We start from the raw sequence: 70,183 nt of genomic DNA on the forward strand, positions 1-70,183 counted from the left end.
GGTAGTATTGCTTTCAAGTGACTAGTCAAAGGCTCACCAACAATGAAAATATAGGATCTAAACTTCATCTCTAATAAAAGAAGCTCATGTTATATTTGACATCGTATTCTATTTGGACATCACTATTTAACTTATATTCATTTTTTAATTTTTTTATCATGTCTGTTTATTTCGAAACAACTTCAAACATATAAAAGTCTAGCGTTGTCTGAAGTTCATGTAAAAATAGTTGAACTTTAACTATATCTATATGAATGTTAAGCGAAAATGACTCAAATTTATGTAAACTTCAAACCTAATTTCAGTCATCGCATTTCTAAAGTTATTCTGAAGAGAATAGACTTGCAAATTTTTACGCACTTAAATAATTGTCCCAAAATTAGATATCGCACACTTGAGCTGATTAGTCAGATCAGTAGGTATCAGACATCGAATGATTAAACAAAAAGTAAAGAATAGTGAAAGACTCAAAGTCAGCCACACGTTTAAAGAAACCACAAGTGAATAAATGCATGCGCTCATAATTCACAAGTAGTATAAGACCATACTTTGGTGTGAAAAATATAAAATATTGCTACAACAATAGTTATGATTAGGATTGAACCACTAGATATTTGATTGGTATTATTTTAGGAAACTTGTGATGACTATTGACTGGTTGAGGATATTTAAAGAATTGTTGTTGTTACCAATTTAATGTTTCTTGGAATTTCTCATAACCTGTTTTTCTTGCTTCTGTTTGGGCAGTTGTCAACTTTTGTTATATCCGTAGCTCCAATTAATGCTCTGTTTCAGTGAATTTTATTTCCAAATGTGTAGGGTCTTTTTTTACAATATGCTTAATTAGTTCCTCTATTATATTCTACTTTGCTTTCATAGTATAAGTGCTTGCTATTTTCATAATAGACACTCTTCTATACTACTTGTCATAAATGACTGAACTTTCACATTGACATGCAGTTTACCTAAATGATGAAGACAATGGAGGAAGAAAAGAGTAGTGAATTCTACAACTATTCACACCATTTTGATTTGGTAGGACTTTATTTATTTATCAATACATTTTTTTAAATTTTGTTCTAAAGCAGAGTGTTGGTTCATTCTCTCAACTTGTTTGAGACTGAGGCACGGTTGTTATTGTTGTAAATAGGACACTGGACTAGAGAAGAACTATATTGAGCTGAAGAAGAAACAATTACATGGCGGCAGACGCAATGATTCTACTAAGGAAGAGGTTAATGTAAGAAGCTTGTTTACCTGGTTTTCTTCTTTTTTTGTACTTGTTCTGCTTCTAGTTTACTTTAATGTGTTGAAATAATTGCCAAGGAAAATGACTTCCACCCGAGAGTTCTGGTATATGAAGTCATTTTCAGCGTTAATGTTTTTCTCGCAACCAAACACAAGAAAATGACTTGTATTCTGTCTTTTAGTAATTTATGTTTGCTTCTTCTTAACTTTCAGCATGCTCATGAGGATCTGGTTAGAGAAATTGCTCTTCTGGAGCTGGATATTATGTGTTTGGAGAAGTATCTTCTTTCAATGTATCGGAAAATATTTGCCAAGGGATTAGAATCACTGACCAAGAAGGATGATAGAACAAAAACTAATACAACTCCCAATGAAAAGAAGTTTGCAGAAGTGAAGGAGAAAAATGACAAGTTGAAAGAAAATCCAAGGACTAATAGTAATAGTCCCGTTTTGCCAACTTTGAGTAATCCAATCAAAGAATGTGATGATGACAAACAAAAACTAGTTGACTCAACCATTTTGAGATGCCATTCTTCCCTCTCACATGCTGCTTGTTCCTTCAGAGCTTCACCTTCAGTTGCAGCTCTTGCTGATGCTGTAGATTCATACCATTCTATGCCTTTATCAATGCTGGAGGTAATTGTACTGCTAGAAAAAGAAAAAAATGTCATTTAGTTTTGCAACAAGCTCTTGTAACTATAATTATATACTTAGAGCAAGAGAGGGAGCCCTCCTCGTCTTGTTCCGAACCAGGGACATAGTCGAGTGATCGAGTAGGTAGAGAGGTTACTGGATTCGGGTCAAATTGGATTGGAGAGGGAGGCCTAGGCATTTTATAAGCAGTCTGCAACCCTTCACCTTGTGAATTAGCTTTAATTTTGGATTAACTACCTTATTGCTAACTAAGTTTTGTTAATATGCACTGTAGAGTAACTAATAATGGAAATCTTATATGTTTCAACCAGCATGCTCAGCCATCAACTTCAAACAGGAGTCTCACGGAACATCATGTTACTAGTTGTTCTAATAATCTTTATCATAACTCGCCAAGCCAGTTGTCTGAAGAAATCATCAAGTGCATTTCAGCCATATATTGTCAGCTTGCTGATCCGCCTTTATTCAACCGTGATTTAAGTTTGTCTCCCGTCTCAGTCTCATCATCAACACTTGAATCTTTTCCTCAAGCTCAGAGTGATATGCAGGGACACCAATCCATAGAAAATTCATCTTCCGATACGTTGAACAATCCGTTCCACTTTGAAGACTCAAAGGGATTTAGCGGATTCCTTGTTAGAATGGTTGAGGTGCAAGGGCTGTGTCGAGATAGTCAGAGCTTAGATGGTGTTGAGCAAATGCTAAAACAATTTAGGTAAAGCCTTTTAACTCAATTTGTAATTTATATTATACCTACATATAAGCCACCAAAATCTTAATACATTTACATGACTATTGATGGTATTTTTTTGTTGATTGCTTCTATAAAAAGTTGTTCATTAAAAGTACAAATTAACTTTCCGTTTGACCTAACTTTTGATCTTTCAGTAAGCTTGCAAAATTGTGCACCTTCTGCAACTCTGAATAATCTCAAACTTGCCAATGCAGGTACCTAGTCTCAAAATTGGAAGAAGTCGCCCCTAAGGAAATGAGACATGAAGAGAAACTAGCTTTTTGGATTAATGTCCACAATGCACTAGTAATGCATGTAAGATTTCTGTAGCTAAGAGTTATCCCAAGACTTTTTTTTACTGTGGGATAAATTATGAACCAGCATCGTGTATGTTGCAGGCATTTTTGGTTCATGGGATTCCAAGAAGTAATCTCAAGAGAGCATCTTTACTTCTTAAGGTAAGAAAATTCTGTTCAAAAGTGACAGTTCTGCTGTGTGAGTGGCTCATTATAACTCAGCAAACTTTTTCATTTTTCAGTCAGCTTACAATATTGGAGGGAATACAGTAAGTGTTGACATGATTCAGAAGTCTATACTCCGATGCCAGTTACCTCGTCCCGGTCAGGTAAGTTGAGAGCTCACGTCACTACATTTCCTCCTTGCATTCATATGTATAATTTAGATGACTAATTTGTTAAGACTTATTGAAGTTAATTTTGAATGTAGTGGCTTCAATCATTCTTCTTTACGAAACAAAGATTTAAGGCTGGCGATGCACGAAAGGGATATGCAATAGAGCATCCAGATCCTCGCCTACGCTTTGCTCTGTGCTCAGGAAACCATTCTGATCCTGTGGTATGCCTACTCTTGATTGATAAGAGTAACTGTTTTCTTGATATTATGCCTATATGCTATTGACTTATCATTCCATTTGTACGTTTGCAGCTTCGTTTGTACACATCAAAGAGAGTATTCGAAGAATTAGAAGTGGCTAAAGATGATTACATTCAGGCAAACATTAGGGTACACAGAGAACAAAAACTAGTCCTTCCAAAGAATGTGGAATCTTATATTAAAGAGGTGAATTTGAGTCCATCTGGTTTGTTCGAAACAATAGAGTTAGCACTACCTTCTTATTTGAGGAAGAACTTTCAGCAGCCGGAGCAACGAAAGTTGTGTAAGAAAATTGATTGGATTCCTCACAACTTCAGTTTCCGCTACCTTATTTCAAGTGAATTGGCTGAGTTTTGAATATCAGATGAATCACAACCAAAGGGGGTGTTCAGATTGAGAAGTGGTTCAATTTTGTGAAATATTTGAACTTCTTGTGCATGAGTGTGTCTTCATGTTACCAATTGAGTTTGTAATAATTTGGATGGTCCAAACATCATTTATTTTCTTTTTCCTTGTTGTTAAGAGTTTTTCATTGGTTATAGTAGCTCTAAACAGAACAATGGTATGGAGTAAAGCAAGTGGTATTGTAAATTATAAAGGAGTGAATAGGTTAAATTCCCGTTTTACCTAAAACTCCTTTTAGATTTAAAAAGTCCCATCGAATGTGGAAAAATATTTTGGGATACTTTGCTGAGAGATGTGTGAAGATGAAAAAAGTTGACTCCACGCGGCCATTTCTAACAACTAATTCTGTCCAGAGACCCCTTTCACCTCTTTTCTAATTTTTAGCAAAATATATTTTTAACTATTACCCATTAAATTAATTTTTATATCAATTAAAATCCCTAATTAAATTGGTATTTAGTTTTAGGATGATGTATTGGTTGAAATATATGGAAAACTATTTAATCGGACACTTGACAAATATAAAAAAGATTATAGTTAACTGACTCTCCTCGCTTCTGGAATAAAGTCCATAGTTCTTGTCTCAATTCCATGTAGGATTATTCTTTTCAACATCATTTTTATATTCGAATTTAAATATTTTTTATTTGAATTTAAAAGCATGACTAGCATGTAATCGAAAGTAATTAATTATATACATTAGAGATTTTGTCAAGAGTCCTATCATTATTAATTATATAATATAACCGAAAATAAATAGCAACAGTGATCCTGGACCACAAAAATAATTTCCAAAAAAACAAATATTTGTTGGAGATTTATAAAGGGGACAAAACTGACAATTAGAAATTTGTTTTGTTTGTTTGTTAAGAGGGTTTCGGGGTTTATAGAGAAAACTCTAATGTCATCTCTTTAGGTTCAAGAAAGCACCACAATCACTTGTATTTCACTCCTCTTTTTTTTCTTTTGTCACTTTCTTGCCACTTCTTTGTCTTCATTACAGAAAACCCTTTTTTGCAAAATTCAAGATTTTCATATTGCAGAACCCAAAAATCAAGATTGTTTAGGTTATGGACGAAGATAGAATAGGGTTAGTACTGGCTAGAATCTCTGAGCTGAGGTTAGAGATAACAAGTTGCATTCATAAAGCATCCAAGAAAGATGAAGTGGAATCTGAAAATAGAGAAGACGCAGAGGATGGAAAAACCCATGAGGATGATGATGAAGCAGTGGATTGCTTGTTGAAGATTAAGGATGCTCTTGAATCACTTGAAGCCCAAGTGTCTTCTTTGCAGGTCTCTTCTTCTTTACTTGTTCTACTTCAATTTTGAACCTTGGAATTTTTCCCCTTTTTGGGTAAATATGTGATTATAGAAGATTCATGTGTTGATGACTGACTCCAGTTAGTTTGAGATTGAAGGGTGGTAGTTATTTTGTATATGCTACTGAATTTTGCAAAATTTTCACTTTTCTTGAGTTGATAGGCAAGGCGGCGCTCAATCTAGGGTTCAACCTTAATGAATAGTTGCTACAAGATTTTTTTAACTCCCATACACTGAATTTCTTAGTGGGGTTTCTGTAGTTTGGTTTATCTATTTTGCTATGAATATGTTTAGGAAGTTTTCCTTTGTGTGATTAGTGATTATGTTGTTCTCTTGTTGAGGTCCTTCTTTTTCCTTGAAATAGACCTCACTGGTCCTCTTGTTGATGGGTTTATGGTGCATTAGGGAGCACTATGTTCGAAGTTTTTGGAGCTGAAGTTGCTATACATATTTGATGGTTAGTCTAATATATTATTTTTGCTGAATGGAAGCCTATATTTTGGATATTCTGTATTGAATTTTCTTTGGTGAGATTAAGTTAATGTATAATGGTGAAGTAGTTGGATTTAACACGGGTTAGATTTGTTCCTCGAAGTGGATAAAAGTCTTCTTAACAGTAATGGATGAGAAGTTCTCTGTGTCGAATGTTGATATAGTATCATGTGTATTCTTCAGTTCCAATGAAACATATAGCATTTCAGGATTTGACATTCAGTGATATATCTGCTCTCTAATGCTGTTGCACATTACCATATACACACACGCTGATGACCGAGAAATCCTGGTTCAAAACTCAGTAAATAATGGACCCGCGACTCTACCCTTCTCCAATCAAGTATTTTTGTTTGTGGCACCATGGCAGAGTTCGAACTCATGACGTGCGCCTAATCCAACTCACCTCATGACTGCACTCATACCACTTGACCGAAGCCCTGGGGCTTAAATGCTGTTGCATGTTACTGTTATTTACTACTGTTAGGGTTTGTACATTTTGTTAACTTTGCTATGTGCATAATGTATATACATCTTCTCCAATCAAGTATTTTTGTTTGTGTCACCATGGCAGAGTTCGAACTCGTGACGTGTGCCTAATCCAACTCACATCATGACTGCACTCATACCACTTGACCGAAGCCCTGGGGCTTAAATGCTGTTGCACGTTACTGTTATTTACTACTGTTAGGGTTTGTACATTTTGTTAGCTTTGCTATGTGCATAATGTATATACATCTGCTCCATGTAACATGAAGTCATTTTAAATTTGGTAGAGTTAAGTGGAACCAGCAGTTTTCAAATTCTTCGGTGAGATAAGTGGACATAGTGGGCTTAAAGTTTACATGAGGTTTAGATGAGAGCAAAGATGTTTATGTTGCTAACTTGAGCAGACTATTGACTATTGTACGGAACTGTAAGCTCACGATCATATGTTAAATGGTAGTCTTGAATCTACTTTTTTGTGAGATGAAGTGTCTGACTCTGCCTGTATGTTTCAAGACAAATTGGAGCTCAAAATCCCGACCAACCATAATATGGATAAGATTCTTTTCTTTTATTTTTGTTGAAAATAATTTGGATAAAGTTCTTAGCACCCTTAAAAGCAATCCAGTTGAGATTTGCCTATTGTAGTGCAAGTGAACCTGGAAATTATTACTTACTTATATTTTGATCTTCTCATCTCTATTTGAAGCTAAAGATTTTGAGGTGCTACTTTTTACTACTCACTAATCCCTTGAAATATAACTTAGTTGAACGACCTTCCCCTAAAATTGTTGACTTTTTAAATTGATTCCATCAGCAATGTGAATGCTGATTCCTAGCAGTCTCTTTGTAGGTCACATAGATACCTGATTTCAGACATTGTTTCATAAACAAGAGCAATCACGCTATCCTAACAAGAGAAATAGAAAATCTCAGTGTGAAACCCCCTCAATCCATCCCCTGTTTTGACACAGAGCCGAAAATTTTGATAGGGTGTTTTGAATCCTCAACTAACTTAACTAGGGTTCCAGCTATGATATTTCTCATGACAAATTACAGCTTCTGATATTTCTCATTACGAATTTGTTCTTTTTATGTTTCCTTTAAATTGCTTAAAGATTATTATCCAACATTTGATGAAGTAACTTCTGAGTGTAGTCGGCAAAATATTGATTAATTAGACAGTCTGTTTCTAGTGATAGTATGTTCCTCTCTAATGTGTAAGCTAGGATCTGCTTGTTGAGTGTCTGTTGCAGTTGCTATGTATAGTCAGCTGGAAGGTGACTGTATCATGTTGCAAGGGGAATTGCATATTTTTTTTTAAAAAAAAAGAACGCCAAAGCCTAAATGTGTCATCACTGGCTTTCATCATAGAGTTTGAAGTTTGTATGAAAATTTTTCATGTGAATTTCATATAATTGTTATTCTTAAATTATCTCTTGTTTGTGGCATGTTCGGCTTGGAGCTGTAGGAAGCAGTTGGTTGTGATGTTCTGCAGAGGGCAAAATTTTGGATCCTACAAACTTTTGATCCAATGATCACGACAGTCAATCCTGGTCCAGTCATTGCAATGCCATTTATAAGTTTTAGAGAACTACCACTAAACAAGCATAATCTTTGTGAAGAGGCTAGTACTAACTTTTTTTGGTGAAGAGGGCTATTACTAACTTCTAGTCAATTTTGTCTCTTTATTATAAGGGCTTAATATGTGTCAACCGATGCACTTGTTTTGATATCCTTATTTCATGAAAAGTCACAATGTGCCTCCGGTATTTGCAAGTGAAACAATCCGTCAATTTGAGGAGAGATTTATTTTCTGTTAAAGACATTCTTTTTGCGTTTAGTAAATGACTAGTGTCGAGTAAAACTCAAAGGTTGTCCCATTCCTGACGGCGCCCAGTGAGATGACAAACATCTCTCTTTTGTACGAGCCTATCTTTATGAAAAATCTTTATATAACACAACTTAGTCCAATATTCCAGAGAAGCAGTATTTTTTGGCCCGGGATTCTTCCAACAGTATTTGTGAGTAAATTAGTTTTCTTCTTGTCAAAAGTCCAATAGCCCAAAGCTGCAGTATTTTCTTATTCCCTTAGGATTGGATTGCCTATGATTCTTCTGAAAAAACAGCTTCTCTGAGTAAGTTAGTGGAACTTCTCTTGTCCCAGTTGCCTCCCTAAGATTATTGACTGGATCCTCCGAAGCTGTTACTATCTTGCTCTCTGTAAATTCTTTTTTTTTTACATGAGATATACAACAAGGCTTTTATAACATTATTTTTTTTGTCCAAATTTGTGCATTTCAATTATGTTGTCTACCTTTATTGAAGCTATACCTCAATGCCTTTAGATGCTAATGTTCAGGCACTACAAGAGCAACAATGGTATGAGAAAGAAGCAGCACTGGCTGAGATAGGTTATAGTCAAGAAAAATTGCTCCAGACACTGAAAGGGTACGAAGGCAAGGATTACCAAGTCATACACGAGGCAATTGCTTTTGTTTCTGAAACAGTAGAAGACAACAACGATCTTCTACTTCCTCCTTACCCTAGCAGACCTTCTCGTACCGTGGTGTCAGACAAGGGTTATGGCGTACACTTACCATCTACACGGAAACTCACTCAAAATGGGGTAACTGGTAGCCACAACCACAATTCCAGGAAAGATGTCGATGAAGCTAACCGTAAAAGTTCCCAGTCTAAGAGCCCCTTAAGTATGGTTAAATTCTTCATCAGTGCAGCAGCCAAGACAGCACTCACAGTTGTTGGTGTAATATCTGTCTTGAGTTTGGCTGGATTCGAGCCTCAGTTAAAGAAACGGGATAATCAGATCAAGGTTTCTAACTTGTTTCAACAACTGGCAAACAGAAAAGTCCCTGTGGTTGAAAATGGTGAAACTCAGTGCGTCGTGAAAGAGAGAGTTGAGATCCCATTTGAATCAGTTGTGGCAACTCCAGATGTAAATTATGGCTGTGGATGAAATGTTGTTCATTTTTCAGTTTTTTGTGTAAATCCTACTAAGTTTTTGACTATATTTGAACTCTGCGTGGCCTGACAATGTAATTTGTCTTAGCTAGAGAAAGTTCAATCAGAAAATAAATTTCTCGCATCTCTCATTGTGCCCTGTATACCCAGCTTGATATGATTTACTTGAGCCGATGGTCTTATTGGAAACAACCTCTCTACCTTAACAAGGTACGGGTAAGATTGCGTACACTCTACCTTTAATGAGTGTGTTATGTATGGAAAGATTATCTCTTTATTTTAAAATCGGTCCTACTCGCGAGGGACGTTATCCTGCAATATTTAAGAAAATTGATGACCTGGGAAATACATGGCAACAGTTGTGAGTCAAGGTTTTTGTCTTTTTTGTTTTCGTATGATGTGTGTGTCCCTTGTTAGATCTGTTGTAGATTTGCCAACTTAGTTCATTACTATAATGTCGCACGAATGGATTGAATAAACAAGCTGGTGTTTTATTAATTGAAGGGACAGAATTGTTGCACATTCATGTTTTGGCTCACCTGAAATTTGAAGACTTTTTAAGTATCAGAGCAACTTCCTACAGACAAAGCACATGCTATCCAATTATTGAGTTGAAATTAGAAGAGTTGGTTTAATAATTTGCTGTTATTTTTCCTGTTTTTCTACAAAACCAAGAAGATAAGATAATTTTCTTGGCTGTTGCACTTTCTTGGGCCCTTCTTGCTGTGCAATTGGCAATTTTATACTGTAGTTTATGCACATGGATATCTAATTTTTTTTTTCTTTGTTATGCAGTGAGTCAAGTAGTATGTTTTCCACCTCTAACAAATTTACCTTTTCATTTTTGTTTTTTCTCAACACCTAAGTTTGTTACTATATTCCTTCCCCAACTAGCTCCTAGGAAAAGAAATCCTGCTCTCAAAGAAAGCAAGCTTAAGAATAGTCATTAATAGAGGTGACGGTAACCCTCTTTTATTTTTTTTCAAGCTTTGAATGTAGAGATCAGGTTGAAGAGTAAAAGGGATGAAGTAGTATGAAATTGCTTGAATCTAGCGCTTGGGAGGTGTACTCGACTAAACGATTAATGGAAAGAATACTTCGTTGGATGTAGTTCTAAAACGATGTAACTGAGACAACTACGTGTATGATTGGATGTAGTTCTGAAAACACGATGGAAAAGTATGAGATCGGCCAAATGTGATTTTCTTACGCTTTTACAACTTGTACTATTTTATTTACAACTTTGTGAAATCATTCTTTTAGAAAAGCAGGGACAGAAAAGAGGAGAAGGATAATGGAAATTGAATCTACACTTATTGTGTAGAAAATTCAACCAATACCATTAGACCGTAAGCCTTTGAGTATAAAATTGAAAAAGACCAGTAAACTTAAATCATAAACTCCTATAAATGTTCCTAGTCAAATTGTAGATTAAAGTTCCCGTCCAAGTCATTAACTTACTACAAGTCAAAAAATCAAACAAGACAAACAATAACACATTAAGTATAGTTTCACGAGAAGAAACGAGTGTAAGCAAACAAATCGATTTTATGTTAAGACTTGGATTAATTAAATTCGTCGAATACACCAGGTTAGTATCTGAAAATGCCATGTATTGATTGCAGATGGCCCTAGACTCACTATCACTCAAAGCTGGAAGCTACTAATAAGCTAACTAGCTAAGTAAAAGCAAATACCATAAAATTATTAATTGAACAATTATTGCACTTTCACTTCCCAAGTTAGTTAAATTGGTCTATCACAATTGACATTTGGTAGTACTTGTCATTCGTGATTATTATAATGTCCCAAACTTCCAACTATATGATGGACTTATTTGGACCAACTAATTAAATCACGAGTATATAAAATTTGATGTTAAATTAGGATGGGTACAAAAATTCATTCAAAATTCTAGTACCAATCCTAATTTAAAGCATTCTTTCTTTTTCTAGGAATTTCCTTTGCAATTTTAAAAGTATTCTTCAAATGTTAATAAAAAGACAAAATCAACATGCATTTATGTGTTACAATGTAGACACGTGGAAATGCCAACCATCCATTCTATTACAACATATATACAGATCTACATGCTAGTATTAATACCAAATATAAAATGATTTCTTCTTCTTTTCACATTCACTAACTATTTAAATTCACCCTTACAAAATATAAAATCTCTTCGTTTTTTAAGTAGATGTCGTAAAATAACGAACTTCTTGATAAGGACGCATTTTTCCTTAGCATGCTTACCCAAAGAAATTCATAGTAATCAAGAAGTGGGTTGCGAATACCTAATGATTAAATCGAAAAAAAAAATACATATAACTTTCCACAGACATCTTTGCTCATTTTCAATCATATGACACGAAAAGCTGTATATAAATTTTGAATCTCCTGGAAGAAAAACTTGTTACTGTAGTGGCAAAGATGACTCAAAAACTTTACTTCTCAGGTTCAAATCCTTAGCATGACAATCGTGCATTTTCTTGAATCTCCTTGTTAGAATTCTTGACGATCCGTCCACTATAGTGGACAAATTAAAATAATCATTAAGAGCTGTGCTTGCTTTTACAGCAAGTACACAAATATCTTGAAGTGAAAATGGGGTCTGTAATTTAGAAACCGGCAAAAGAAAATAAAGCTGACCAAGCTGCAAGATTTCATCTTTAGCCAATTGAGGAACTAATGAATTAACATTCATGGCTTCTGAGCTACAAAGGAAGAAATCAGGATTTTGGACAAGGATCTCGCCGGCGGTAATGGGCTGCCGGAATTCTTGAAGTTTTCCGTTCATTTGAATCACCATGGCTACTTTTGTAACTGGCAAATTCATTACGCTTCCACTTTGTTTTGTCATCAATGGTGATGATGTACAGCTACCCATTTCAATTTTTTTAGAAGAAGAAAAAAACAGGGGAAAACAGAGCCTTTTGAGAAAACAGAGTTTTTTTTTTTAAAAAAAATAAATTTGTTTTAGTGGATAGAGTTGAGGAATTGGCAGTGAAGGGGTTGTGGTTTATATAGAAGTGGAGGGCACTTTGGGTATATTCAGTGACTCGGTTTTGACCGCTAATCAAGCTCAATTAATAAATTTGTTTTTTTAAAAAAGGCTCAATTAATAAATTTGTTTTAAAAAAAAGGCTCAATTAATAAAGTTCTGAATACCAGAAAAAGTCGACAGAGGACTCCCGTCTATATTATATTTTACGGTGTTTTTAGTAACTAATTAAATATTCTTTCCATCTTATATCAGTTAGTCATGTTTTGCTTATCAAAAGTTAAATAATGTGAATATTAACTAGCATTTTAAAATACATCTTTTTATCAAATTAACATAGTTCCTCAATTTACGACTTGTCGTACTTATTGTATAATTTAAATAAATTTTAAATATAACGTATTGAATTGATCTAATCTAATTTTATTTTTAAAATGAGTTTAACTAAAAAAAAATTAAAAAAAACATGACAACTAATATAGAATGGATGGAATAATAATACCTATTTTATATGCTTTCTTAGATATGTAAAAAAAACAACAGTTATCTAAATAAGAGTGAATTCAAAAAAAATAATAATAATATATTCAGTGAAATTTCACTAGTGAAATTTGGAGTGTAAGAATTTTTGAATCATGGGTCGCTCACGTGAACCGACCTGATTCAATCTTATTCGACCTGTAAAAGGATAAATCTGATTTTGAAATAAAAGTGGAACAGTTATATAACCGTTCAAGGATAAGGCTGAACAATTATTGTTCAACTCCAACTCATTTTTCAAAAGAAGAGGGAACAATTAATTAAGCCAGATAAAGCAAATTTATCTGAATTTTCTATATTCATCAACATGCGAAACAGAAAGGCATTTAGTTTGTGGAATTCAAACTTGATTTCCTAGTGAATTCAAAGTAGATCTGTGGTAAAATCACTTGGTGGCAATAACAACAATTTGCTGCGTATAACAGCTACACAACCCATTATTCTTGCTTCAATTTTTTTTTTATGGAGAGAATAAAATGTACAGATACCTTATCACTATCTTGTTAGCGTGTTTTTCAAGAAGACACCAAAAGCAAAACACATAAACACACACATATAAGATGTGAAAAAATAAAACAAAAATTAATACTGATCCACCGGTCACATTTTTAATGACTTCTCTGCAGCCATGATTAATTAATTTACTTGTTTTTGAAGTGGAATGATAAAATTATAGAGGAACGAAAAGCTATAGTTCCAAACAATTATTTAATGGCTGAAAAAGAAGAGAAATCATAAAATTTTAATAGAGCATCGAACTTTTTAGGTAGCAGAAATCTCAAGCATGCAAATGTGCATCTATTATGATTTTATGATTTCCAATTATCCATTATCTAGAAGGATATTAATTGATTAATTAAAGGATATTTTAACATTTGGGCATTACTTAGACGATTCCTAAATAGTAAGCTCGAATTAAATATGGGCTTAACTTTGAAAAGTAGATCGGTCGATGATTATCTAGTAGAGAGTTTCATCCAACACAACGTGGCAAAGTTGTAAATATTTTTTATTTTTAATTAGAAATTTTAGATATAAAATTGCCTTTGATAAAAAAACTTTATCTTTTAATATAAAAAATTTTTGACGCGAATTCAATTTAATCAATACACATCAGTTGGAAAATCAACCGCTTCAATCATGGTAACTGGGTTTATACTCCAATAAATACTTGACAAAACTTTATTTTTCTGAAATAAAAAATTCATTCACAAATAAATCCTAATTTTTTCGAGGAAAATAGGAAATATATTTTTGAAAAATGACTCTCCTATATTTGAAAAATGACTCTCCTAAGGGAAAATATCATTTTAAATTTTGGAAAGTTTAAGCATCATTTACTAAGAAATTTACTTATCTATTGTGACAATCAAATTAAAATTACAATCCTATTTGTGACCTTTTAAAGAAAAAATATTTGGAGAAATTTGTGTTAGTTATTTATTGGAAAAGCAGATTTTGGTCAATAAATTAAAGGAAGAAAAAAGAGTAAAACTTTAAGAATATGAAAGAGAACTTTTTCCATAAATAATGGGCATCAACGTCTAGAATTTATTCGTTGCTTGTAGTATTCCTTTATGTACGTGTTTCAAAAATGGCAGCCATTTTTAATTTGGTTCACATTCGCCGAGTGAAATTCTGAGAAATACATCCATAACCTCAGTATATATATTTCAGTATTATTAGTTCAGATCGTAAATTATAAAAGTATATTCACGCTAATGTTTATATCATATCAGTAGATATATAATATATGTTGAAAGATAATCTTTTTATTCATTTTTACTTGTTTACAAGCATACATCTTAAAGAATAATAAACGAAGTGCATATTAACAAGTAACGTATAATTTTTAATGAACTTGAAAATACTTTGAAATGAATAGTTAATACTGACAATAAAATGAGGGGAAAAAATTGCATTTCTATTGATATATCAAAGTGGACGAATAAAAATTAAAATATATCTTAAAAACAAAAACTTAACTATTTTGCATTATTAAATCATTTAATTATGATGAATTGTACTACCCAAGTCCATGTAAAGTGATCTTTAAACCTTTTGGTTTTGATTCAAAATAAATATTCTTTAACATAATCAAGAAGATATTAAATTTGTCGTTTCAAATTTGTACTTATACATATTCCTAAGAAGTCCTGTTTTTCCTCATATTTTGTGTTGAATAATTCAGTTAAACTACCTTTTTTGCTTCTATATTTTCTTCTATAGGAGTGTGTCAAAGGCCAAAAGACACATATGAACTATCCCTTTTTTTTTGAAACTAATAAATGATAATTTAGATATGAAATTCACACTTCTATTAGTTTAGATATGAAATTCAAAATAAAATAAAATTTAGATATATTTTTAACATTTATCTCATACTTATTATAAAAACAAGAGATTGTATTAATTTGATATAAACATTCAATAATATAAAAGCAGTTAAACATATTGTGTAATCATATTTTCTTTTTTGGGGAAGGAAAACATTATAGGAGTAACATTATTTTGAGTTTAGTGGGTGATGTTGGGCATGTGTGGGGTACCTATATGTGCTTTTCTTTTGTTTTCTTTCACCCAACCAGATTAGGCTACGAGTATAATAATTTTATTATGATATGGACCTCTTTTGTTTATACTTTCCACTATCGTCGTAGCTTCGTCCTTTTCCACATAATGCATATGCACAATTCTTCATTTCTTTCTTTGTTGTCTTTTGATTTAGATATAATATATAAATGTATATTTAAATTTGATTTTATTTGATATATATGTATTTTAATTTTAAATATATATAAATAAAAATTTAAATTTATATATAATTAAATAAATAAATACATACGTCTTAAATAAAAATTACATTCTACACGTCATCTTCTTACATGATGTTCTACGTGATTGCACTTTCCACTATCGTCGTTGGTTCCTTTTCCACATAATGCATATGTACAATTCTTCATTTCTTGTCTTTTTCCTTTTCATTTATGTATCTTGAAGGGTATGTGGTGTGTATTTGTTTGGTTCAAAATCACTTATTCTATTATTAATGTTTTGCTTCTCCTTTTTGACTCTATTTTTTATCCTTTTTCAAGTTTCTGGGTCTTTCTTAATTGGAAAAAGACATAATTTTTCATTTAAAATTGTATCGAAAAATTAATTACACACTTAAACTATCATGTCCATCTATTACACAATTAAACTATTTAAAAGTGAATTTATTACCCCCTGAACGCATAACTCCACTCTCATAGTATGTGGTGTATTATATTCGCTATCACGTAGCACCACATCATCGTCACGTCAGAAATTATAATTTTTTTCTTTTTTTTCTTTTTTTATTAATTAACTTTTCTTTTATTAACTATATTTTACTATTTTTTATATTTTTTTCTTTTCTTTTCTTTATTAATTAACTTTTCAATTATTAATTATATCTTTTACTAATTAGATCCTAATTAATTATTAACCACTCATTCGATTATTTATATTTCTTTTTTTTATTAATTAACTTTTCTTTTATTAACTATATTTTATACTAATTAACTCCTAATTAATTATAAACTACCCATCCGATTTTTTAATTTTTTTTCTTTTCTTTTCTTTGTTAATTAACTTTTCTTTTATTAATTATATTTTTTACTAATTAGATCCTAATTAATTATTAACCACCCATCCGATTATTTATATATATTTTTTATTAATTAACTTTTCTTTTATTAACTATATTTTATACTAATTAACTCCTAATTAATTATTAACTATCCATCCGTTTTTTTTTTAAAAAAAATTCTTTTCTTTTCTTTGTTAATTAACTTTTCTTTTATTAACTATTTTTTATATTTTTTTTCTTTTCTTTTCTTTATTAATTAACTTTTTAATTATTAATTATATTTTATACTAATTAGCTCTTAATTAATTATTAACCACCCATCCGTTTTTTTATATTTTTTTCTTTTCTTTTCTTTATTAATTAACTTTTCAATTATTAATTATATTTTATAGTGATTCGATCTTAATTAATTATTAACCACTCATCCGATTTTTTATATTTCTTTTCTTTTATTTTCTTTATTAATTAACTTTTCTTTTATTAAATATATTTTATACTAATTAACTTTTAATTAATTATTAACTACCCATCCGATTTTTTAATTTTTTTTTCTTTTCTTTTCTTTGTTAATTAACTTTTTTTTATCAATTATATTTTATACTAATTAACTCTTAATTAATTATTAACCACTCATCTCCCCCCCCCCCCCAAACTCCAATCGTCTTCTCCATCAAAATGGGAGAAGAATTCTTCTTCTTCTTAATGAGTTTTGAAAGAAAAAAAAATCAAGATTCAATGGGGAGTAAATAGAGATGGGTGTAAAGAAAAAGAGGGTAGGTGGGTGTGAAGAAGAGAGGATGTGGGGGTGGGGTGATTTTGTTTTTTAAATTTTTTTACTTTAATGGGTTTTGAAAGAAAAAAAAAATCAAGATTCAAAATGAGAATAAATGTAGGTGGGTGTGAAGAAGAGGAGGGTAGATGGGTGTGAAGAAGAAGATGATAAGTGGGTGCGAAGAAAAAAGGATGTGGGGTGGTGATTTTGTTTTTTAATTTATTTTTTTTTACAGATTTTTTGACGCGCTGCTCCTTTTTTATTTTTTGGCCACGTCAGTTGTAAAGAGATAATAATTTCATTTTTAGGTAGTTTTAATATGTAATAAATCGCCATGATAGTTTAAGTGTGTAACTGACTTTTCAATACTAATTTTAAGAAGGAATTTATGTCTTTTCCCTTCTTAATTTCCATTTATCTTTTCTCTTCGTCGAGAATCTTTAATGTCTCACTGGTTCTTTTTTATTCGTTGAAAAAAACATGTATGAACATATAGGATGAAGTGTGTGATTATGAATTTTTTTTAAAAGCAACCCTAAATATTTGGAATATGTTTTATTAATTTAGTGTTAGAAGAAAATTGACTTGAATAGAGAATATATATATATATAACCAATAATTTATCAATCCAACTAATTTAAGATTTAGACTTAGATCCTGTTTGAATTGACTTAAAAATTGGTCAAACATATTTTTAAATTATTTTTAGCTTTTGAGAGTATTTGATAAAATTAAAAATAACTTAAAATAAGTTTAAAATAACTTTAAAAAAATTAAAAACCAAAAGTAGGACTTTCCCTGCATTTTCTTTTTTTACTTAAAAGTCATTTTAATTTGACTTTTTATTTTTACTTAAAAACTGCTCCCTTCATACCAATTAAGTGAATTTGTGAGATAATGCACACATATTAAAAAAAATATTTAAGGACATAACTTGAACCATACTTTTCACTAGTGCTCTTTGTGGTCATAAATATAACTTTGCAAGTAGTGTGATTTATCCTCTAGAAAATATAAAACTTCAAAAGTGCAAATATAAAAAAAGTCTCAAATTGAACTTTGAATAATTTAATTACTTTAAACAGTAAAAAAATTTCAAAAAATTACTTAATATGAAATGAAGGAAGAACGTTTTACTCTTAGTTAATTGATTGATTGATTTACCATCCAATAGTAAGAGCAGTGACTTGCTTATTCAAACTAATCCGAATTCGTATAGTAAATTAAGACCACATATGTTGACTTCGACAAGACTGATGTATCCCTCATATTAATTAGGGCAGGAACCTTTTTCTCATTAATTGTCATTTTTTTATTTGCTTACATAAATCTGATGATTTTTACTTTGATTTATTTATTGTACCATAAAATAAGGAACTTTCCTCGAATAAAGAAACAAAGGCAAAGAAACGTTAATAGAATGACAAAATTTACATAAATAACTAAAAAAGTTAAGCAGTTTGGAAATTCATTCGTTTGTATGCATGTGACATAGACACACACACTTTTTGACTGATAAAGTTTTTCTTTATTATAAACATGTCTTTTTCCTTTTAATTACTTTTTGACAATAAAGCTTTCTACTAGTACTAGTAATTGTTTTCTGGGAAGAAGTAATTTGTTAATTTTGTCTTAATGCCTCATAAAGGAGGTGGATGTTGCAAAATGCAGTCACAATCTATTGAAATACAATATTCCAATTTTTACTCGTCAAAGAACCTTCGTAGGAAAAAAAGTTCAACTACGTTGGATGTCCGCGCATAGAAAAAATACAAACTAGTTAGGTCCAAAGTAGAATCAAATTAAAACACTAGATTAAAAAGAAGGAATTCATGAAATGTCCGAATCCGTTTTCATAAACACAGGACTACAAAAAAGTATACTCTACGTAAAAAGTTGTAGCTAGTAAAACTAAGGATCAAAAGTATAAACTCCATTTTGAAAGAGTAAGTCAATTTGAGCTTGTACTTTAGCCAATTGGCATTGTACATGGTAAATTTCTTCATGTAATACAGTAATAATTCCAACACAACCATAAACTGGATCCTTAATTCTGCAATATGCCTCATAGTACAATGTGTCTGCTACATCTGTTCGATGATGCTCTTCTACTTGCTACAAATTTATACAAAAAAAAATTAATTAAACAAGGAATTTAATTTCTATGACATTCTTTGACATATATATATGGAGTCATTTATATATTTAAAAACTATATAAATCATAGGTTATAAGTCAAATTTGTAAGTTAAAACATTATTACTTCTTTCTATAGTTCTAGATTCTTTTGTTACTTGTCATAAAATGATTGTTGGAATATATAGTTTATAAATAAATATTTGGAGCAAGAAAAAAAATAGATTCTTGTACCTGGAGCATCTTTCCAACATTGCTAGCACCATAGATTTTGTGAACATAAGAAAATCTTTGAGGATTATTTGGAGGAAAATATGGTAAAAATATACAATTCGAAGGGCATTTTCTTCTTAATTGCTTGCAAGCTGCACAACGTGTCGAACTCATTATTTTCTTTTTTTTGTACAAAAATTTTGTGAATCTTTTGTTTGTGAAGAAGAAAATCTAAGCAATGATCTTATAATTGCATTATATTTCAATAAAGATTAAAGAGGAGTGTATTTAAATGGAATGAAATTAAAATTATTAACGGCTATTTCTTTTGAAAATTGTGTTTTAAGGAAAGTTACCACAAATCAGCCATTTAGTGATTGAGCTAAACTTGGTAGGAATGGAATTTATTATTTTTCTAATTATGATTCTCCCCCTCTCCCCTCTTCTTGTAAAGAAGTTTGTTTTGACAATGTATCCTAAATATGATATTAAAAGCTTAGTTTTTACTTTTACAATTAATATTTTGCAATAATATTAATGATAATTATCTTTCTCTTATATATACTCCCTTCTGTTTATCACTTTTACAGCTAGTTACATTTCGCTTCTCGAGAGTCAAATTATATGGACTTTGATCGATATTTTAAGATATATTTTTAATATCATATTAACATGAGAAAAATTGAGACTTACGATATTTTTCGTATAGTTTTTCAACACATCTAAATTTAAACTATTGAACTAAGTCGTTTAGCATAATGACTATATGTATTAACTAATTATAATTATTAGGTGACAGAACTATATGTATAAACACATATCATATATTCATTTGAATCCCCTCATCTAAATTAATTGGAAAAATTACGCGAACTGGCAAATACTACTAGTTTATTATTTAATATAACTATAGTTTCACATGATTATAAATTATGACTGCACTTTAATAAAACTTGTTATTATACAAATCGGGGGCTCAAATTTGTATTTTCTTTTGTATTTATATATTTCGGGGATCATAAATAAATTTGTGGGGACTCATATACAAATATCTAAAAGTTTGTATTTGTATACAAAGCGAATTTAGGGGCTCATATATAAATCGCTACAATAAATTTATATTTGTATATACAATCTCTTTGAAAGCCCAATTTGTATAATACAACGACATATACAAACAGAAATTGACATAGCAATTAAAACTATAGCTATAAAACGTAATTAGGTAAACTATAGCTAAGAAGCCTAATTATATTTCAAGCCTTTACTATTTTTGAAAGTTCCTCAATCTTTAAAATTCTACTTCCGCCCCTAGTGATTATTGCCGTTCAAAAAGGAATAGAAGTAAGTACATGCTTAGAAAACTGGCATATTATCCAGAAATAGAAATCACGTTAGAACATATGCATGTATCATAAATACACTAAATTAGGGCTGTTCACGGTTTTGGTTAAAACCAAAACCAAATCGAAAATTTAACCAAACCGAATAAAAAAACCGACATTCAGTTTGGTTTGGTTTGGTTTGGTTTTAAATTTGAATAACCGATAATATTTGGTTTGGTTATGGTTATAGTAAAAAATAACCGAATAAATAACCAAACCAAACCGATAATTATATACATAAAAATTATAATTATTTATATGTATAATATTAGCTTTTCATAAATAATTAAAAATATTTTATACCTTTTAATTATTAATTTAATTTTAATATACTTATTATGTCCAACAATCCAAGCCCAATCCAAGCCCAACTCTCTCAACTCTCAACTCTGAAGCCCAACTATGTGAATAGCCCTAGAAAGTAAAAACCCTACTCTTTCTTTTCCTTTTACATTTTCACTTCCAACTATGTGAATAGCCCTAGAAAGTAAAAACCCTACTGTTTTGAGCATTGATTAGTTTGGAGCTTAATCTAAGGAAGATGTACTTTTGATTATATTATGGTCTATGGATTCTCTAATATCTAGTTAGTTTAGTTTAAATATGTAATTTTTTTATTTATGGACAAAGTTGTTTGTATTTTGGAACCCCTATTTGACTTGCTCTTGTAAATATAAACTACGTTGCAAGTTTGGTGGACCTAATTTGCCATCAACATGTCTTTCTGACAATAAACCGAAAAACCGAACCAAACCGAACCAAACCGACAATAACCAAACCGTGGTTATTATTTTACTTGGTTTGGTTATGGTTTTAGACATTTAAAAACCGACTAAGTTGGTTTGGTTATGGTTTTAATCAATAACCGATCCAAACCGAACCATGAACACCCCTACACTAAATTTCTACATTAGTGGTTGTACATCCACCATTTTTTTTCCACATCATAACTATTATTAGTCCAACTTCATTAGGTCCATAATCAAGTTGATCTCCATTAATCTTGACCAGAAACTAAAGCCCCAATTTAGTATGGTTTAAATAATTTACATTATTATTTTGACATTAATGAAGCAACGACCCCAGCAATAAGAGTTGTAGGGTCTCCAAGAACTGCAGATATAATAAACTGCAGAGCTAAACCAGCCACCTCACAACATTTTTGGGCTTTGCCTTTGCTTTTCTTATGATGAGTTTGAAGTGTACCTTTCAGACTTGGGATCCTATTCTCCAATTTTCTATAATTATTGTTGTGATTATCTCCATGACCAAAGTAGATTTCATGCCAACTATCCACAAGCATCTCTTTGACACATGCCACATGTAAATTGTATTTCTTGCATGTAGATCTATAACTCCAGCTTCTGTTTCTCCCTTTCCTCCCACATCTGTGGCATGTTGCACTTACCTAAATTGAGTGAATTAAAAATGAGTTTAATTATTAGTTGGACTCTCAAAATTCTCTCTTGATTTGCCTACATGTTCTAAACATAATTAATGGAAGTTATATTTCCTTGAATTGACAATGTGGACATTATTACAACTAGGATAAATCAAATGTAACTGAAAATTACATATGAAATTGAGTACAGTTTTGCAAGGAAATAATCCAATTGTTTTTCGAGAAGCACAGGAGATGAGCTTTTCTTTTAATTATAAAAGATACTTATTAAATTATTTTTTATTACTTTGAAGTTACTAAATTTATGACTTAGAAAATAAATCTGGTGTGAAAATCTATTAACTCTAACTGAAAAGCTAAGCAGTGCTAAATGCAAAATTGGATTTTCTTAGGAAACAGAGCATCCTATTTCTCCCAAATATAAACACAAAGTCATTTTAATACGAGTAAAGATGCATAAAACTTGATATATATATATTTATTTATTTATTTTTATATTAGTTCGATCCAACTTTGAAAAAATTAAAGTGATCAAGAATACGGAAAAAATATCAAATAAATTGAATCGAAAGAATTATTAGAGCAAAATAATCTAAAGAAATAGCATCAATTGATCACTTTTTGTCCTGTAACACTGAAAAATAGTCATTGTCCTGAAATTTCAACTTATACAAGTGATCCATTTACTGTAATTAAAAAATTTATCAAGTAAAATGATGTTAATATGTCGATGACTAACAATATTTACATACCTTTCTATACAAGTAAAGCTTTACATCTCCATCATCAAGCAGCATAGGAAGCTTAGCACAACATGGATGAAGATCAAATCCACAAGACCTACAATGGTACATAAATCCAGTTATGTCCTTCTCACAAGCGTTGCAGTAGCGGGGTACGTGTCCCGGGGGACGAGAGAGGAATTGGAAACAACACTTTTTGTAAAATGGATGTGTAATTGAAGCTGAAGGAATTGCACAATGCATATGTAAATCATAGTCACAAATTGTGCATTTGTAACGAGACCCTATGCCTACTTCTTTGCAACCATCACATTTGAATGGAAATTCTGAGTATTCATATCTTAGCTTGTGTTGAGGGTGGCTAAAATGAGATATCTCATTGTACTTCATGCTTTTATTTATTTTTTGAAAAAAAATAATAGTTTTTCGGTGGCTAGCTAGCAAAAGAAATGAATTCTAAGTGGTCATTATATAAAGATGATTCTTGGACTCTATTATTAAATTTTGAGTTTAAGTTATATATATTGTCATCGTTAGTGTAAGGAATTTTTGTTTTATCAGGAATTACAATTCTCATATTCTAAAAGATTTACTTATAGATATCCTTTGAATGACGTGATATTTTTATACAGATAGATGTATGTTACTTGAATCCTTTAACTTTATGTATTGGAGCTAAGAGTGGCTTGTACTTGAAGCAAATAGAAAGATGGAATTATGCTTATTGGTGGATAATGACAGTTGCAAAATTATGAGTCTAGTAGAAGAATCCTTTAAACATCCACAACAAGTGAAGAAGAGGGACATAAGGCATATATTAGTTCCATACCCCACCCAAAGAAAAGATTAAAAAAACGATTTTTTGCTTTAAATGAATAGTCAGCTAATATTCTGATATTGCTAAAAATCAAGACCTATGTGTGCTTGTGTATATTGTAATCAACTTATCCCTTAACACTTCCAAAATTAAGGAAAACAAAATACCTTAGTTGCAAGCAAAGGTTTTCGATATTGGGGCCACTAGAAAGTTCAAAAAATGTTACAAATGTCAATTTATTATCAAGAGGATGTGACTAATCTTGGTTCCTTTAAGAGAAATGAGGAATACAATTTAGTACAATTTCCTAAATGATATTGATTTTTTTTAAAAGGATTAATCAGATAACTCTTCGTATCAAATCTCAATTTTTCACTTCAAAATTTAAAGCGGTTAAACACTCATGACTTAAATTTTTTGAATCCATAAAGTATTTGGTTGTTTCCAAGACAATATACGTGATATATATTGTCTTGAACTTGTGATGAGATAAGATCGATAATTTCAATAGCTTTTGTAGATCAAAGAACCTTCATAATTAAATCGAAAATTAGAAGACAAAAAATACTTCCAAACATATCTTATGAGACATTATAGATTACTCAAACAATTACCAGATAATTTGTTAGGAGAATCATGAGATGTAGTGAAAATTTAAGGAATATCTAGTCTAGAAGAATAAGAATTTGGCACCTTGAACGTGGATATGGCTAAGAAACCTTGTGGTAAATTAAAGTAAACTTTACCTAAATCCCATAATGGAAAAGTGTAATTACTATACATCCCTCATTGTATCAAAATTACCCGATATCCCCTTTTTTTCAACTTTTCTGATACATTAGTTTTGTATCTGATACATCAATTATCTAATGAGTAATTAATGAAGATCATCTATTTATGGATAATATCTTAATATAAGGGATGATTGGTTCTTTAAATCAATTACTAATCTAATTAATGGGATTAATTTGGTTAAAAAATAACGGTTGTGAAGTTGAAGATTCAAGCCAAAAAAACAGAGCATAAATTCAAACCAACTTCGATTTCAATTTTTTTTCAGTTTTGGTGATACATAAGTTATGTATCTGATACATCAATTGTTAAAAAAATTAATTGTTATGTCCATGAAGATTCAAGCCAAAAAACATAGCGTCGTCTCGAATGGAAAAAACAGAGCATCAATTCATACCGAATTTGATTTCAATTATTTTTTCACTTTTGCTGATACATAATTTATGTATCTGATACATAACTTTAGCTATAGAATAGTTAATGCACATCAGCTATTTATGGATAAAAGATTGGCTCTTTATATCAATTACTGATCTATTAAAGAAGGCGACAGTTATGTACGTGAATTTTAAAAATTAATGTATCAGAATCATTAAATATTGAGAAATGAGAATCTGATACATGTGCATGATGTATCATAATAAATAAAACTTGATTCATGTATCAGAATTCACAAAATGTGACACTTATGAATATTATACTCGATACAAGTTTGATACAGTAGAAATATAAAACATAAACTTTGATTTTATATTCGATTTTGACACCAGAGAAAAACATAGTAAATCTGATGTATGAAAATATTAAAACATATTAAATCTGATACATTACAGTTTATGTATCAGATACATTAAAAGAATCAGAATCACCTAAAATGTTTACTATAAAAAAAAACTACTCGACATCAATCAGTTCTCCTTGGTTTGGAGAGATGTCTCTCCTAATTTTTTTTTTATTGTCGTTATCGCTAACATAACCATCCATAGCCTTCTGACAACAATATCTCCACCTATTGATGATTCAAAATCATCAAGAAAATTAGCCCTATATGCCGTTCCGAATCTCAATGGGTGGGACGGGATCTTCTTGATGACGTATTTCATTTCCTGCATTGACATGAAAATGGTTAAATACAACTTGAACTTTATACATAAATACGATCTATCATATGCATTAAAATATCTGATGCATGAGATGAGAATTTGATACATACAGAAGATGTATCAAAAACAATTATATATTATATTCTGATACATAAATGTAGAAGTATCAGAATCATTAAAACTTGAAACATCAAAAAATGACACTTACACATGATGTATCAGAAATAGTAAATCTCCAAAAAATTGCATTTGAAAAAAACATTATGTATCTGATACATAAATGTATATGTATCAGAATCATTAAAACTTGAAAATAACAAATACTGAGACTTAAAGATGATGTATCAGAAATAATAATTCTCAAAAAATTGCATATGAAACAGACATTATGTATCTGATACATAAATGTAGATGTATCAGAATCATTAAACTTGAAATAACAGAAACTGGGACTTAAACATGATGTATCAGAAATAGAAAATCTCCAAAAAAATACATTTGAAAAAGACATTATGTATCTGATACATAAATGTATATGTATCAGAATCATTAAAAATTAAAACAACAGAAACTGACACTTAAACATGATGTATCAGAAATATAAAATCTCCAAAAAAAAATCCTTTTAAAAATACATTATGAATCTGATACATAAATGATATGTATCAGAATCATTAAAACCTTCACAAAATTTTCATTCTAAAACAAAAAACTTAATTGAACACATACCTTTGGGAGATTAGGGCGTGTTGTAACCCCTTCAATCTTGTTGTCTATTTCTTTGGGTGCATGTTTAACTGTAGCTTTCGACTTCAATTTCTCACGTAGCTTATTCATCACTGTTGGATCGTTACGATGTTTGGATCTAACTTCGTCGTAACCTTCCCAAGACGAATCAGAACCAGGAGAAACAAGAATTCGTTGATTTTTAGTGGACTGTTTGAGACCATGAACGGATTCCATTGAAGGTATGAGAAACAAAAACAGAAAGATTTACAGAAGAAAACAAATGATAAAAATTTAGAAGATTTTTCAAAGATTTTCAGAAGAAATCAAAATATACAAATTTTAGGAGAAATCAGATTGAATGAGGATGAAATAAAATTCCATATAAGGAAAGATTGAAATATACCTTATTTGGAACCTTGAAATTGATTAACAGTTGAAGAGTAACAAATTAACTAGAGCAAATTAGGGCAAGAATAAAGGAATAGGCGGATGTATCAGAGAGGTATAGAGAGAGAAAGGAAAAAGAGGGAATTTGGAAATTTTTTGGTGTATATGGGAATAAAAGTAAATATATTAGGAGAATATGTGTAAAAGGGTAATTTTACCTAAATTAAATTCTTGAATTCAGAAATATTGAAGAAATTCATATAGTTGGAATAATAACCGTTGCTAAAAAAATCGTTACTATAGGTTTAATTTTTGGTAGAATATAATAAAGTCTGACGTGAAATAATTCGTAAGTAGTTTAATTAGCTAAATAAAATAGTGGACATGGATCCAAATATGGTCTTGTCAATTCAATAGAACTCAAAGTTTAGAAATTGAACCTTATATTTATACATAAAACAATTATAAAATGAGATGGATAAATTTAAATTCTTAATCTGCCATTAATAATCCAAAAAGTTATCCTCACCTCACATTTAGTTTTCTTCAACTAGAAAAGGATATGACACACATAGGACAAATATATGGGTTATAGAATAACATCTGGTTCTATTTAATTGATTACACGAAGGAACAAATTCCTAGCTTGGTATTATTATTCTTCGTAATCCGATTAATATTATTTTTGCTAATAATGTTATCTTTTTTCCAATTGACTAAGTAATAGTAATAAAATATAGAATAAGAGCACAGTGAAAAGAGAAAATGATTCTTGATATTGCTTACCTTTGAAAATGAGTCCAAAGTTGTTAAGCTTACACGGAATATTAACTTCAACACTTTGTTTTTCTTCTTCAAGATGCTAAATTATAGTACCATAAAGCATCACATTTCTTTAAGAAACTTTAATTTTCTTCCAACTCAACTTTGATGTGTCATCTTTTTTTACTCCCTTTGGGAAGAGAAAAAAAAAAGATGATTACCAAGAAGTGTAGTGGGATGGATGTTTTCGCAAAAATTATAATTTAAATTATGGGGCATGTGAACTTATGATATTTTCATAAAATTAGGTATTTTATATATATACATTTTAAAATGGAATAATATTATCTTCTAGCATATATGTAAGGGAAAAGAAGGCTTAATAGTGCACATGGTTAAAGGTTTTAATTTTTTTACCGAGAACTAGGGATCAATTTTCACTTAATGCATTTTTCCTTCTTTTTTTTTAGTAGTGCATTCCATGTTGTAAAATCCTGAATTCGCCTCCGGATAGATGAATTCTTCCATTTTTGATCAAAAATTTCGTGTTCGAGTTTTAGAAATGCGAAAACTCCTGATTTTTAAATACAAATATATGTTCTAGGCCAAAACTAATGAATTTAATCGAACCCGTGACAAGTTTATAGTAGCGTCCTTCATGGTGTCAAATCTGAATTAGTCGTAAATTTCAAATCTCGGATGGTTACTAAAAAGATTATATACAGAATCATGCCCTAATTATGGTCAAGACTCGAGACTTCTAGATGTTGGAAAATTTAAGGCATCGGTTTACTTTGTGTCTGTCTCATAATGTCAAGTTAGTTATTTCCCTTGTTCAATTTTGTTTTCCTTTAGTTTACTTTTTTTTTTCTTTTTTACCTTTGTTTCTCCTTGCTTTTTTTAGTACAAAGAGACCTCTGGAATATTTGAGTGTAAGTGATATTGAGTGTTTTACTTGACAGAATAAAAGCCAAATTGCATCTAATTCCATTCTTCTTTTTTCTTGAGGCACCTGAGAACTTTTTTTTTTGAGGATCTTTTACAGAAATAATCAGTCAGATTCATTATTTACTTTTTCTAGTATATATACATAAAATTATATAGTAATCATACATAACTATACGCACATTATACATAGATTATACATATATCGTTGTAAGCTAATTTTATTTTAAGCAGTTGGATGAACCTCTGTTTAGGTTATCTCTTCTTAGCTTTTCTACAGCCTAATTATTTGTGTTGATTTAGTTGGATTCATGAGCATGTATCATGTCTGCCAACAATTTTTTGAACCCCAATTCTCCTAGTCTTTTGTAGAAAGTTTTCATGGATTTCATAAGGTTGGAAAGTTATCTAATATATATTGGGCCTACCCTTCCTTCTAGGAAGCCTTGCTAATAGCCCAAATTGTTTGGTAAAACATCTTTAAAAGAGAATGGGAGCCCAATAGTCATTGAAGCAACCCAATAGACATGTAATATATATATATATATATATATGTCATGTTTCGCGCGTGTAAGTTCATTTCGATTTGTTATTTGTTTGTCCTATGTTGACTTGATACAAAGTTTTAAAAAATAGAGAAGATGTTTCTCTTTCCCCACCTATCCCATTCCATACTCTTCTTTCTCCCGGATGCTAGTTTCAGTCAATCAAGATTCGACAAGAAAATAAATAGTTCCTCCAATACTAAAAGCATAGTTGGAAATTGATGATCAGGTTGTGAGAGAAGAAAGAAACCAAAGATTGGAAAGAGATGAAGTCATGGAGAGGAACCATGACAAGAAGGCTAACCCAGCAGATATCTGATATCTACTGCATAATCCAGCAGGACAGAATGTTTCATCTGTCCTGTGCAAAACATCAACAATTCCAGCAATTGAGCTAGCTGCTGCTAGTGTCAGGAATGATAATGCCTGTCAAAAATGTTGTGTTTTTTTTTTCAGTCAAAAAAAGAAAAGATTCAAATGTGGAGGAGTCTTTCAAGAAGAGGAAGACATACCCAATCTCCAATAACAATGAAAAGAAGGATTCCGGGCTGACGAATGGGGCAACGAATCAAAACATAGTATATGTCAATCAACGCCAAAGTGATGCTCCAGGGAATGACCAAACCCATGATTGTTACTAAGAAGCTGTGGAAGAAAATAGATCAACAGGTAAGAGGATCGTAATATTATGGCACACAATTAGAGGAATTGAATTCTAAGATCGTTACTCAACTAATAATTACTTATTATCTCAGAAAGTCACTTTCTTTATTATTGAAGAAAATTTAAATCAAGAAAAAATATGAATTTCTGCTGTATGTGCTTAGTTCCCAGGCCATGCACGCAGAGAGTCCATATGTGCAGAAATGAATCCAGGATTTAGAGTCAGTAGGTAAGTGTGATCTTATTAATATACCTTTTTTGGGGGTGCCTATATATAGTTCGAGTTGAAAAAACAATGGGTTCATTTGAACGTATAGAACCAACCCTAAATACGTTGACAAGAAAAATAAAATGAAGGGACGTAAGAAGAAATTACCAGAAGGCAGTATAGTTGTGGAATTCAACTCCTAAATACATGAACAAAAGAGAAGCAGCAGAGAAGATGGTCTGCCCAAGTCTCAAAGCGAAACCAGCACTTGTCCCAACAGCTCCTGGTACTTCATCATACATGGCCATTTAATGTTTGAATTCTACAATAATGGTATCTTTGCCTCCCCAATATATTCATGAGAAAGTCATGTAACAAAACTTCAAGCTATTTGCTTGATCATCAGCATAAAATTTCAAGAATCTTTGGATAAGTGGATGCTTGGTTCTTTTTCTTTCTCATGGTCTTCTTCTTGAAGTAGTACGTGTATGAACTCTGAAGTAGGGAATTTGTGCATGATATCCATAATGCTTTTAAAAGTGGGATGTTATGAAAGGATTTGACAGGTGGAATTGCATATTACCGCTTCTTTTTCTTTTTTAGCTTTTGAGGAGACGGCTATAAATTATTTGGAGTTTGTTTAAGTTAGCGTCTATGCAGAATGTCCAACATGAACCAGACACAAAATGAGTGGACAAACACAAGTGCGAATCAAAATTAGTGCTAACCATTGTCCCTTTCACAAAGTAGGTGCAAAGCAAATAGCCAAAATATACAAAGACCAACTAAAATGATACTACTTGCCTTTACTGACAAAATAGTGACATAAAAGGTAGGGGTAGTATCTCCTCCGTTCAACCTACCTTGTCCAGACTCCAACTGTAGTGCATAGAGAGTCTCCAATTTGATCAGAGTAGTTCTAGTTACTAATATTGTTTCCAACTATGTGCCGATACAACGCATAAGTAGATGTTGCAACATATTTTCATTTCAAGATGAAATTACGTATTTAAACATAACAATTTGAAAATTCTACAAAATCATTAGCATGTGCTGCAGATTTCAGGATGAGATACTAGAGATCTTTGCACCAGTGGACTTGGTCCGCCTTTCACAAATCCAACAAATGTACACATTAGGAGTTAAAAAGATGATGAAATAGCTAATACTTCTATTTTTTTCTCATTTTTTTATTCTGACACAAGAAAACTTGTGTGTTGTTGGTCTCTCCCATAAAAAGAGTATAGCACATTCAAGCATTTTAGCGAGGTTGCATTAGAACAATTAAGCAACACGCCTACATATACAAAAATGATAAAATGTATCACTTAAACTGCAAGTTTTATCTCAAACAACTAGGGACCATTCTCCAAATATATGTCAACAAACTTCAAAACACGGACATATATGGTAATGAAAGGACAAGAAAGAAGAATTTGCTCCTCTTCCATTCATCGAGATAAACTGCACAAGGAAAACGCAAGAGCATAAATCAAGAAGTTTATAAACACCAACGCTATAAGTGCCAAGTAGTACAATATGTGGTTTGATAAATCACTTAAGAACCAATGGAGTGTGAAGGGCCCCGGAGAATATTGCACAACATAATTGTCACAAAAAGAAGACGACGGAAAACATTGAGGCATGAATAAATTCACTGTCATTTAAGAAACATTGCCCGTATATGTGAAACTCGACATTGTGTCCCTGTTACTTTACACTTGCAAATTTTATTCAGATTAAATCAACCTATCCTCATAACAGTTTGCACTAAGAGTTTGTCATTATACCCTTGTTATGATAGGTAATTAACAACTCTTTAACTCCTAGAACTGGAATCAAGGCTCTCTAAAGGAGATCAGTGTTTCAACAAAACAAAGTAACTTATAATTACCCATTACTCAAAGTCGAGTTCCTATTACTTGTGTTTAGTTTAAGGAATTTAGTTTCGTTCCTTCACAACATATTTGTACTCCATCTCTATTTGATGATTTTATAAGTAGATTTGTCATATTCTTGCTAGATCTCACATACACTACAGAAATAATTCCATTAGTTACTAATTCACTTATATAAGCATGTCTTGAGCTTAAATGTCTTGATTTCAGATTACAAATCTTATTGTGGACTACACACATCATAGTCATACTATTGCAAAACATGGAAATGGTTGGCATAGGTTGTGGCCACAACTTTATGCCTAATAGCATGTTCCTTTGTGATTTCGCTTCCTTTGTAGCAGCTGCTACTACGATACATTCCGATTCCGTTGTAGAATGGAAAATACAAGTCTGTTTCTTGGATGCCCAATTAATGGTGTCACTCCCTAAAGTGAATATCCATCCGTCAGTGGATTTGTTATCATTAATACAAGTAATCCAACTTGTGTTAGAAATATCCTTCCAACACAGTAGGAAAAACATTGTAGCATATGCCAAATTGTTTTGTTCTTTTTAAATAACCAAGTACTCTATCTATTGATTTGAGATGATTATTACTTGGATTACTAGTAAGCCTTGAAAGTTTACAAACAAATTTTATATCATGGCTAGTACAATGCATGGCATACATCATACTACCTATGGCACTTGCACATTCTAGTTGTGCTAGAATTCTGCTACTGTTTTCAGTCAACTTGATACTTAAGTCACAAGGATTAAAAAAAAAAGGCAGCCCGGTGCACTAAAGCTCCCGCTATGCGCAGGATTCGGGCCCCCCTTCCCCCATTATTAAACTCTTTTATGTCCAAATGACTAAACGTGATGAGGATTGTCTATATAGAATGACTCTGATAAAGTCAATTTGTATCGTTTGTAACTTTGATTCCTAAAATAATATCTATTTCATCCAAATCTTTCATTTTAAAGACCGAAATTAGATACTTCTTAGTTTAAAAGATTTCAAGCATGTTTGTACCAAAAATCAACATGTCATCTATGTAAAGACAAATAATAACTCCATACTCTTTCGTGAACTTGGAGTAAATACATTTGTCTGCTTGATTATGAGCAAAACCATTTAATTATATTGCACTATCAATTTTTATGGCGCTGTTTTGCGGCTTGTTTCAAGCCATAAAGAGAATTTATCAATTTCTCACTTCCCTTTCTATTTTCCAAACAAATCCTTCAGATTGTCATATATAAATTTCTTCATCTAGGTTTCCATTTAAGAAGGCAGTCTTAACATCAATTTGATGTACATATAAGTTATATAGATGCTCACAATAAAAGTACTCTAATGAATATTATTCTTGCTATATGAGCATAAGTATCAAAATAATCAATCTTCCTTTTAAGTGAAACCTTTAGCAACTAATCTTACTTTGAAGGTTTGAACCGAACCGAACCATTTGTATTATACTTTCTTCTGAAAGCCATTTACAACCTATCAGTTTTGATCTAGGAGGAAGATCAACTAAAACCCAGGTGTTGTTCGACATAATTGAGTCCATTTCGTCACAAATGGCCTCCTTCCAAAAAGGAGGGTCTCTTGAAGACACGGTCTCTTAGTCCGTGACATCTTATATGTATAGAATCCACTTTAAATAGGTTCAGCCAATGGGTCATTAACAGAATCATTTATGGATTTATTTTAAAGAAACTCAACCTAAATAGAATCCACAATCACTTTAGCCTTTAGATCCAATAGCCTATAAGCTTTTGAATTTTGTGCACATCCCAAAAAGACACTTTTTATTCCTCTAGGCCCCAACTTAGACCTTCGATGATCCAGAATCATATAATATGCAAACACCCCCATACTTTAAAATTACTTAAGTTTGGCTCTCTGTTGTTCAAAAGTTCATAGGGCGAGACATTCATACTTTTAGAAGGCTTTACTATATGACATGCTTTAATTAATGCTTCATCCCATTAATTACGTGGTAAATGTGAGTTCATTAACATAGTATTAACCCTGTCTACCGTAGTCCTATTTTTGCTTTCAGCCAAACCGTTCTGTTGTGGTGTGTAGGAACACTTTTCTAATGAATTATACCATGCTCTTCACAAAAATAATCAAATTCAATGGGAAAATACTCACCTCCTCTATCATTACGAAAAATCTTAATTTTCTTAACTTTTTTATTTTCTACAATAGATTTATACTCTTAAAATTTCTGAAAAGCTTGCCACAGACTATTCCTAAGAGAGAAAATTTAAACTATTTTGGGTCTGTAATCAAGGGAAGTGGGGACATCAATGATGATGTCACATATTAAATTGGCGCACAATGGATGAAATGGAGGTTTGCCTCTGGAATATTGTGACATAAGAATACCACCTAAATTTAAAGATAAGTTCTACAGGATGATGGTTAGACCGTTCTTGTTGTATGGGGTGGAGTGTTGGTCAGTCAAAAACTCACATGTTCAAAAGATGCATATTGCAGAGATTGGGATGTTGAGATAGATGTGTGGACATACAACGAGAGACAAGATTATAAATAAGGTCATCAAGGAAAAGGTGGGAGTGGCCTCTGTCGTAGACAAAATGAGGAAAGAGAGACTGTAATGGTTTGGACATGTGAAGAGAAGGTGCTCAGACGCCCCAATAAGGAAGTGCTAGAGGCTGGTTGTAGGGGGTATATCTAGGGGTAGAGGTAGGCCGACAAAGTATTTAAGAGAGGTGATTAGATATGACATATCGCACCTTCATATTATCGAGGACATGACTCTAAATAGGAAGAAGAGAATGTTGTAAATTAAGGTAGAAGGTTAGTAGAGGTAGAGTATTGTGTTACCTGCGAGGATTTAGGCTTGTTGGTGCCTGTCATAGTACTAGTCGTACACTTGTGGATCTTGCTTTTGGTGTCTATTGCAATATGTAGTTTATTGTAGTTCAATTATCACACTATTTTATTGTTGTTATTGCTTTTGTCGATTGCACACTGTTTTTCTTGTTTAACTACTATGCTTTCTTCTTCATTAACTTGGATTTGACGCACTTGAGCTGGAGGTCTTTTAGAATGAGACTCTTTACCTCCACGAGGTAGTGGTAAAGTATGTGTACACTCTACCCTGCCTAAACCCCACTTAGTGGGGTTTCATTAGGTATGTTGTTGTAAATTTTTAAAAAGCATCATCTTTTGTCGTAAGTAAATAAACTAAAGTGAATATAGAAAAGTCATCTATAAAGATAATAAAATATCTTTTACCACCTTTAATTAATTCTCCATTAAATTCACATTTATCAGGATGTAGTAAATCTATTAATTTGATAACTCCTTCAACTATTTGAAAAGGTTCTGTTTTCATTTTTGCTTGTATGCATAATTCACATTTTCCTGCATGTTTATTATTGCAAGCAATATAACCATTTTTGAACATATAATTTAATGAACCAAAAGTTATGTGTACTAATCTAGCATGCCATAAAAGAGAATCACACTCAACAACATATATAGAAGCATTACATGGTACACATTTAGCAGCGACAGTTTCTTATAAAGCAAACTAGCAGACACTAAATTCTTCTTCATTTCAAGAACATGGTACACATTTGGCCATGTCAATTTATGTCTTGGGGTGACATTTATTTCAACAATCCCCTTTCTGGAAACATTTGCATTGACATGGTTGCCTATCAAAACTTTTTCAGGCTCTTTCACTTTAACATAGGTCTTGAACTAATTCTTGTCAAAACAGACATGAATGGTTGTGTCTGAATCCAACCGCCAATATTGACTATCATACATTAAGTTCTTCACTTCAAGAACATAATATACATTTAGCAATGTCAACTTTTGTCCCAAGGTGAAATTCATTTCAACTGTAACTAGCCTCCCTTCCTTTATTGAAACATCTGCATTGACATGGTTGGCCATCAAAACCTTCTCAAGCTCCTTCACTTCGCATTTGGTCTTGAATTGATTCTTGTCACAAGAGACATGAATGGTTGCACCAAAATCCAGCCACCAATATCGATTGTTAGTGGATGCAACAACCATGTTCAACTCTGACACCGTTTCGCTTAACAATTCAAAAATCATAGCAACAAGTCCTTTGGACAACATTCTCAACCATGACTGCTTCTCAAAATTTCTTGAAATTTAATCTTGATTTCTTATACCTACAATCTCGAATTTAATGGTCTTTCTTCCCGCAAAGATGACGGTTGAAATTCTCTCTATCTATTAAATTTCTTCTAAAGAATTTCAATCATTAACTTTCTATTGCTTTTTCCTTCAGGCATTTGTTGTGCGAAAAACCCCACATTTCCCTCAGAGACTTCTTGCTATGATACAGATCATAGAAACCAATAAGTTAGGGAAAGAATGCCCTTCACCTTCTTGACATTTTCCAAAGAATAATCGTTACAGACCAAGTTCATGATCTTATTGGAGCGAAAACTATTGCAGTGGATTCTGCAAAAATGATGGCAATGCAATTACGCGTGGTTATACGTGTTCCATTTGATGACGGATTTGAAATCAAAGGGGATTCGTTTAAGGGCGAGTGGGATTAAATCACTAAAGGGTGTAAGTTTTAGTCCTACTAAATTGTATCGATCTGCAGAGCTAAAACTCCTATTGTGGACCAGAGTGTTCCTTAAGGATGTGATCACATATGAGTTCTCTTCCTATGCACCAGTTTATGATGAATTTGTGACTGCTTACGTGAGTTTTAAGAAACTACTTGAGGTTACAAAAGAAGTTGTAAAGGAGCTGCAAGAGAACATTTTGTCTTTTGAGTTGCCAAAGATATTGAATGCTTTTACATCGGAGAAGAACAATTGTCTCTATAGATAGATTCGTTGGAGCTTGAGAGAATTTTTTGAACAAATTCTTTTACTGGAATTTAAAAGTTTTAAGAGCATTTTAATTTGATTGGTCCAGTTAAGTAGGAGATAAAATAAACTCCATAATGATATAACGTCAATTTACCAAAATTGGCCTCTAAAACAAGCACTCAAAGTGATAAAAGTACACTTACCAGTATGGAAAAGGACCCCAAGGTACTCAAACCATCTCAGCCCACAATGCCAACCTCATATTCCTCTCTTTTAAATCAAGTTTATCTCACATATTCTCTAACGGACAATTGTCTAAGGGAGAACCTATTTTATGGAAATCTCAGTCATGTTTTGTCAAATTTTGGAACTTGGGGATTTAACAAATCATGACGCTCTAAATCTCAAAGTTGTCTTTATCTTTGATTACTATCATTTAATGTTCTTCTCTGCTCTTATTTGCTTTATTAAAGATTTGGACAGACATCTAGAGATGGATTATGTTCCTTAGTTAATCTCTTTGTCAAAACTATCAATCAACATCAAGTCAAAAGTCAAGTAAAATTGTTTTTTGGTATCTTGAAGTTTATTTGTTGAAGCTTTTCCTTATTTTCTCTGGCGATGATTTCGAGTTTACTTAATAAAGGTCTTCTGCTACAATGAGCTTATCTTTCCATTTTTCAATTTTGAGTTTTCAAAAAGCGTTACTTAAAGGATTAGGTTTTTTGCCTTCATTGATCTTTTTTTTGACCTATTTTTTCCTTCTGAGTTGTTAGATATCTTTTGCAGGATTTTGGTCAATAACTGAATTTCCAAACATAAACACCAATAAAGAACTGTCAAAGCCATATCAACTAGACTCTAATTGGGATGGCCACTGAAATTCACTTTTGCCAAAGAAGAAAGTTTGAAGACCCGATTTACCAGGCAAACAACTCTACTTAAGCCTTCAAAATTCAAACAAGTGCTAACTCGTTATTGCTCAACTCAGCCCCATAACATCAACATCACTAATAAAAATGAGCTGAGCCAAATACAAAAGCCGACTGTATTAATACATTAATCAATTACACCTCTATTCCAAACAAGTTTGGGCGTTTATATCAATAAACTGTACACCCATTCAGTACTCAAAGGATTCATCATAATTTCACCATTTTTATGGTACCGTAACCCTTTTCCTATATCTAATCTGGAACTAGCTATACTAAATAAAGCTCCCATCAGCGGAATTATATACACAAACGCTTAAATAATAATTACAATAATACAAAGCACTTGATCCAAGCAAAATTCCATATATCAGGAGAAAAACACATAAGCACGCACTCAACGATGAAGTTGAAAATTGTATAATCAAGGAAAAGTTTACCTGAGAAAAAAGAGGAGCAATGAGAATTTGTAATCTAGAATTCCAGCTTGAGTTCTTCTTTCTGATCGGATAAATAGTGGAGGATGTATGGGGTGACCCGAATCACGGCGACCCAAGTACCGAAAAGAACGACGTGGGTCTTCAACTGCTTCAAAGCAGATGCCTTATCAGGCTTACGCATGAACATTCCTGGAAACATTTTTTCTTCTGAGATTTGAGATTGAACGATCTAAAACCCTACCTTCCAAACTGAGTCGGGAGTATCGGTGAGGGTTTTAAACTTTTTTAATCCCGAAAATCAGACTAGGTGCCTCAGGCCCATCAGCCTTTGGGCCGGGTCTAATATGACTATGGTCGACCCACTAAAGTTTTTAAGGAGTTATATTTTTTGTTTTTTTGCTTCTTTTTTGTTGTTAAGTGAACTTCATATTAAAATTATTTTTTAACATAGAATTGATGGAAATGATTTAACCCCTAGCTGGTAATTACATTATTTGTATTTATTGAAAGAAAAAAAAAAGCTCAATAATATTTATAATTCAAGCTGAAATTAGTGGTGAAGAAAGAACATAAATATTGATAATTTGAATAAGTTATATCTATGGTCGGTAAAATTAGCGTAAAGAAACAATTATTCACCCAAGCTTAGGTGGGTTAATGATTCCACATTTACTTAGATCTTTTTTATCCGTTAAAATTCAATCAATTTTTGTGTAAATATATAAATTTTAATTGATCTAAATGAAATTTTATCAATTTTTTAATTCATATGTTATATATAGTTATAATTAAAAATAATAATTGTTTTGTTTGCTACTAAATAAGTTCAAGAAAATAATTAAAAAATTGATAAGAGTTGGTTTGATCAGATTTTGACTGATCATTTAGCCATCTTAATTCGTGTCATCTCAATTCAAGTAATTTTTAGTTGAATCAATCACCTATTCATTTATGAAGTTGATGCATTTCAACTAGTCTAAATTCAATTCAATTTGAAATTTTTTCCAGGCTCTTTGCCATACTCGATGATTGGACATTTACTTTATCTAATTAAGGATGTCTAGTTTTTTGATGTTTGATTAATCAAAATATCTTCAAATATTTTTCTCTTGAAAAACAAGTTCACTTGGTAATGAAATTAGAAAAAACAAATTGCATACATTACATTTCAAGTTTATATTTCCTTTCCACCACCCACCCAATCTCCAACCCTCACCCTTGACCATCCCATTCCATCGCCTCCATATTATTTGGATGAATAACATATAATTGTTCTTGGGATAATATTTTTTTGTCTACTATCAAATACTAGAAAATAAATATGAAAATTCATTTGTTTTCCAAAAATTAAAAAAACATCTGTCTTCATACCGATCACATCCAAAATACGTACATTGTACACTTAAGTTGACAAGTTGGTAATATTAGCGTTATTTTGCCCTTTCCCCATTCTCAAAAATATTCTCAAAATGCACATGTGCTTGTCGATTCTAGGTATGGATCTCATTCTTGTCACTTCTTCTTTTTTAAAAATAAAATAAAACAAAACAGAGAATCCATAACATATCAATTGCTGACTCCAGTTTCAACGAGTCAAATATTAGTCTAGTGGATTGTTTTTTGCAAGACTAGAAAAGCATTGATTCCATCTTTAAAAGTTTCTAGTGTTTCAATTTTAAATTTATTAAGCTAAGATAATTAAATATGAGGAACGTATGACTTCGTCTCAACTTTCATTCATATTGTTTTTTTCTCAGTTTTCTTCGTTTCACGTTCACAATGTAAATTGCACACATATAAGTTTATATGGTTATGATCTGAATATATATCATATTGATTTTACCACAATTTTTTTATAAATTTACTTCATTAGTCACATTTGATTTAACATTTTTCACCAAACTTCAATTTGATTAAAACTTTATGTTGTTATAGTATCTTATACGGCCCGACTTAAAATGAGGAGACAGATTATCATGCCCCATAAATAATACTTCTCTCTGTTTGTGATGTGCTCACTTCAAAAAGAAAAAAAAACTCTGAATCTCAAATTTATAAGCACAAAATCTTTTCACTGCCAACACATCCAATTATATGGCGCCACATCAGCAAAACCCCCAATAAGAAAGTCAACAACAATGGTGATGTGTCGTTCCTCGACGAGCTTGTTATAAGCTTGTAGTAAGTGAATATTGATTTCGAAAAATAATTTTTTATTTTTGATAAGATTATGTATACTTTATTCTTTTTTTAATTCGTGAGATTTCCCAAAGAGCATGTTCAAAAAGTCATAATATTATTAGAATTGAGTGATTATATTTATATTTTTTTATTTTAATTTAGTTTTATTTCTATTATTTTTAGATAAATATTTTCTAAAAATATGTTTTTTATTTTTTTTATTATTTATATTTTATTTTCTTCTTATTTCCAATCTTTACTTTTTCACGTGATTCATGTAATTTTTTATATTATTTATTTTTTATTTTATTTTTTTATTTGCATAATTTTGTTAGTATTCTAATTTTTAAATTAAAGTAAAATTCATTATTAAATAAGGTTATAGATTTTTTTCTTTTTAAAAAAAAATCATATTTATGTACGTTGTGTTGAAATTTGATACAAGAGTATTATGTTAAATTTTTTGTTTTGAATTTAGAATTTATGTCATATTTTCCATTTTATTTGTTTTAATAATATTGACTTGATATTTCACATTGTAAATCACTTATTTTTTAGTTATACTTGATAGATTATATTTTTGGTCAAATACTTTAATAATTTTACCACATTATATTTATAATATTAACATTTTTTTCAAACATACACTTCATGATGTAATAAAAATCTTATACTTTTTGCATTTATGATTAAATTAATTAAAATATATAATTTTAAAAAATATAAATAAATAATTTTTTATAATATTAGTTAAGAACATAGATTTATTAATTAATATATATCTTAAATATTTAATTTCATATCATTTATAAAAATCTTTATTTGTCTAATATAATTTTTAAATTTTAAAATAACCTTATAATTGTACAATCAAGCAGTACATTTATAATTACATTCTAACAAACAAACAGATCATTATAATTATTAAATTGATAATTATTATATTAATAATGGCATCAATTTTAATTATAATTACTAGGGGCTTTTCAAACTGATCCTAAATTTGTTACTCGTTGTTGTTTGTAGTAACAGTGACGCGAAGCACCACAAAAAAATCAGCGTCCCTCTCTCTTTCGCTAGTCAAAATCCACAAACACAAAAATCGCACTAACATTTACACCTACACATTCCCCCCCCCATTAGCCAAACCCCCTCATAAAGGGAGTAGGAAATAAAAGCACCAACTCCACCTTCGTTAATTGCCCTGCAGCTCATCATCATGATCCCTCCTGCTCCCTCACCGGCTCCGGCACCGGTGCCGCTACGCCTTAATGATTCTCAGAATGCTCCTTCACCTTTGCCGACGCCGCCGTTTCATCATGCGTCGACATTGCCAACTACAACCACTTCATCAACGTCCACGTCAGCATCAGATTTATCAACTACTCCACCACCGGCTAAGTTACCGGTTGATTTCAGCCCTCCTTTGATTGCGATGGTCGTTATTATTGCTACCGCTTTCGTCATCATTACCTACTCGCGGCTACTCTCCCGCCATCTGCTTCGTCTACACGGCCGTTATAAACTGTGGCGCCGCCGTCGCCGACGTTATGTTCCGTCGTCATCTGCCGGTGATATTGAGTCGCCTCCTTATCCGTTTAATCCTACTGATGCTTTCCATGTATTATCTCCTTATGGATTGGATGATTCAGTGATCAAAACCATTCCTCTTTCGGTCTACACTCGAAAAAGCGGTGTTCACGATTGTGCGGTTTGCTTACTGGAGTTCGAAGAGAACGACTATATGCGCACGCTTCCGGTTTGTTCGCATGCCTTTCACGTGGACTGTATTGATATATGGCTCAAATCACACGCGAATTGCCCTTTGTGTCGTGCCGGAATATTCCGCCCAGAGTCGCCGTTTACTCCGTTGATGGCAGCAAGGATTCGCCCGAGCTTCGATGACATGATGCTGGAGAGCACAATTCTAGAACCTTTGGATGAAATTCAGCCAGAATCCGATACAACGACGGTGTCAGAGATCACACAAGAACCGTCGCCAAGGAGGAACATCCAATCAGAGGAGAGATTTACCGGGCGTGATTTTTTGTTAAAACGTTCTTACTCCTTCGGATTCGAGAGAAATTTGGGATCAGAGAGACTAATGCTCGAACCAGCGACTGCCTCACCGTGGCGGTACCGCAGAGCAATAGGATCAGGAAGCTTCTGGAGCAAAAGGCCTTCACCGTTCAGCTCGTTAACAAAGCCAAGAGTATTCTCCTTCCGCTATTACAGAGGAATGAAATCACCGTTTTTCCGGCGGACTAGAGGTGGATTTTTCCCATTATCGGAGTCAAGCGCAAGATACAGTACCGGCGGAGGTGGAAGTTCGTCAAGAAGAAGCAAATCATTCGCAAGCCCAATGTTCATGAGAACATCGGCGGCGGGTGGTGTTGTATACTCATCTAGCCGTCTAAGGAGCGGTGATCCAGAAGCCTTACTGTCACCGGACAGGTATCACAGACGGTGAGGATCGATGAACAGCACATGGATCATTAATGAACTTTTTGGGGAAACTACAACCGTCCGATCGATCATAGTTATGGCGGACGATGACCGAGGAGGCGCGCGGATGATGGGGTCACGTGACATTAATGGTTGGGGGGAGTAAGAGAGAGAGTTACATTGGGAAGAAAGAAGAGAAAATTAATGCTATGCCTGCTGGCCTGTGGCGGTCATTTAATACAGAGAGAGAGAGAGAGAGTGAGGGGGGCTAGTGGCTAAGAGTTGAAATGCTGAGAAGAAGAAAAAGCTATGTATGCTTTTTAATTTATTGGGAAATTTTGACTATTTTTTAAGAGTTACAGAGAGAAGAGTTGGAGCTTATCCCAAAAAAAAAACAAAGGTTACTCACGGAATGGACCTAATAGGTTGATGATGATTTGAACTTTTTGCATTGGATCATAGTGTAAGAAAGAACTCCCAGCACTTGTCTTTAATTTCATACGTGATAAATCCTATTCAAGATTTAAGTTGGTAGTACAAAAATCGAATTTTGGTGTATTCATTGTTTGCTTGCTAACCCGTTTCCCATCCATGAGTAAAGGTACCAAATTTTGATTAGTAAATTTACCGCTGGGGATGTCAGAACTAAGTTTTTGAAAAAATTTAATAATAATTATAAATGAATATCTTATCTACTTAAAAGTATACTTAATTATTTCATAATACAAAATTAGTAAAATATACTAGTAATTAATCACAGAATTAAAAAATTATAATTGATTTTTTTATTTAAATATAACCAACTAAATAGATTAGTCTATACAATGGATGTTTTTCAAAAGAAAAAACAATGGAAATTAGATACTTATTAAAAATAATTGATGATATGACATTTATAACTATACCATGAATATCACATTAATTTTTTTAGTATAATGTAGGATTTTATAGGATTTACTATCCAAAGAGACAATTGAAATTTATGTTAATAATAAATATAAGTCAATTACTCAGTAATACACAATTTAATAAATTGAAGGGGTTTTCAAATTTACAATTGATTTTTTTTAAAATATAATCAACGAATAAAATTATATACAGTTCTACAATAATAAATAGACCGTTCATACAACGTGTGCATTTTTTTAAAGAAAAAAATCATAATATAATTTTAAAAATTAGATGTTTTAAATATGAAGAAAAATAAGACATTTATAACTATACCTTGAATAACATATAAAATTTCGTATATTATAATTGTTCTACACAAAATAATAATAATTTATAGTAACTGATATTATTATTTCATCAATTCTAACAACGAATACATGATTAGTTACTTCAATTATGTTAATTAAGAAGATGTTTCAAAATTAAAAAAATAGAAATAAAATCATATGTATATGTATGTATTGTATATGTATATATTCTATATGTTTATATATATATATATAGAGAGAGAGAGAGATAGATATATTGTATAATTCTTGATTTGATAAGGTGTCTAATTGTACCACTTAATTATAGTTCTCTTGGGAATTATTTTTAGTTTGGTAAGTTAATATATAAGACACGTATAAATAATTTATAATTAATCTCTTATTATTAATTATATTAATTTTTATTGGTACATGAGAAAATTATAAATTTTTGGTCTCTTTTATTTATGATAATGATTTGACTTTATTATTTGTACCATCTCACATTTAAGTAGATAAAAAATTAATATATACATATATAATTCATAATTAAACAAATAATTTAATTGTATTGTATTTATTACTTTAGCCATTAAAATAGAGCATTATAGTCATTTTTTCTCCCTACCTCAATATTGATATGTTCATCATTCACAAAAGCTTAAAGTTTTGTAATAAAATCAACAATTCAAGACTAAAATGTGACTACAATATTAATGTGTGACTCTGTTGGGTTGCTATTATTATGGTCGACACTTATAAATATATATATTTTTATGATTTCTACGATATGTCGATGTCTATCATGTAAAAGTGGTTTTAGTTTGACATTATTTATTATAATATTTTTAAATTATATTAAAGAAAATTACTTAAATATGTAGTTAAATTTATTTAAACATAATAATTAATAAAATTACATATAGAGAAATACAGGTAATGATTCGCGGGTTATTAAATTGGTGTAACATAGGTCACAAACACTATAATGTTAATGTGTGGCTCTTTTGAATTATTGTTAACTAGGGTCGACACTTATGCACTATATGAATTTTATAATTTGTACAATGTGTTGATATCTATCATGTCTAAAGTGTTTTGAGTTTAGACTATTCTTATTGAAATATTGTCAAATTATATTAAAAAAATATTTAAGTATGTAGTATAAATTTACTTTTACATAATAATTAATAAAATTATTTCATTAGAGATCATATTAATAGTAAATATAAGTACTATTCACAAGTTATTAAATCGGCGTAATATAAGGGCACATGACTACAACATTAATATGTAATTTTCTTGAATTTTTGTTAATTAGGATCGACAGTTATGAGCTATATTTTTTTATTATTATATTTATATAACATGTCGATATCTGCCACATTTAAAGTGTTTTGAATTTTAACTATCGTTATTGAAATATTATCAAACTATATTTAAAAAATATTTAAATATATAGTTTAAATTAGTTTAAACATAATAATCAATAAAATACTTATTTAATGGACATATTAATAACAAATATAAGTAATGATTCGTAAATTATCAAATTGAAGAAGACTACAACATTGCGTAACATTCTTGAATTGCTATTAACTAAAATTGACATTTATAGACTATATGATTTTTATAATGCGTTTATGTTATCATGTCTAAAGTGTTTTGAATTTTTTCTATCGTTGTTGAATATTTCAAATCATATATATATTTTAAAATAATAAAATTTAAATTTGTTTAGGTACAGTGATTGATAAAATTACTTCGCTAAAAGTCATATTCGTAATATATATTTTTTAAAACAAAGTGGTTTATGATAAAACTTTAGCTATTTCAAAAAAATTAAAATACCTTGCATATGTATTTGATACTACTACTTAAAACATTTGTTATAATGCTATAAATACGTCCCTTTTCCATGCATTGAAAATATTTCCAATGTATGAAACAATAATTGATAAATAAATTAATAAAAAAAATCAAATTTGAGAGGGAATGACAAAAATATTAAAAAAGAAACCAATTTATAATGTGAATAAGGTTTTTTTTAGCATTTCCGAAAGGATTTTCCCAAACTTCTTGATCAATATTTGTTTTCGGAGAATTGGGGATTCACTCTAGCAATTGCTCAATCGCATAATACCTAAATGCTAATTCCTCATTTTCTAATAGTAAAATAAACCAAAGTAGAGATCTCTCCAGTTTAAAAACAAAAACACTTGGCTATAAACAAGGTAGTAGTACAATAAGAAATGTTGGAGTTATGCATGTGAAAATTTGACTGATAATGTTACATGCATTTACTTCCAACAATGAAATTTATTGGTGGAGCAACCCTTCTAGTAAGACCTTTAACATGTCCACCAAATTTATTTTTTAAAAACATATAGTCATACAAGTTTTAAAGGGGAGGAAAAATATTGATTCTATTTGAAAATATTATTATTTTCTTAATATTAAATGAATCTTATTGACAATTGAATTGTGGAAATGATCCCGTATGACCATTTATTAATTAAATAAAAGAAAATAATCGATTTAGATTTCATACATATAAAAATGAAAAATCTCTTATAAATATGATATAAAATAAAGAATTAAAAACCCAAATCTTCTGGAAATGATCTAATTTTATGACCACTTCAGATTGGTGTCAATCTTTTTTTAACTTTCTAATTTACTCTTCGAACATCTATTCGGTTCTAATTGGGTTCCACAAATCTATATACTGACAGTACCAAACTACAAAATAAACTGGAGATATTAAATTATATACAATAAGATAGTTTACCAAAATAATGCTGAATTTTTTTGACAAAGATTAAATTTGACGATACCTCCAAGTATGAGGTAGTACTGGGGACATACGGAACGGTAGAGATTTGTCTGCATAGGTTTCTTTTTATTATATTTGTCATTTTCGTCACAATTTGTGCATAAAATAACATTTTACATGTCCAAAGGTCAACTTTAATTTTTTCCACCGCCCGCTTAGAGTTACTAACGCCGCGACAAAACTAGTTTGATTTATATAGGCAAATTTGACGACAAAGGGTTGCGCGTATGGTGAAATTATTTGAGATATAGCATATATATTCTGATTTAAAAATACTTTACTCATCATATTATTGGTTCACTTCTATTCTTTGGTTTGATGACATGAAATGTGACATTTCATGTTTATTAACTTATGTTACATAAGCACCCATCCCATCCATCAATTAAAAATCCAAACTCACCTATTAAAATACCCAAATCCAACCCACCCATTAAACATCCTAATTTTCGTCCCTTTCTCCATTTTAAAGCTTCCCCACAATTAAAAGAAGCATGCCCTTCAAAGCTCAATATTAATCAACAAAGTCAAGGGATAGAGGATTGAAAGGAGAAAAGCACAAAGAATAAAATTCCGAAAATGAGGGTGTTTTAATGGGTGGGGTGGGTGGGGTACTTATGTGAAGATCTTATGTGGTGTAAATTAATACACATGGGATGCTATATTTCGTTCCGTCAAACGGAGGGATAAAAGTGAGTCAATAATACGACGGAAATGGTATTTTTGAGCCATATTGTAATTTAAGAGTATATGTGCTCTATTTCGTATAATAAAAGAATAGTTTTGGCCCTTTTCCATATATTCAACCTTAAAATCGTGTAATGAAATATAATTGTCATCAACTCATCTAAAAAAGGGAGGTATAGTTTGATTGTTTAATATAATCATATGATAATTATCAAGTGGAAAATCGAATTTTCGGCAGCTAATAAATGAGCTACTATGGTCTCCCAGGCAAACAGAGTAACCACCAAAAAATAAAGAAGGAAAAAATCCCATCAAAACATCCAAATAGTTTCAAAACATCCAAAATTCCAAATAGTTAACGCTTGTACCGTTGTACGCATTTCCCTTTTAAGTATTTTCCTTTTGGCACGAAACTTCTTACTTCTGGTCTGTTTAATTATGTACTGATTATTACCTAAAACTCCTATGTTTTGCCCTGTAATTAAATGAACAAACTTAATTACTTCATCAAATTGAGGAAATAGCTTTAAATTTAACGTCAATACATTGTTATCCATCTTCAACTACTTTCTTCGCAGCACATTTAATACAAATGTCCTTTCTCATCTGCAAAGTCCACATCCTAAACTGACCCTATTACTTGTATTTATGCATGTGTAAATAGATAAATCTTTTTGTAATTGTAGCATCCGGAGCAGTTATTTCATCAAGAGATGCATTAGATAAATCCGTCTAAACAGGTATCAAGTAATTCTATCTGTTAAAGCTCAGGTAAATAATAAAAAAGATTGTCAAGTTCCCCGAGAATAATTGACACCAGCAAAAGTAGGTACCAGTTAATGAAACCAATAAAGGCCTCCATAATTGGTTAGCTGGTGTGTCATGAATTTTGCTGCATTTGCATCTGCTCAACTAACAACTTTTTCCTCAACTCAGTTCTATTTTCTCATCACTTTTTTGGACTTAAGTTTTAGCTAAATTTGATCCATTCACATATATTTATATAAATAACATTACTTTACTGAGATTTTATAGATATTAGCTTTTCAATTCTCAATTGTGGTTTTTATATATCTCAGAGAAGAATGTCAAATTACTCAGTCAAAGTTGAAGAAAGCCGGCCAGCTGCTGACGGAAAGCCGTCAGCAGGGCCAGTTTATAGGAACATTTATGCTAAAGATGGTCTCATGGAAATGCCTACTCATTTTGAGTCACCTTGGGATTTCTTTAGGTAATTAAAACTATTGAAGCTTATTTAATTGATTGACGTGAGTGTTTCAATGTTTGTGTTATAGTGCATCGCACTAGCCTAGGGAGTACTATTTTGTCTTTCTTATAAGGTTTTTGACAATCCACACCTCATGATCTATCTTTGGGAATTGAATATTCATTCATTGATTGGCATGATTCTTTCAATATTTGTGCTACAGAGGCCCATAATGGTAGAGCGACGGAAGTTGTTTTCTTATATGGTACTGGACAATCCATACCTCATGATCTTAGCTTTTGGGGATTCAGCTAGACTCAATGTCCATTTTTTTAACGTAGGATTAGAGCAAGACCTGTTTTTGTTATTGTGTTTTCCAATGTTGGTTCCCTGTGTTATACTATTCATGCTCCAGTTGTCTTGATTATTTTGGTTCGATATCCATTTTCTTACTAGTTTCCTCATTTTATGCACATTGAAAAAGATTATTTTTTTATGCTTGCAGTGAATCAGTTAAGAAAAATCCCAAAAATCAAATGTTGGGCTGCCGTCAGGTTGTCGACAAAAAGGTACATTTTCTGCAGCGTTCAATTGTTGAGAGGAGTCTAAGTGTAAGTGATCTTTAAAAGCTTATTATAAATTCAACATAAAATGCAAAATGTTTACAGGCAGGTCCCTACAATTGGCTGACATATGAGGAGGTTTATGAAACCACAGTTAAGATTGGTTCAGCCATTCGAAGCTGTGGTGTTAATCCAGTGAGTTTTAACCCTTGTTATCATATTAAACTCAAAAATACACTATGAGTTATGAGGATAATCCACACATTTAGGCTAAACTGCATCTAAAACTCTTAAATATGCTTCTGTTTACTTAGGGAGACCGGTGTGGCATATATGGTGTGAATTGTCCTGAGTGGATAATGGCAATGGAGGTATGCACTTGCTGTCTAAATTATGTATTTGCTCACGAACATGAAGAAATATATTCAAGTTGCATCCCTATTAAGAAGGATAATAGCAAAAACTTGTTTTACCTTCAGTTTATTGTTATATTGGAGCAATAATTTTGTTTGTTGATTTTGATCACAGGCTTGTAACAGCCAAGCAATTTCATATGTACCACTCTATGATTCTCTTGGTATCTTCTAGCTCTTTTATCTTTCTGTCCTCGTATCTTCTTGCTTTTGAAACAAGGAGAAGTTATAATTGTGGATTTGTTCTGTGAATTTGCCTGAATTGCAGGTGCAAATGCAGTTGAATTTATCATAAACCATGCTGAAGTTTCAATAGCTTTTGCTCAAGAAAGCAAGATCCCGGCTGTATATTCTCTTTTCCTTATCCTCAATGTTCTTCCTATGAATTATCTAATGCATTAATACATCTGATAAATATATCACCCAAATTTTGCAGACAATTAGCTTTAGGTGATATACACTAAATTACCTAATCATTGAATTCTTTTGCAGATCTTATCATGCTTGTCTAAGTGCAATTCTTACCTAAAAAGTAGGTAAAAGTATTGATTTTCCATAATAAGCTGGTAATTGCAAGTTCAGTAAGAGTAACTTGAATATCTTTTCTTTAGCTATCGTCAGCTTTGGAAACATTTCCAGCATGCAGAAAAGTGAAGCTGAGGAACAAGGAGTGGTTTGCTTCTCATGGGAAGAGTTTGTTCAAATGGTAAAGGCAATATGTTAATGATGCAAATGTCATATACAGTGATCTGCATTCCGATAACTAGTTATTGCTCCCTTCACTTAAGCGTTGTGTCACCCTCTGTGTAGGGAAGTTTGGATCATGAGCTTCCTGAGAAAAGGAAGAATGATATTTGCTCAATTATGTACACTAGCGGAACTACTGGAGAACCAAAGGGTGTCATTCTGACTAATGGTGCTTTCATGGGAGAAGTTCTGTCGATGGATCAACTTCTCGTTGAAACAGACAAAGCGGTAATTTTTGAGTTATAATTAGCAATTCAACCTCTATCATCAATTTTTGTGGTTAGTCTCTATTCCTGATGCATCACGAGCAATTAATTCGATCAAGCTTGAACTTAAGACATCATGTAGTGATCATTAGGCTACCAGGATATCCTGTTTGGCTAAATCAGACAAGAAAATCTACTGTTGGTTATATGTTTTCTATCTTATTCTCATTAGTGCAATAAGAGCTAAGTGTGATCTCACTCTTATCAATTTTTGTCAATTTCAGGGAACGGGGGAGGACGTGTACTTTTCGTTCCTTCCACTGGCTCATATATTTGATCAAATAATTGAGACATATTGCATATACAGGGGTGCTTCAATAGGATTTTGGCAAGGCGTAAGATGCATATATTCTTTTTGCAGAGAATTACTTATAGCTTTTGTTTTACTATAAACTCTGTGTCTTCAAAGCCAATTGATTCAAATATATAAATTTGCATCTGAATAACAGGACATTAGATACTTGATAGAGGATCTTATGGTATTGAAGCCAACTATATTCTGTGGAGTTCCACGAGTTTATGACCGAATATACACAGGTTTCTAATATACTATTCAGTAAACAAAGTTCAGGCTTCATATTTGACATCTATAAGTTTTCCCTTGAAGTATTGTCTCATGCTGCTTCCTGTTTCTTTTCAATTAATTTTGTTTTTTTTCCGATGTGGGCAATTAAGGGGTGATGGATAAAATTGAAGCTGGAGGTACATTAAAGAAGCTGCTTTTCCAGTACGCATACAACTAGTACGTCCTCTTATAACCTTTTCGTACTTTAGATCAGCATCATGTGCATTTGGTTCTCTTCATTTCCATCATATATTTTACAGCAAATTAAGGAATATGGAGAAGGGACTCAGACAAGATGAAGCAGCCCCGCGCTTTGACAGGCTTGTTTTTGACAAGGCTAGTTATCTGATCCCCAGCATTTACATGGTCCATATGTAATTTGGTTAACCTTATTTGCATATCCTTTTCTTTCCAGATTAAACTAGCATTTGGTGGACGAGTTCGTCTGATGCTTTCTGGAGCTGCTCCTTTGCCCAAGCACGTCGAAGAATTTCTCAGGGTGACATGTTGCTGTTCTTTATCACAAGGATATGGTATTGAAAGTCGTGGTGTTTTCTTCTTCACTATTGTTACTTCTTTATCACCTTATTTTGACACGGTACTCTTCATTGTTAGGTCTTACTGAAAGTTGTGGAGGATGTCTCACATCCATAGCCAATGTATACTCCATGACAGGAACTGTTGGTGTTCCAATGACTACAATTGAGGTAAGACTTGAGTCAGTGCCAGAAATGGGATATGATGCTCTTGCAAGCATGCCTCGTGGCGAAATTTGTCTGAGGGGAAAAACCTTGTTTTCGGGGTACCATAAACGAGAAGATCTTACAAAATCTGTACTTGTGGATGGATGGTTTCATACAGGTAAAAAAACACTCAACAATTACCACCAGTGAGTAACTTCTTTCTGCTATATGAATGACGTTGCAATACAATCATCAATGATCTGATAGTTCATATCATTGAACTTGAGCTGTAATAACTCTGAGCAAGAGAAAAAATTTCAGGTGACATTGGTGAGTGGCAGCCAGATGGAGCAATGAAAATCATTGACCGGAAAAAGAATATATTCAAGCTGTCCCAAGGGGAGTATGTGGCTGTAGAAAACATTGAAGGCATATACTCCAGATGCCCTCTGGTTATATCAGTAAGCCAAAATGTTTCCTTTTTATTTCTTAATTTATCAGATTATAGCATAGAGGATTGCAAAATGGTTTCCCAGATTCCAAAAGGGGACATAAGTTTTATGAGGAAAAAGAAGTGGATGTGTCCACGGACAATTTACAATTCTCGAGTTGGGGACATCCACTTCAATCCTAAGCTAGCTGGGGTGACTATATAAATTCTCACTGACCAAGTCGCTCCATTTAAGCTCACTTCAAAATCAGTCTTTAAGTGTGAACAGCCAAAACATTTGAACTTTGGGGTGGTCTATCTGCCCTGTTTACCCTGTTTCCTTAATGCTAATTAGGTGTTTTCGACATGGATTATGTGTGTTTTTAAATCATACTATCAGTTTTTGAGATTTGCTTCTAACTCATCATCTGGTCCACAGCTGTGGATATATGGAAACAGTTTTGAATCCTTCCTAGTGGCTGTGGTAGTTCCAGAAAGAAAGGCACTTGAAGATTGGGCCTCGAGCAATCAAGAAACCGGAGATTTTTCATCTCTATGCAATAACACAAAGGCAAGGAAGTACATATTGGATGAACTCAACAGCACTGCTAAGAAACACCAAGTATGTAATGTTTCAAATATCAAATTCTCTTTTTTCACTCTCTACTTTCTTTCCGTTTCTTTCTCTGATCTAAAAAGTACTTCCACAGCTTCGAGGATTTGAAATGTTACGTGCAGTTCATTTGGAGACAAATCCTTTTGACCTTGAGAGAGAATTAGTTACCCCTACATTCAAACTCAAAAGGCCACAGCTGCTCAACTATTACAAGGTATACAATTTCTCAAAACGACTGTCACCTTATCTATCTCGCTGCTTATTCAGATAAAATCAATTATGTTACTGTTCTAACAGTGAAATCACAAAACTTTACTAACTATAATAGTAAAGTCACCTTAATGGGTATGGTATGTTTTATCGTTACAGTAACTAATGTTTAGTGGCTTTATTGTTAAGGTAGATAAAGTTCAACGTCAAAAAATGGTTTTGTGAGTGAAGTTATCAATGTCTATATGTGAACTTAACAACTAGATTCAGCTGCGGCGATTTGTATCAAGCACTTGATAAGTGTTATATGTTAATGTTTGCAGGATATTGTCGATCAACTATACAAAGAAGCAAAGGCAAAAACTGCATAGAAGCCATACAAATTGCAAGTGCTAATCAATTTGCAAGCTTCTATTGATTCTTTTGAAAGTTCAATGCTAATATCGAGTGCTCATTACGTATAATCTACATTAAGAACTTGATACATCAGAAAGACCAGATATATATGTACTGTCCCAATCCTTTCCTTTAATTTATGTATATATGAACTTCATCAAAATAACAAGTAATGAATATTAAGTATCTTGAATTTAAGTCCAGAGTTTCTAAAATCTGAATGTGCCATTATGTCCCGTCTTTCTCATCATGCAAGAGATCTTAGTACAGTACTGCCCTTTTGATTAAGTTTTGTTATTCTTATATTGTTTGAAACTGCTCACTCTAATGGAAAAACTTGAAACAAGTTCACTTGAAGAAGGAAACTTCATGAGAAAAAAAACAAAACAGATCCATAAATAGAAAGGTAAAACGAAAAAGTACGGATTCATTGATAGATAAGATAAGGAATTTTGGGCACAGAACAATACCACACAAATCTAGAAAAACTCAAACATCGAAGAAAACAACCACACTCAGATCTTCCAAACAAATTGCAATATTATCGAATTTTTGTGTTTATAGAACGTGGAGAATCAATCCCCAGACTGGATATACCAAAAGAAGGATGATTCCAATAGTGTTTGAAATGCCATTAGCTTTAGTGAAAGAGTTTCTGAATCCACCAGATGCTCTAATATGTTCTTGCAACAGATAGCACGCAATTACAAGGCAAATCAACATACCGATCCAACCGTCCCTTACTCTGTCAGCAATAAAACTTGGAGCTACTACCATCAGAAGGACCAATGCTGCTGGTGCTTCAAGCCAATCTGCACTCACAAGTGTCAAAATTAAGGATGGTTCCCCGTGGCCTACGCCTTTCTATAAGTAAGGAAACTCTAATATTCATTTATACGTATAGCATCTCCTACTTACAAATCAAATCGACTATAAGGTGTGTGTATATATATATAGATTAGATTGAACCTGGAAAGTGTTTGGGGAAAAAGAGGCGTATTATAATAGCAACCAAAGATAGCCATTTTCCGAAATCTCCCCTGCAGATTTAGCAACAGCATACATATATACCAAGTGTTACAAAGGCAAAGAGATAAAATTATGTATACAAAACTTGCTCAAAGAAAAGAAGTAGAAAATGTAAGGAATTAGGAGGGAAATAAATTAAAGAAACATATAAGTACCTGAACAAACCAAACAGAAATGAAGGGAAACTCAAGAAAATGTAAGGAATTAGGAGGGCTGTGAGCATGTTGCTCCTCCAGTTTGTTCGATCCAAGATCAACAAGTAACTGTAAATTAGAAGTGAGCAACAAATAAGAGGACCGATAATCGTAAAGAAAATGGATCTTAGCTAACTCAACCTCAAAAATTAACCGATCCCTAAATCAAAGCAGGACAATCAAACATCCCATATATTGAGGCAATGAAGCGTGAACAACATAATGTCAGAAACAACACTAGGATATTAACACTAACAATATGAATCATGTTAAGAAAAAAATGAACAGAACGCTTACTAACTCAGCTAGCTCAGAATCACTGTATAGAATTTAGAAGGGGGAGAGAAAGGGGATATCACATACATAGCAGCAAAAGAAGCAATCCATTTGAGAAAAGAAGTGCCAAAACCAAGTCCACCAAGCATGATGGCATGATTAGCTAACTTCTTAGCAGCAATCCCAATTTCCTTCAAATCTGAATCAATCAAATTACTTGCAACTGCTGATTCTGTCTTCATTGCCAAATAACTCTTCTTCATCTCCATCTTCTCTACAAATTCTACTCAAAACTTGTTCAACATACAAATTTATTATTGACACAATAAAGCTATACTGTATTTAAAATATCTGATCACTATTAGAATAATGGAACATTAGAGCAAGGTCGACTAGTGTGATAGTTTTGTCGGTTTATGCACATTGGGTCCCAATTATCAATAACTTTGCCAGTTGTTGTGACTTTAATATCTTGCTGAATTAATACTATTTCAAGATATTTTAAAAATTTTAAGAGTTAAATGTAGTTTCTTTTAATACTAATCTTTTTATATGTCTTATAAAGATTTTGAATTATTAATTATTGTGATATATAATATTTTTTATATATTTAAATGCATAAAATTTATTTTTAAAATTTTAAATTGACGATCAATTTTTTAAAATTATATCATGTCATGAACAAAGGCGATAGTATATAAAGGTACTTATCTGTATGTAATGATGACTCGTTTGATATTATTTACTTTTTTGGAAGGTAAAATGCAGATATTTTGGATATGTAGTTTAATTTTAGGTTTGGCCAGCTCTTCAAATACCCCTTTCATTGAATTAAGTTAGGCTAATTCACCTGCCTTGTCACATCGATTTTATTATTTGTTTAATTCCGAGGATTTAAATGCTACTTCCTACATTTATGACTTTATTGTTAATCCATTTTTTTGGGCGAATAGATACAAGGTTTACAAGAAATTTAGAGATAAATAGCATTTTTGGTCCCTAAATTATAGGTTTGTTTTTATTTTAATTCTTGTGATATATGACGAAGAATATTTAATTTTAAATTAAGTGAAATGTATGTTTAGTCATTTTACGTTGCCGTTAAATATATAACAACGATACAACTTAACATAATATATTATTCAAAATGTACTAAATAAAATAAATTATAATTCAAAATTTATAAATTAAAAATTTTGATTCCGCCTCTTTTATGAATAAGAGGTTCAAGCGGCATTATCTGCAGTAAATTGGTACAACTAGAGGTTCAAGCTGGAATTTTACGTAACGGATTTTTTTTCATACACAGAGAAGATTGTTGGGGAAAAAATACACAGAGAAAACTGCAAACTAAATTAAATGTTTGAGTAACATATCCAAGCAAAAGGAATCAATTGTCTAATTTATGGGGCATGCATAACAAAGGTACATCATTATTACATACACTAAATTCATCATTAATTAGTACTAATTAATACAACAATGTTCAGAGTATACCACATGCATGCAGTAATGAAAGAGAAATCTTTTGACCATCATGAGTTATTTATTTATCTTACCTTGGCTTAATCGAGATTAATTAATGTTTTTTTTCAGTCTTGAACGTTACTGATAATCCAAACAAGAATTTAGTTGACTCCACAGTAAATGTGTCGTAACGCATGAAAAACTCCACCAATAACAACCTGCATACATGTTCAATTAATCATAGACATAAATTAGTTTATGTTTCATGCACTAATAATACTATAAAGTATGTTGGTGTAATATATCATAAATATAATAAATTACAGTTAAAAAATAAAATGAATAATGAATAAAAATATATTCAGGCTGAGGTGTGGAGATTTCGCTCTTTTTAAGGAGATTCAAGCCCACTGCGGCATAATCCACACCGATCCAGTAGTATATCTCTTGATTTTTTCCCTCCAAGATACAACAGTTCAACAACGTCGTACAATTCAACCAACTCCGGATTAGCTGAAGAGTTCAAAGCTCTACAAAAAGAACACTTTCCTTCAACGTATAATTACTCTCTTTTGTATAGTGAATATAGTTGAAGACTTAGAATATTTTCTTTGTCTCAACTCTCTCTTTCACTACTACACATTACAATATTTTTTCCACTTAACATATTTCATCTCATACTTATTTTACATCCATTTCACAAAGGAAGAACAACCATTATTTATAGGTGAAGAAGTCTTTCATGTAATCAATGGGTAGATGAATGTGATAGATGTTACATAAGTTACAAGAAACTAATGGTCATATGAGTTACAAAAAACTAATGATCATAAGAGTTACAAGAATTAATGGTCATATAAGTTATAAGAACCAATAATCATCTTCTACCACAATTTATATCCACTAATATATGCACTTAATATTTTATTTTAATAATAAAATACATATACACCAACATAAGGTATCAAGAATGATAGGGTAATTACGTGAAAAATAGAGTGATAATCTTTTATAATGATATGTATAAGTTTAACCATATATAATTTAAACACATTAAAAAGAGGGTGCAAATTTTAACTTATAAAACTGGGAGTATACAAAGAATAAATTCTTCCACTATTTACCAATTATAGTAGGCTATATGCCTTATTCCCATACTAGTAAATTCTATTTTATATGAACATAGGATGTAAATAGGACGGGGTGGAGCAAGTGTTGACCCACTAAATTTTTAATCCGCCTTAACCTTCCCCATTTAGCATATTTTTTAAAAATTATCCTCCCCCCCCCCCCCCTATTATGTGTTTCTTCATTTGCAGTATGCATTTAAATAAAAATTACTTAAAACAAAAGGTCATCATGATTAGTTGGTTATAAAAGCAAGTAATAGTATTAGTCAAGCGATGATAAAAATAAATATAATATTATTAAATATTTCAATTTTTTATCCAGCATTCTATAGTTGATTTTTTTAAAGAATCATCGTGTAACACTAGAGTCACGTAAAGTATAAAACTAAATAAGCATTAAAGAAGTTCCTAATGTTATATATAAACAAATAATATAGTATCAATTACTATGATAGTTTTTAATTGCCAATGCAATACTACAACTATAAAAATAAAATTTTAAAAAATAGATATTCAAAGTAATTTTACTAAGTAAAATGAAAATATACATCTATTTAAGTGTTGAAATTTGTAGGGAAATTCACAAATTTCAGAAAGTTACAAATAAAGTTCAGTTGAAAAAAGGAAAAAATTATTTGATTGAGTGCTTTTTAAAAATTAATTACTGATTTTAACGATATTTTTTATTTATTATCATTTATAGCAATACATAGCAATATTATGATAAATCTACACTTGTATTAAAAGTGAATTATGCATACAATATAAATGTATTATAAGTGTTTTAAAATATATATTATGTTTGTATAGTAAGAAACTGACATAATGTATTATAAGTCTATTAAAATATGTGATAAATGTATTATCCATCTATAAAACTTGTATTATATATGTTTTATAAATAGTTCTCTGCAATATGTATTAAAACTGTATTATAAATATATTATAAGTGTTCAGTAAAAAAAAAATTATTGCTATAAATAAGAAATATTTTTTTAATATGGTATGTAAGTTTCCCTTGAAAAAAGGGGCCAAAAGGCCCAATACATACCTACCCTTGTCCTGCCCCATTTTAATTTTTGAAAATATAAGTTTTGATCCGTCCTGCACTACCCTATCCTATTTAAGCATTGCCCTGTTCTGCTCTATTAGGCCTTTGTCCTGCCCCGTCCCAATTACTATCCCAAATGAACACTACTTACTTAAATATAATTTTCTTTAAAGTGATATATAATATAAAATTTATTTGTTAATGGTCATTGATTGATATATATTAGTTAAACTCGATCTATAATATAAAAAAAATTCACTTGCATAACAATACAATCAGATCTTTTGCTGCGCATTATTTGTTATCCACCGTTGAATCATCAATCTCTCTTTTGCTGCTTTTTCAAATATATCTGCATCTTTTGTAGCAAATGATTGATTTCCTAATATCATTTCACCTTTCTTTATCAAGAAACTTGAATCATGGCTTTGGACCATCCATCATGTCTTTTTTAGCCTTACCATATTGAAACGGTGCTGGAGGTTCAATTCTCAACACTTCATACACCGTTGATTTAGTCAAACTCATCTTGTTGACTGTTGATAGAGTGATGATCATCGTGATTTCATTTGCTAGCTGTTTCTTGAATGTGTTGAATATTGATCTTAATCAAACACATTCTCGACTTGCTTCATTGATATCTATTATCTCTGCATGATTTGAAAAAGTGGCAACCATAGTTTGCTTTGTTGAACGCCATGATATAGCTGTACCACCACACGTAAATAAATAGTTGTCTGCGATCGACCTTTATGAGGATCAGAAAAATATCCCACGTCTGCGTAACCAATCAATGGTGATATGGATTGATTAGAGTAAAATAATCCCATATCAATGGTCCCTCGGAGGTATCTGAAAATATGTTTAATTCCATTTCAGTGTCTGCGCGTTGGAGAAGAACTAAATCTTGCTAACAAATTTACTGAAAAAGCTATATCTGGTCTAGAATTGTTGGCAAGATATATTAATGCACCAATTGCACTAAGGTATGGTATTTCAGCACCAACAAGATCTTTATCATTTTTATGAGGTCGAAATTGATCTGTATTAATATCAAGAGATGTCACAATCATTTGGGTACTCAATGGATGTGCTTTATCCATATAAAACCTCTTTAAAATATTTTCAGTATATATTGACTGATGGACAAATATCCCATTTGTAAAATATTTAATTTGTAGACCAAGACAAAATTTTGTCTTTCCAAGGTCCTTCATTTCAAACTCTTTTTTCAGATATTTTACTGCCTTTGATAGTTGTTCTGGAGTTTCAATAATATTCAAATCATCAACATATACTGCTATTATGACAAATTCAGATCCAGACCTTCTCATAAAGACACAAGGGCAAATTGAATCATTTTTATATCTTTTTTTAGCAAATATTCGCTAAGATGATTGTACCACATGCGCCTTGATTGTTTTAACCTGTATAAGGATTTCTAAAGCTTTATTGAGCAAGTTTCTCCAAAATCTTTCTATGCTTCAGGCACTTTGAACCCATCGGAAATTTTCATAAAAAGGTCTTGGTCCACTGAGTCATATAAATAGGCCGTGACCACGTCCATTAGGTGCATTTCAAGCTTTTAATGAATTGTCAAATTCATTAGATACCTAAAGGTAATTGTATCCACCATAGGGGAATATGTTTCCATATAGTCAATGCTAGGTCTTTGCGAAAAACCTTGGGCTACAAGTCATGTTTTATACCTTACAACTTTACCCTTTTCATTTTATTTACGCACAAAAATCCATTTGTACTCTACTGGCTTGACACCTTCAGGTGTATTATTGATCCGAAAACTTCACATTTTTAAGTGAAGTTAACTTTTCTTGAATTACATCCTTCCACTTTGGCCAATCATTTCTCTGTCTGCATTCATCTATAGATTTTGGTTCAAGATCCTTATCTTGTTGCATTATTTCAATGGCAACATTATAAACAAAAATATTATCGACCACAATATCATTCGGTTCCACTATTTTCCTATCGAGACATAACTTATTGAGATTTATTCATTCTCATTATTTTCAGGTACTTAGACCTCCTTGGTGGTATCACCATTTGTTGTGTCTCTGGGCTCTTCTTGAGCACCTGCCTCCAAATTATGACCATCTTGATCATTTATTCCTTTCCTTTTTTGCGGATTTTTATCTTTGAAACCAATTGGTCTTTCACGTTTTAAGCGTGGCCTAGACTTATTTGCCTGAAGAAGTTGTCCTACCGGGGCATCAACTCAAACTTGAGCATTAGCAGCTAAATATGTGATTTAGTAATCCGTGGAAGGTTAGTAAATGCATCCAGCAGTTGATTTGCAATATTCTGCAAATAAATTATCTTTTGAACTTCTTGCTCACATTGATTTGTTCGAGGATCTAAATGAGATAGTGGCAACGAATTTCAATCTATCTCATTTTTCAACTGCTTATGTTCTCCCCCTGATGTTAGGTACACTGATTCATCAAAATGACAATCAACAAATCTTGCCGTAAATAAATCTCCAGTCATAGATTTTAAATATTTTATAATAGAAGGAGATTTATACCCAACATATATTCTCAATCTTTTTTGGGGACCTATCTTTGTGCGGTGAGGTAGAGCAATTGGGACATATACTGCACACCCAAATATTCTAAGATGGGATATATTTGACTCCCTTCCAAACGCCAACTGTAATGGGGAAAATTCATGATAATTTGTTAGCCTTATGCGCACAAGTGCTATTGTATGCAAAATAGCATGTTCCATACTAAAACAGAAAGTTTTGTCCTCATTAGCAATGGTCTAGCTATCAATTAGAGGCGTTTAATCAATAATTCTGCTAAACCATTTTAAGTATGAACATGAGCGACCGGATGCTCAACTTTTATTCCAACCGACATACAATAATCATTAAATGATTGAGATGTAAATTCATCAGCATTATCAAGATGAATTGTCTTTATTGCATAATCTGAAAATTGTGCTCTTAACCTTATAATTTGAGTTAACAATCTCGCAAAAGCCATGTTGCGAGTTGATAATAAGCACACATGTGACCATCTTGTAGATGCATCTATTAAAACCATATAATATTTAAATGGTTCATATGAAGGGTGAATTGACCCACATATATCACCCTGTATATGTTCCAGAAATGCAGGGAATTCAATCCCAACCTTAGTTGCTGATGGTTTAATAATTAGATTGAAGAATTTTTTGATTCTTCAAAGTGTGTCTATGTTAATTCTCAATAATTCTGCAAATCATATTATAACTGGGATGGCCCAACCGATCATGCCAGATGATAAAATCATTAGAATTAGTAAACCTTTTGTTTACTATGGCATGTGATTCAATAGTATCAATATTTGTATCGTACAATCCAGAAGAAAGTGCAGGTAATTTTTCGTGCAAAATTTTCTTCTCCATATTTATTGTAGTAATATAAAGATATTCAACATTTTCTTTATTTGCAGTCTCAATATGATAGTCATTTTGGCGAATACCTTTGTAACTTAAAAAGTTTCTTTGGGACTTACTATAATATAATGCATTATCAATTATCAATATCGTTCCTCCAGGTAGTAATAAGGCCGCTTTTCTAGAACCTTCAATCAATTTTGTACTACCAGATATTGTATTGACATAAGCCTTTTTCATAATTAAATGACAAAAATATTTTCTTTTCTTTTAATATTGTATGAGTTGTGGCACTATCCAAAAGGCACATATCTCCATTATTCATCTTGAATCCAATTGAAGATTGAATAATTTATTTATCTTCATAAAATAAAAATACATTATAAGAAATAAGTAATAAAAGCAATATGCACATAAGTTAAGTTAAAAGGTATGATGTACTAACATGTAGTAACGTAATAAGGAATGAATCACGAATTAATGTAGTAGTGATAAATGTAATGATTATATAAAAATAGATACAAATACGATGGTATATGATTGATTCAGCATAAATAAAAATATATAATAATATGGCGTGCAATTGATGTATAAGGTTGTAAAAGAATTAGAATAATGTAGAAAATGTGCTATAAAAACCTATGAAAATGAAATAACAGAAAGTGTATATTTTAAAAATAATCATAAGTCCCTTCTACATAGAAATGTGAAAACACGATAAATCAAGGTACATAAAAATGACAACATATTGAAAATCATACAATGAAATTAACATCAATTATAATCCTTAAAAAAGTCTTCAACCTTTAAATAAGTAATATCATTGAAGTCATTAAAAACGTCGTCCTTCAGAGCCAGATTTGTTTCAATATTATTATTATGTGAACTAGACACGCCTAAATATTGCTTCAATATTTCCACCAATGCAACCATTAATTTGGTTGATAACAGTTAAAAATGGATAAAAACGGATGGAGAGTATTATCTTTGTGGGGTCCACAAACTAATTATTATTGGTTGGAAAATTCAGAATATAGATTTTGCAAGTTGCACTAGTAATCAGTCTATTGATCTAACTATAATTTGACTTTAAAAATGGTGAAGATAATTAAGCTTCAGCTTCTTTCCGTTAGTGAAAGAGAAAAAGAGCAGATCATGTATCCTCACACCTTCCTAACATTTTTTGTTTCAGCATATTCTTTTTTTGAGAAGCTTTTTATAGAAGGTAACGAATTATGCAAAAAATAAATAAATTGTTCACATGAATTGCACATGTTTTTGTAGGGTTCCTTAATTTTTTTGAGAATATCTAACTGAATGATGAAAATTGTTAACTTTCAAATACTTGAAGGATATTTTCTGTCAAAACATATAATTTAAAGACGTAATTTAAGTTTGGGGTATAGTTTAAGAATGTTTTTGGCCAAAAACTCACCTATGATCAACATTTATTCATTTGAATTATAAAGAACAAATACAATAAATAAATATAATACAATACAATCCAAATTAATAAAATTCAATACGAGAGATCCAATGCACACACTTTGATCACACAGATGCTTTAGTTAATGTCTTGATAGCAACATTTGGTGCACGAAATAGGGGTGTAATTTCCACGGTGAACGTATCGTATCTCATGAAAAACTCCACCAAAATTAACCTACCCAATAGGTGCACCATGTCTTTCCCTGGACATTGCTTGTTGTCTGGTGCTGGTTCCTCCGTTGCCCTTCCATTAGACCATAGAACATGTTTCAGCATTTTCTCACCATCATTCATGAACCTATCGGGAACGAACTCATCAGGATTCGCGAAAATTTTAGGGTCCCTAGTAGCCATGGGTTGATATCCAACGACGAATTGTCCTTTATTGATCTTGTAAGACGCATCGTGGCTTTGGACCATGAAGTCTTTCTTCGCCTTACCGTACTGTAATGGTACAGGTGGGCGAAGCCTCAATGTTTCGTAGACTACAGATTTGACCAAACTCATTTTGTTGATTGCTGATAATGTGATTGCTCCACCTTCTTCCTTAATAGCGGTCCTGATTTCGTTAACTAGTCGTGTGTGTAGACTAGACCCTGCTTCTCCCACAAACCTAATTAATCACATGAGAGAGAAAAAAGAACATTAATGACTGCTGTAATCAAAATTTGTATATTTATTCCGATAATACTGACCTTAAGAGATGAGGAAAGAAAGCGTTCAAGCCGGCGAACATATTGATCCCCACGAGAAAAAGCATGTTATGTACGGCTTCTTCTCTTTTGATTCCAAGTTTTTCGGCTTCATCCAACATGGACACTGCAGACTTGCTAAATACATCAACAAGTTTGTTGTAATCACTTTTCACAAAACCAAATGGTATTAGAAAATTATGGAAGAGGATATCTTCTATGAAGTTTGGAAGTTTCTTCGCGCTCAAGGATGGAATTAGCTGTGGGAAAAGCCATTTACGAAGATGTTCCGGTCCTTGAGCGCCAAGAACTGTATCAATCGGATTAGTCTGATCACAAAGCAAACGAAAAATGAAACCAAACGTCATAGTGGGGAGGAGGGCGTTGAAATCCGATTTCCCCTGTTCGGTAACCTGTTTTTCGAGATTATTAAAAAGGTGATCAGACAATGAGCTCCTGAATAGAGGAATGAATAAGTTATGTCTCTTTGCGAACGAAGAAATAATGTAGCCTTTTAGTGCGGCATGGTTCGGATCTTTCGTATCGACGAAAGCAAGGGGACGATAACCGCCGTAATATTCTTTACCGGGCTTAAATGTACCACCAAGAGTGTCAGTTTTGTCGATGAGGGAATTATCAAACATGTAAACAAAACTGGTGGCATCTAGAAATGCCACCAATTTGTAGTCATTAGAGGTGAATGGACCTGGTGCCATGTTGATTTTGACAACAGTGGATTTGTATTTTTCAGCTTTGTTATGGAACCAAGCATCTTCACCTTGGTTATAGAAATAATCGTATCGATCTTTAAGCGCGCTAATTATAGGGAAACCATAGTCCCCAGGGATTTCATGAACCGGAAGTTTGATAATTCAGAGCAACTAGCAATTTGTATTATTTCTTATCTCTTAAAATAATGTGTGTTGTGGCACTATCAATAAGACACATATCATCATAATTGATTTTGGATCCAACGGATGACTGGAGAATTTTCATATTCTTTATAAATAAAAGATACATTGTAAGAACGTGAAATACTAACAACATAAAAACTTTAAGAAATTGTACTGTCTTAAAAAAAATCCTACGAAGTACACCATAATATCAAACATTATAAAAAAACAGTAACTATTTTTATAAGATTTATTCCCAGTTAGATGATTAATTTCTCAGTCAATATTCATAAAGTCTTCAGCTTTCAAATGAGTAATATTTGGTAGATCTCCAAAATCTTCATCTTTATAAGCAAGATTTGCCTCAATATTTTCATGTTTATTTGAGGGGGTTGCTTCATCATCATTTCAGAAATTCAAGTATGCCTCCACATTATTATCTTTTTTTAGGGAGGCTTGATAAAGTTTCAAAAAATGATCGGGCGTACGACATTCACGTGCCCAATGACCCTTCATATTACACTAGTGGCAAATATTAGATTTACCCCTGGAAGGATTATTTTGAGGAATTTTATTGTTCTCATGTTTATTTCCATCATGATGACGATAATTTTTTCGTCCTCTACCATGTCCTCGTCCACGTAAATGACCACAACCGCGATAATTATTTTATCTTGATTCAAATTGATTATGCGCTGCTACAACATTCGCTTCAGAAAATGGAGTAGAGCTAGTGAGACGGGCTTCATGATTTTTCATCAGCATAATATTATTTTGCTCAGCCACAAGTAGGCATGTTATTAATTCAGAATACTACTTAAATCCTTTTTTCACGATATTGTTGTTGTAGCAACACATTTGAAGCGTGAAAAGTGGAAAGAGTTTTCTCAAGTAAGTCATCATCAGTGATAGAATCTCCACATAATTTTAACATGGAACTTACCTTGTGGATAATAGAATTATAATCTGTCACAGTTTTAAAATCTTGAAATCGAAGGTGTATTCAGTCATATCGGGCTTTTGATAACACCGTAAGCTTCCGGTGGTGATACCGTTCCTTCAAATTAGTCTATAATTCAAGAGGGTCTTTAACAGTTAAATATTCTGTTTTTAATCCTTAATGAATATGATGAAAGAGAAAAATCATGGTCTTTGCTTTATCTAGGGTTGATGTATTATTATCTTGTTTAATAGTATCAGCAAGACCTTTAGCGTCAAGGTGAATTTCAACATCAAAGATCCATGATAAATAATTTTTTCGAGCAATGTCAAGTGCCACAAATTCAAGTTTTGATAAATTTGACATGATAAAACTGAGATAGAAATTAATTTAGAAATAATAAAAACAGCTAAAAATAAAAATTTTCAGTAAATATACCTGATATAAAAGTTAATATATCTGAAAAATAATATATCTGAAGAAAACTTGAACTTCATGTTGATAACGTGTTATGAAAAAGGGCAATTTATAACCAAAGTAAAATGACATGCTCATCAATTTGGTGGTGGATCCCATTACAATACATTCACCTACTTTTCTTTAACAAAAGGCACGTTTTTCACTCTTTTGGTAATTATATTTGCTTACAATGGATTGTTTGTGGTTAGGTAAACAGTATGCGGTGCCTTATTTTTCTAAATTATTTTTGTTGTTTATGGGGTTTGGTATTGAGGGGTATGGAAAGGAAAAGAGTACGTAAGACATATAATCAATCTTTATATATATTTGGATGTAAAAATTAAAAATATAGCTCTAATACAGTAATACTAATAGGTAAACCCCAAATTCTTATTTTTTTTTTCTTTCTATTCTATACTTATAATCAAGTAGACTTTTCTTTTCTACTATTATAAAAGAGTTCAGTTGATATTGATATCAACATTGTCCTTTATCAATTTATGGAGTCTATTTTCGTCATTTTAGTTACTTGTCATATTATCTCATCATATGCTGTTTCCCCGCAATATCACCTTTCCCCAGCTTTGTATTAGGATAAATGTTTAGTTTGTGATAGACGAATTTCCTAATAATATAGAAGATAAGAGACGATTGATTACAAATAGTTGATGATATATTAAATTGTGATAATTAAGTTTCAGAAAATAGTAAAATTAAACTTAAAGTTAATTAACATGAGAAATTAAGAGTAAAACTTAATTACTGAACTGACTTATTACGTGTTTGCCTCATCTAGTAACTTTTACAAGTACCACAACATGTGAACTCTAGGAGGAATAAAAACCCTACACCCTAGTGGAGTAGGAACGATCATTTCACCGTGTTTTTATTTTACTACGACTTTGAAACCACATCCAACTATATAATACTGTTAAGAATTTATAAGGCACGTGTTTCACACTTTTGGTGATTATATTTGCTTAGAATGAATTGTCTTTGGTTAGGCAAACAATGCCAATATGTTGTTGTTACACACATGTTCTACATGACATAATACACGTATGACACAAATTGTCATATAGAATACATATGCCTATTTGTTCAATTTGTACAAATTTAAGTGTCTACTTAGATTGTGCACGTTCAAAATTGAAGGACATATATATCAGCTAAGGTCACGTTAAATGACACATCTATATATTATACATGCCTTGTATCTTACATGCATGTGGTTCCTGTTGGGTTTAGGTGAAGTGTGAATGAGAAATACGAATTGGGAAATGTGGGGGAACCAAGTAAATGAAAAATGAAAAGTCATTTCTCCCTCATTAATAGAAGAAAGAAAAAGTTTTGTCCTTATATTAGAAAAAACTTTCTTTAACTCATAAAGGGTTAAGTAGAGAGTGCCCTCACGCACCGTTTCCTACAATGTTAATGTAAATTAACGAGTTCTATGGCAGAATCCGTCGGTACTTCTTTATAATTGTCATCAATTTTTGCTTGGACACTTTAATTAAATTTTGTTCATTTTAAATATCTCAATTAGGATTTTGCTATCTCATTTTGACACTTTTTGTAATTTTTCGAATACAAATAGTTTCCTTATGGAGAGCTTATGGGTGAAATATGTGAACAAAATGAATGACTGTCGGTCGTATAAATTTCATAGGTCATAAAAATACCACCGTAGATTGCATCAATGGGCCATGGATTGCCGTTGTCCAAGAAACCAAAATTTCACCCTCTTTGACCTATGAAATTTCTTTGACTTTTGTCTCATGAAATGTCTCTGCATTGAGAATGTTTACGGTAAAATAGACATTACTTTTTATTACAAAGTGAGATGAACGAGCAATTTATTTTTCTGGAAACAAAACTCGCATATCTTTCATTTCATTTTATAGGTATTTGATTCTCTAACTCATCATATATAAGGATATATGCTCATTCAAAGTATGATTATATTCAGGATCGCTTGAAATACTCCATCACAACGACTTTACCTTTAACTTTTGTTTTAAGTCTCTCTTTAGCATGTAACTTTGGTTTAACACTTCAAATGATGATTTAATATCAGGGTTCCTTTATATCCACTAATATATGCACTTAATATTTTATTTTAATAATAAAATGCATATACACCAACATAAAGTATCAAGAATGATAGGGTAATTACCTGAAAAATAGAGTGATAATCTTTTATAATGATATGTATAAGTTTAACCATATATAATTTAAACACATTAAAAAGAGGGTGCAAATTTTAACTTATAAAAACTGGGAGTATACAAAGAATAAATTCTTCCACTATTTACCAATTATAGTAGGCTATATGCCTTATTCCCATACTAGTAAATTCTATTTTATATGAACATAGGATGTAAATAGGACGGGGTAGAGCAAGTGTTGACCCGCTAAATTTTTAATCCGCCTTAACCTTCCCCATTTAGCATATTTTTTAAAAATTATCCTGCCCCCCCTGCCCTATTGTGTGTGTTTCTTCATTTGCAGTATGCATTTAAATAAAAATTACTTAAAACAAAAGGTCATCATGATTAGTTGGTTATAAAAGCAAGTAATAGTATTAGTCAAGCGATGATAAAAATAAATATTATATTATTAAATATTTCAATTTTTTATCCAGCATTCTATAGTTAATTTTTTTAAAGAATCATCGTGTAACACTAGAGTCACGTAAAGTATAAAACTAAATAAGCATTAAAGAAGTTCCTAATGTTATATATAAACAAATAATATAGTATCAATTACTATGATAGTTTTTAATTGCCAATGCAATACTACAACTATAAAAATAAAATTAAAAAAAATAGATATTCGAAGTAATTTTACTAAGTAAAATGAAAATATACATCTATTTAAGTGTTGAAATTTGTAGGGAAATTCACAAATTTCAGAAAGTTACAAATAAAGTTCAGATGAAAAAAATGGGCCAAAAGGCCCAATACACTACATACCCTTGTCCTGCCCATATTTTAATTTTTGAAAATATAAGTTTTGATCCGTCCTGCCCTACCCTATCCTATTTAAGCATTGCCCTGTTCTGCTCTATTAGGCCTTTGTCCTGCCCCGTCCCAATTTTCATTAAAGTGATATATAATATAAAATTTATTTGTTAATGGTCATTGATTGATATATATTAGTTAAACTCGATAATAATATAAAAAAAGATTCATTTGCATAACAACACAATCTTTTGCTGCGCATTATTTATTATCCACCGTTGAATCATCAGTCTCTCTTTTGCTGTGTTTTCAAATATATTTGCATCTTTTGTAGCAAATGATTAATTTCCTAATATCATTTCACCTTTCTTTATCAAGAAATTTGAATCATGGCTTTGGACCATCCATCGTGTCTTTTTTAGCCTTACCATATTGAAACGGCGTTGGAGGTTCAATTCTCAACACTTCATACACCGTTGATTTAGTCAAACTCATCTTGTTGACTGCTGATAGAGTGATGATCATCGTGATTTCATTTGCTAGCCGAGCGTGTAAACTCTTTCCTCCACTAGCAACCCACTTGATCAGTGACCATAAGCATTGAACCCTGAAATTAATTGATATAGCAATATTAACTAATTAATCCGTCCAATTCGTCTAAGTTTAAATTTATTGGGTTG

The 70,183-nt window shown here is 31.6% G+C and overlaps 10 protein-coding genes and 1 pseudogene across 13 annotated transcripts in view; 4 read left to right on the forward strand and 7 right to left on the reverse strand.

Annotated features, from left to right (window-relative positions):
- Positions 1 to 553: 553 nt before the first annotated feature.
- On the forward strand, positions 554 to 4,039 carry LOC129884494 (uncharacterized). 2 transcript variants are annotated; one of them, XM_055958791.1, is made up of 10 exons: positions 554 to 621; positions 961 to 1,035; positions 1,151 to 1,240; positions 1,462 to 1,884; positions 2,214 to 2,617; positions 2,851 to 2,950; positions 3,034 to 3,093; positions 3,174 to 3,260; positions 3,362 to 3,490; positions 3,581 to 4,039. In XM_055958791.1, exons 2-10 carry the CDS (start codon positions 970 to 972, stop codon positions 3,884 to 3,886), a joined length of 1,665 nt encoding a protein of 554 aa, XP_055814766.1. In that variant the 5' UTR covers positions 554 to 621; positions 961 to 969; the 3' UTR covers positions 3,887 to 4,039. The 2 variants fall into 2 exon arrangements, with proteins under 2 accessions (XP_055814766.1, XP_055814765.1); XM_055958790.1 differs by lacking the exon at positions 554 to 621 and adding an exon at positions 629 to 815.
- A 753-nt stretch (positions 4,040 to 4,792) lies between these two features.
- On the forward strand, positions 4,793 to 9,340 carry LOC129885479 (plastid division protein PDV2). 2 transcript variants are annotated; one of them, XM_055959766.1, is made up of 3 exons: positions 4,793 to 5,229; positions 7,706 to 7,861; positions 8,597 to 9,340. In XM_055959766.1, the coding sequence occupies exons 1-3, from the start codon at positions 5,005 to 5,007 to the stop codon at positions 9,209 to 9,211; spliced, it is 996 nt and encodes a 331-aa protein (XP_055815741.1). In that variant the 5' UTR covers positions 4,793 to 5,004; the 3' UTR covers positions 9,212 to 9,340. The 2 variants fall into 2 exon arrangements, with proteins under 2 accessions (XP_055815741.1, XP_055815742.1); XM_055959767.1 differs by lacking the exon at positions 7,706 to 7,861 and having other exon boundaries at positions 4,796 to 5,229.
- A 1,895-nt stretch (positions 9,341 to 11,235) lies between these two features.
- Positions 11,236 to 12,191, reverse strand: LOC129884495 (uncharacterized). The gene has a single exon (XM_055958792.1). The coding sequence runs from the start codon at positions 12,101 to 12,103 to the stop codon at positions 11,630 to 11,632; it is 474 nt and encodes a 157-aa protein (XP_055814767.1). The 5' UTR covers positions 12,104 to 12,191; the 3' UTR covers positions 11,236 to 11,629.
- A 6,858-nt stretch (positions 12,192 to 19,049) lies between these two features.
- On the reverse strand, positions 19,050 to 19,665 carry LOC129884497 (LOB domain-containing protein 24-like). The gene is made up of 2 exons (XM_055958793.1): positions 19,513 to 19,665; positions 19,050 to 19,257 (listed from the first exon to the last, which is right to left on the reverse strand). The coding sequence occupies exons 1-2, from the start codon at positions 19,663 to 19,665 to the stop codon at positions 19,054 to 19,056; spliced, it is 357 nt and encodes a 118-aa protein (XP_055814768.1). The 3' UTR covers positions 19,050 to 19,053.
- A 1,464-nt stretch (positions 19,666 to 21,129) lies between these two features.
- On the reverse strand, positions 21,130 to 23,561 carry LOC129885480 (protein VACUOLELESS GAMETOPHYTES). The gene is made up of 2 exons (XM_055959768.1): positions 23,031 to 23,561; positions 21,130 to 22,284 (listed from the first exon to the last, which is right to left on the reverse strand). The coding sequence occupies exons 1-2, from the start codon at positions 23,409 to 23,411 to the stop codon at positions 21,931 to 21,933; spliced, it is 735 nt and encodes a 244-aa protein (XP_055815743.1). The 5' UTR covers positions 23,412 to 23,561; the 3' UTR covers positions 21,130 to 21,930.
- Positions 23,562 to 25,520: 1,959 nt separating this feature from the next.
- Positions 25,521 to 26,807, reverse strand: LOC129885482 (uncharacterized). The gene is made up of 2 exons (XM_055959770.1): positions 26,463 to 26,807; positions 25,521 to 25,736 (listed from the first exon to the last, which is right to left on the reverse strand). Exons 1-2 carry the CDS (start codon positions 26,694 to 26,696, stop codon positions 25,539 to 25,541), a joined length of 432 nt encoding a protein of 143 aa, XP_055815745.1. The 5' UTR covers positions 26,697 to 26,807; the 3' UTR covers positions 25,521 to 25,538.
- Positions 26,808 to 29,276: 2,469 nt separating this feature from the next.
- LOC129885481 (CASP-like protein 5C1) lies at positions 29,277 to 31,436 on the reverse strand. Its single transcript, XM_055959769.1, has 3 exons — positions 30,141 to 31,436; positions 29,614 to 29,746; positions 29,277 to 29,527 (listed from the first exon to the last, which is right to left on the reverse strand). Exons 1-3 carry the CDS (start codon positions 30,278 to 30,280, stop codon positions 29,327 to 29,329), a joined length of 474 nt encoding a protein of 157 aa, XP_055815744.1. The 5' UTR covers positions 30,281 to 31,436; the 3' UTR covers positions 29,277 to 29,326.
- A 9,964-nt stretch (positions 31,437 to 41,400) lies between these two features.
- On the forward strand, positions 41,401 to 43,114 carry LOC129885483 (RING-H2 finger protein ATL65). Its single transcript, XM_055959771.1, has one exon. It carries the CDS (start codon positions 41,476 to 41,478, stop codon positions 42,724 to 42,726), a length of 1,251 nt encoding a protein of 416 aa, XP_055815746.1. The 5' UTR covers positions 41,401 to 41,475; the 3' UTR covers positions 42,727 to 43,114.
- A 5,215-nt stretch (positions 43,115 to 48,329) lies between these two features.
- Positions 48,330 to 53,717, forward strand: LOC129885484 (probable CoA ligase CCL6). Its single transcript, XM_055959772.1, has 19 exons — positions 48,330 to 48,654; positions 49,136 to 49,199; positions 49,299 to 49,388; positions 49,508 to 49,564; positions 49,722 to 49,770; positions 49,875 to 49,951; positions 50,099 to 50,138; positions 50,218 to 50,312; positions 50,417 to 50,581; positions 50,844 to 50,954; positions 51,069 to 51,156; positions 51,295 to 51,361; positions 51,445 to 51,520; positions 51,600 to 51,717; positions 51,800 to 52,045; positions 52,189 to 52,328; positions 52,737 to 52,919; positions 53,008 to 53,127; positions 53,447 to 53,717. Exons 1-19 carry the CDS (start codon positions 48,509 to 48,511, stop codon positions 53,492 to 53,494), a joined length of 1,980 nt encoding a protein of 659 aa, XP_055815747.1. The 5' UTR covers positions 48,330 to 48,508; the 3' UTR covers positions 53,495 to 53,717.
- Positions 53,718 to 53,926: 209 nt separating this feature from the next.
- On the reverse strand, positions 53,927 to 55,384 carry LOC129885485 (cold-regulated 413 plasma membrane protein 2-like). The gene is made up of 4 exons (XM_055959773.1): positions 55,106 to 55,384; positions 54,704 to 54,811; positions 54,489 to 54,559; positions 53,927 to 54,331 (listed from the first exon to the last, which is right to left on the reverse strand). The coding sequence occupies exons 1-4, from the start codon at positions 55,285 to 55,287 to the stop codon at positions 54,078 to 54,080; spliced, it is 615 nt and encodes a 204-aa protein (XP_055815748.1). The 5' UTR covers positions 55,288 to 55,384; the 3' UTR covers positions 53,927 to 54,077.
- Positions 55,385 to 63,548: 8,164 nt separating this feature from the next.
- Positions 63,549 to 70,183, reverse strand: part of LOC129887520 (9-divinyl ether synthase-like) — a 9,440-nt pseudogene continuing 2,805 nt past the window's right edge. Inside the window, exons 2-4 of the transcript XR_008766423.1 lie at positions 69,932 to 70,110; positions 64,252 to 65,148; positions 63,549 to 64,169 (exon numbers count right to left, since the gene is read on the reverse strand). The product of XR_008766423.1 is annotated as a 9-divinyl ether synthase-like (transcript). The remainder of the gene's footprint in view (positions 64,170 to 64,251; positions 65,149 to 69,931; positions 70,111 to 70,183) is intronic.

Source organism: Solanum dulcamara, chromosome 4, assembly GCF_947179165.1.
Source record: "Solanum dulcamara chromosome 4, daSolDulc1.2, whole genome shotgun sequence".
In the NCBI taxonomy this organism is placed as follows: Eukaryota; Viridiplantae; Streptophyta; class Magnoliopsida; order Solanales; family Solanaceae; genus Solanum; species Solanum dulcamara.

Bases quoted from the DNA above. Each gene is read 5' to 3' on its own strand.
- LOC129884494 (XM_055958791.1), top strand. From the start codon at position 970: ATGATGAAGACAATGGAGGAAGAAAAGAGTAGTGAATTCTACAACTAT. The intron at 2,951-3,033 runs GTAAGATTTCTG...TGTATGTTGCAG, and splicing joins ACAATGCACTAGTAATGCAT to GCATTTTTGGTTCATGGGAT. The intron at 3,261-3,361 runs GTAAGTTGAGAG...TTTTGAATGTAG, and splicing joins AGTTACCTCGTCCCGGTCAG to TGGCTTCAATCATTCTTCTT.
- LOC129885479 (XM_055959766.1), top strand. From the start codon at position 5,005: ATGGACGAAGATAGAATAGGGTTAGTACTGGCTAGAATCTCTGAGCTG. The intron at 5,230-7,705 runs GTCTCTTCTTCT...TTGGAGCTGTAG, and splicing joins CCCAAGTGTCTTCTTTGCAG to GAAGCAGTTGGTTGTGATGT. The intron at 7,862-8,596 runs GCTAGTACTAAC...GCTAATGTTCAG, and splicing joins AGCATAATCTTTGTGAAGAG to GCACTACAAGAGCAACAATG.
- LOC129884495 (XM_055958792.1), bottom strand. From the start codon at position 12,103: ATGGGTAGCTGTACATCATCACCATTGATGACAAAACAAAGTGGAAGC.
- LOC129884497 (XM_055958793.1), bottom strand. From the start codon at position 19,665: ATGAGTTCGACACGTTGTGCAGCTTGCAAGCAATTAAGAAGAAAATGC. The intron at 19,258-19,512 runs GTACAAGAATCT...ATAAATTTGTAG, and splicing joins ATGTTGGAAAGATGCTCCAG to CAAGTAGAAGAGCATCATCG.
- LOC129885480 (XM_055959768.1), bottom strand. From the start codon at position 23,411: ATGAAGTACAATGAGATATCTCATTTTAGCCACCCTCAACACAAGCTA. The intron at 22,285-23,030 runs GTATGTAAATAT...CACTCAATTTAG, and splicing joins AGCTTTACTTGTATAGAAAG to GTAAGTGCAACATGCCACAG.
- LOC129885482 (XM_055959770.1), bottom strand. From the start codon at position 26,696: ATGGAATCCGTTCATGGTCTCAAACAGTCCACTAAAAATCAACGAATT. The intron at 25,737-26,462 runs GTATGTGTTCAA...ATGTCAATGCAG, and splicing joins CACGCCCTAATCTCCCAAAG to GAAATGAAATACGTCATCAA.
- LOC129885481 (XM_055959769.1), bottom strand. From the start codon at position 30,280: ATGGCCATGTATGATGAAGTACCAGGAGCTGTTGGGACAAGTGCTGGT. The intron at 29,747-30,140 runs GTAATTTCTTCT...TTTCTTCCACAG, and splicing joins CACAACTATACTGCCTTCTG to CTTCTTAGTAACAATCATGG. The intron at 29,528-29,613 runs GTATGTCTTCCT...CATTTTTGACAG, and splicing joins TCATTGTTATTGGAGATTGG to GCATTATCATTCCTGACACT.
- LOC129885483 (XM_055959771.1), top strand. From the start codon at position 41,476: ATGATCCCTCCTGCTCCCTCACCGGCTCCGGCACCGGTGCCGCTACGC.
- LOC129885484 (XM_055959772.1), top strand. From the start codon at position 48,509: ATGTCAAATTACTCAGTCAAAGTTGAAGAAAGCCGGCCAGCTGCTGAC. The intron at 49,565-49,721 runs GTATGCACTTGC...TTTTGATCACAG, and splicing joins AGTGGATAATGGCAATGGAG to GCTTGTAACAGCCAAGCAAT. The intron at 51,157-51,294 runs GTTTCTAATATA...TGGGCAATTAAG, and splicing joins TTATGACCGAATATACACAG to GGGTGATGGATAAAATTGAA.
- LOC129885485 (XM_055959773.1), bottom strand. From the start codon at position 55,287: ATGGAGATGAAGAAGAGTTATTTGGCAATGAAGACAGAATCAGCAGTT. The intron at 54,812-55,105 runs GTATGTGATATC...TCTAATTTACAG, and splicing joins ATTGCTTCTTTTGCTGCTAT to TTACTTGTTGATCTTGGATC. The intron at 54,560-54,703 runs GTACTTATATGT...CTAAATCTGCAG, and splicing joins TTTCTGTTTGGTTTGTTCAG to GGGAGATTTCGGAAAATGGC.